The sequence below is a fragment of the Misgurnus anguillicaudatus genome, chromosome 21 (assembly GCF_027580225.2).
Source record: "Misgurnus anguillicaudatus chromosome 21, ASM2758022v2, whole genome shotgun sequence".
Classification (NCBI taxonomy): domain Eukaryota; kingdom Metazoa; phylum Chordata; class Actinopteri; order Cypriniformes; family Cobitidae; genus Misgurnus; species Misgurnus anguillicaudatus.
This window is the reverse complement of record NC_073357.2, coordinates 45,479,505-45,551,593: the sequence shown is the minus strand read 5'-3', so window position 1 is coordinate 45,551,593 and position 72,089 is coordinate 45,479,505. Positions and strand designations below refer to the sequence as shown.

Sequence of the window (72,089 nt, the reverse complement as noted above, 5' to 3'; positions counted from 1 at the left end):
ACATGCATTCCATAGAAAAGTTGTTGGTCTTATTCATGTTGTTTGTGTAAAGAAATTCTTGTTGCACTTCAACTTAAAAGGTCCAAGGTACAACCAACTTGATATTACAATTCATTTAAACTTTTTATAAAAATCAAGTTGAATTAGCTTAAGTTATATTTATATTAAGTTTAATTTATAGCACTAGTCAAGACTCCTCACTAGTCAAGAAAGTGGAAATTAATTATATTTTTTCACCTAAAAAAATTTAAGTTTATTCAACACTTAACTTAACTTTAGGTGAACAATTTAAGTAAAATAAATTTAAAGTTTTAGATGTTTTAAGTTAATAACAACTACTCACTTTTTATAGTGTACAGTGTAGACAGGCTGTGTGGCATTTGCTGTGCAAAGATAAGGAATAGCATATAATACTGTTAGTAGATTAATTGTGTCATCAGTGTTGGGGAAAGTTACTTTTAAAAGTAATGCATTACAAAATTAAGTTACTCCCAAAAAAAGTAACTAATTGCCTTGCTTAGTTACTTTTCATGGAAGGTAATGCTTATGTTACTTTTAAGTTACTTTTGCATTACTTTTTCTTGGCCGAGGCTTGATTTCTTTAAGGTCTTGCATGTGTTTTTTATGACTGAAAAGTTCTGCATTCAGAAATTGCATATTTCATCACAAAAATGTTGAGCTCTGGCCTGCCATCTCAGTTTCTGACTCAAACCACACAGGTGTGTACGCATAGAGTGCATAAATGTGACTACGTTCAGTTTAATTCAGTACATAACTTTTTTAACTTGTTTGACTCTGTGGACCCTGTACCGGGTCCAGAATTATTTTATTTTGACTTAATATAAAATATTCCTTTAATTTTTAATGGTCTGTCATGGACCCAGTACCACATATGAGATACTGTTTGAAAGCTTAGACTCTCTACTTTCTGCATCACTTTGAGATATCTTTTACTTTAAGAAAGTTATTTACACTTAATTTACACTATCACCCCCACACACAATTTTTTATATGGTTTAATATTCACATATTTATTTCATATTTTTCAAGTATGACAAACATGGGCAAGTCTTATATCAAATGAAAGCTCTCATTCTCAGGTAAAAATCGTCTTTTGTAAACGTATGAGAAACTTGAGTGTGAACTGCCTCAGATAGCACAGATAGCCACAAATGATACACCATCTTTTCTCTTAGGTCCTACTCTAAAAAATGAGTCCATTCACAGCATTTTCTTCGGTTGTGTGCATGAACAATCCCTTGCTATTTATTATATGTGCAAAACAAAAAATTTATATTTATATGAACAATGTATTTTCGCACCCTTCAGTAAAATAAAAATATCTTTTGAATGCGACATGCTAAAAAGATCATTCTTTTTTGGGGTGTTAACTGTCTGCAGTTTGCTAGAGCACCCAGAACCAGAGCTATATACTATCAAAGACCGTATTTACAAAATAAAAAAGGAAAATTTGGTGTTTTATCATATGAAAAACAACATAAATAACACTATTTGTCACAAACAGCAGCTTTTTATGTAACTTCAAAAGGTTTTCTGCAAAATTATATAAAGATATTGCATTTATTCCACTGTATGTGGTTATGGGAGCACTTCAAATATTTTTAGGCGGAAATTAAATACAAAAAGGGTATTATTCCTACCATCAGTTGGAGTAAAATAACGTTTGTATTTATTATGATAGAGAAAAAAATCCTTTTTCCTCTGTAAGCTGGCAATTGCTGGAATCCAACAAAACTGTCTGCAGGTTTCGTTACCGCTCAGGGCCAGAGTTATACACTTTTAAATACAGACTTTAGAAAAAAAACATCAAAAAGCGCCTATTTATTTTTGTGTTTATTAGAGGACTGACAACACATACAACCATGTTGAGCACATTTAACATTGTTTTATGAAATTTCAAAGGGTTTCCTGTAAAATGATACCAAACTTTTGTATGTGCACCTCTGCTTGTGGGTATGAGAAGCTTTTAAAAATTGGGTAGGCCAAATCCAGGCGGAAATCCCTAATTAATTAAACTAAAAAAGTAACTTGCATTACTTTTTTAAAAAGTAACTCAAATATGAATGTGTACATTTAAAAAGTAATGCGTTACTTTACTCGTTACTTCAGAAAAGTAATATTATTACGTAATGCACGTTACTTGTAATGCGTTACCCCCAACACTGGTAGTCATTGTGCAAATGTTTGTAAATCTTTGTCTAACACTACAGTTTTATTGTTCTGCAGTAAAAGTTTACATTTACTCATTTGGCAGACGCTTATTCATTTATCATATTTTTCATTTTACTTTTTCAGAATTGATCAGTTATTTGCCTTGAGCATCAGGCTGAAAAAAATGTATGTTTTATGTTAATACACACAGTATTGTTGATAATAGTCAACTACAATATTATAATTCTATTTTACTCTATTTCATTATTTTAAACAATTCATATAACAGTATAAGCAAGAGTGATTTAGGACATTGTGAATGAAAGTTTGTGATAAGGAAGTAAGCCTTCAGGGAATAACTAACTTGTCATTTTGCCTGTGAGAACAGTCGTGGATTATGAAATTGGACAGGTGACTTGAAGCTCAGTCACTTGTTCTGACATTTCAACATGCTGATGTTGTGACCTGCAGCTTGGTTCCTCATGGTTACCCTGCAGCTAGAAACAGTTTTTCAACTTCTTAAGGTACCCGACACTGCTGTGGAAGAAAATTACAATGAAATAAAAATACACAGTCTATTTTGCAAATGTGACATTCTCATTTGCAGCAACAAATGAAACTTGCAAAATAATTTGTGTTTATATTATTTTCAACCAATAAACATTTGCCTCATATAAAACAGCATTAGATTTCAAAAGCAAACAGACCGATAGTTTAAACTCAAGTATTTGCATAACAGTAGACTCGGCTTCAAGAGAGGTGGGGACTCCCCGAATTTCACTTCAGTCTGCAGAAATCTAATTGAGCAAGTGAAATATGCATCAGGAAAAGAGAGAAAGAATGGGCACTAAAAGAAAAGCTAACCCCGAAACAGTGCTCTGTTGACCTTGAAAACAGGATGGAGGAAAATATATGTGATGCATTTAAGCGAGCATTAACATCAACCAGCTTAACTAATGAATAGTGACTCTGTTGAAAAATGGCATATTTGTTTTAGAACTGGTACCTTTTTCGGGGACAGAGGGAACGTCCCAAACCAGCAATCTTATTCAATGTCTAGAGCAGAAGAGAGCTGTGAATAGAATTAGAGAAAATCTGCATAGTACAAGAGCTATCCGACAAAGACTTAATGGTACGTTTGGCTCTTTTGAAGAGGCAGCGACAACCCAAAACCTTTGGTCCTCGGACCCCTTCGACAAACCCCAGCCCCCCTCGTGAACCCATTCAGAGTCCCCTCCACCATAACCCCCCCATTCCTTTCCTCCACTCACAGAGGGCGGTTAGGGAAGGCTAGAAGATGAGTATTGATATAATGAGTGAAAGAGAAAGCGTACAAAAACACTGCATAAAGCGTAGATGTGATTAGAGCCTGAATTCCATTATGGCTTTCTGTGATGATGGACAAATACACCAAATAAGAAAAGCATGGGGTGAGGCATCGGGCGTACAAAAGCTCCTCACAGAGATGCATTTGAATTTTCAAAAGCGAATAGATCTGCATGGTTAAATATTTAAAAATACACTAAACCGTACACCGACATTGCAAAGCAAATAAGCGTGTAGAGAGAGGTAAACTTTGGTATGCATGCAAGTTCCTATTGTCTTGAGGAATGAGAAGAAATGCAAAACGAGAGGCAAAAATACTCGGATTAGCAGATATGTGTGTGTCGTGCTTCATTTACATGTAAACAGCACGTACTTCACGTAATTGCATTAGGAGGTTTGACAATGAGTTTGTTTAGGGGGTGTCATCAAATGTAAATAATTTTCTTTAGGAAGAAAGAGTGGAATTTACACTAGTTGGTGAGGTGCACTGGTTTTTAAATGGACCAATGTAAACACATTGTATTTGCAATGGTTATAGTGCACTGCCTGAGTCCTGACTGATAATCAGCTAAGCAGATTGGTTTGGTCAATCATGACCAGTTTCTCGAGAAAGACACAATAAGATGGATCATGGAAATTATCTCGAAGTTCAGATATAACATTTTGGTTGAACTAGATGTAATTTTTAATCCCAGGAAGAGCCCAAGATGACTCTTCCACTACTGGAAAACTTTTATAGTTTACACACTGTAATCATTTGTTGGATTTCTTGTGACAAAAATACGCCTGAAAGGGGCAAAGCTTACACAGCTCCAATATTTGAAAAGAACATTTTACAACAAATCCTTTCATAGTCGTGACTTCCAGCATCTGCTCAGTTATTGACATAAAAGTGTTTGGAGCATGTATCTTATCATCAGGTCTTGATAAATGAGTTTAGATCTCACATCCATGCCTTTTCCTTGGTCATAGTGTCACACTAAGTATACAGATTGTTAATCAGAGAGTGATAAGGAGAGACGAGCACACCAGGCAAATTATTAAACATGGATATTATAGAGTTCATGTACTCATGCACCCAAAACTGACATGATGGCAAATATCTGACACGAAGAGATGCTGGTCTTGTGCAGATGTATACTGATATATGGAGTGGACTAACCTTATTTTGAGGCATTAGGGTACCACAGTCATCCATCTTTTAAAGCTTATCAGGAGAAGAACCTTATCATTATGTGTCAGCTAGTGAAGCAGGGTGGCCTGGAGGGAAAACTGCAGAATGGCATATAATGGGCAGGCCTATGGCATGGATGGAATCTGGTGTGACACTTAAGCTTTTGCATGACCTTTTGCAGAGGGTCATCTGTGTGTGCTGTCACTCTGTGTTGCCCTCAAACTAACTGTACCTGTGGTCAAAAGAACTGGAGTAGATTTAAGGTAACTGAATATAAGAGACAAACACAGAAAATGTGTCATTAAGTGGCACAATTTTATCAAATTACATGTGATGGTAAAAATCATGTTTGTGTTTAGCGTACTTTGTGGAGCAAAGGTTTGCATCCTGGAGTACCTATAGAGTAGTATTACATCTTTTATATCTCTGAAGAGTCTTTAGTTTAATCAGTTTTTTAAAAGAAAGATTAGCTTTACCAAATTTTAACATACAAAAAAATGAAGATGGAGGAGTTACTATCACTGGAGGAGCGAGTACGAGTCATGCAACACTATACAACACTGTTTAACTTATGATTCACTACATGTTCGTGTCATTTATATAATATTCACGCGCCTATTTCCAACATAAGACAGAAATCTTACTTACCGTATTCAACTGATGACCCGGTTGGGACTTTTCAATGAAATCCAGCACATCCAACACACACGCAAAACTCCGCTGCTACCCCGATAAACAAACTATATCCATTGTTTCCATAAGGCTGGCTTTCTTCTCCTTACATCCAAAAACACACTTCTTCTTTCATGGCATTGTTGAGTTTTGAGATTAAACATTGTCGCGTGATGTGATGTTTGTAAGTTCTAGCGTCTCCTGCTGATTGTCGGGTGGGTGGGGTTTTTTCCCGGGGGATGTGCCCATAAAAAGAAGTGATACGTATAAAAAACCCTGAAAAGTCAGCTGAACCCATATTTAAAAAAACTTTCTGAAACTTGTACAAACCCTGGCGAAGTGCATTCGGCACAGAAATACTCTATAACACGCCCAACTCATTTTTTGACACTTTGCCTACGTTTAGCAAGAGGAAACAACTCTATAACTGTGTTAATAAGTCAGAATGCATGAAATACCATTGAACCACCCCTTTAATACAACATGATCTCACGGCAAGTTGTGTTATAGTCTGAAAAATTTTGATTCATTTATTCATGTCCATGGCACGAAATTAAGCTTTTTATGTCATTCAGCACAAATTTCTACAAATAGTTTTTCGTGTCCGTGGCACGACTTTCTTGTTCGTGTCATTTTATGTATTGTTCGTGTCATCCCCCCCCCCCCCCTATTTTTAAATCATTGTCGCTTGGGGTTGGGGTTAGATTTGGGTTTTGGGTTAGGATGTAATTTTATCTGTTGGATTCTACATGTTTTTCTTCCGCTTTTAAAACTATTCTCGCCTGGAGTTGAGGTTTGGCTTAGGATGTCTAAAAATGTAACAGAAAGTGATTTTAACCCCAAGCGACATTGGTAAGAAAATAGGAAAAACAACGAGAGAACAATACATAAAATGAAACGAAAAAAAAAGTAGTGCCCCGGACACGAAAAAATATCCATAGAAAACAGTGCAAGTGACATGAAAAAGACAAGACGAAAAGCTAAATTTCGTGCTATGAACACAAATAAATGAATCAAATTTTTTATGACTATAATACGACTTTCCATGAGATCAGTTTTGTTATAAGCACCCGCTTTCTAAAATGTATTGGACTATCTTTACATTCTTAAAATAAAGGTGCTTCACAATGCCATAGATTAGACTTTTTTGGATGCAGGGTTCCAAAAAGGACATTTAACATCCAACACCCTTTGAACTTTGTACTTAAAGAGTGCATATTAGTACCTCACAGCTACCATGTCACGGCCTGTCAAGAACCACAAAAGTCAAGGATCCCAATGCAGAGGGTTTTTAATGAATGAGTCAGTGGGTATGTATAATCAAACAAACAATGTCTTCATGTAATAGTGTGTGTGTGTATATGTAAATGCAAAAGTCTCAGAGTGGGAAACACTGATGGACATCCACTTGATGAAATCCTCACAGGGCACAGAGAAGGAATCCTGGTGGGAGAGAGAGAGAGAGGCAGTCAGATCTTCAGCAGAATCCTAGCTGGACAGCGCACTGCAGTGGTCCGATGAAAGCGCAGAATTACGCGCCCGAAAGCGCACTGCGGCTGGACAGCGCAAGGTGTGTAGCAGCGCTCGGAGAAACCACAGACTGAGAGTCCTTAGCTGGATGAAAGTGACACTCCAATAGGGAAAGACTGACGGTAGGGCAGGGAAATCTATGAGGCAAGGCAGCAGAGAGCTCGGTGATTAATTCAATACGAGAAACAGATAACAGACTTAGACAAGACTAGAACTAGACTAGCTAGCGGGCAGGCACATACGAAGACGAACTTGCAATGAACAAAGGAAACGAGGGGAATTTAAATCAAACCGGATTGGACAATAATGAGAATCAGGTGCGGGTCGCAGGTGAGAGAAGTCAGAGGTAATGAGATCACCAGGTGGAAGGCGCGCACGTGTGGAGCTGTCAAAACAAAAACACAAAACATAGTGAAACAAAGACAAAGCAGCCAATAAGACCGAAATCATAACAGGACTCCCCCCCCACGACCGCCACCGGGCGGTCCATGAGGAGGCTCACCCCGTCGCCGGCGGAGATCCTCTATCAGCCCAGGGTCCAGAATGTCCCGGGCCGGTACCCAACACCTCTCCTCCGGACCATATCCTTCCCAGTCTACGAGATATTGAAATCCCCTACCCCGGCGACGCACATCCAGTAAAGATTTAACTGAATACACAGGGGCACCATCTATAAGCTGAGGGGTGGGAGGGGTGGGGGCAGAGGGAACAGGATTAAGGTGGGAAAAATACACAGGCTTCAGTTTAGACACATGAAAAACTGGGTGAACCCGACCGAGTGCTGGGGGCAATCTGAGCCTGACCGTCACGGGATTAATAACCTTAATAATGCTGTATGGCCCAAGGAATCGTGGAGCCAGCTTGCGAGAAGGCTCACGGAGAGGTAAATCCTTGGACGAAAGCCATACTTTCTGCCCACAGATAAAGCGGGGCGCGGTTCTACGGTGACGATCGGCCGCGGCTTTGGTTCGTCTGGAAACCTGACGTAATGTAAATCTAGCTTTTCTCCAGGTGCGTTTGCAACGACGGACAAAAGCAAGAGCAGACGGAACCACCGCATCAGGTTCTTGTGACGGGAATAAAGGGGGCTGAAACCCCATGGACGCCTCAAATGGGGACATGTTAAGGGAAGAAACAGGGAGAGAATTATGGGCGTATTCAACCCAGGGTAACTGTTGGCACCAGGAGCTCGGATATTGTGATGTCAGACAGCGGAGAGCTCTACCTAAATCTTGGTTAGCCCGTTCACATTGCCCGTTGGTCTGAGGATGATACCCTGAAGACAAGCTAGCTGTGGAGCCTATTTGTCTACAAAATTCCTGCCAGAAACGAGAAATAAACTGAGGACCCCTATCTGAAACAACGTCTGTGGGCAGACCATGTAAGCGAAAGACGTGTTCGATCATTACTTGGGCAGTTTCCTTGGCAGTGGGTAATTTGGGCAAAGGGACAAAATGAACCGCCTTGGAGAAGCGGTCCACAATGGTCAAAACAACAGTGTTTCCCTTAGAACTAGGCAAATTGGTTACAAAATCAATGGCGATATGTGACCAAGGACGAGAGGGGATGGGTAACGGTTTAAGCAGACCAATAGGGGCTTGATGAGAGGCCTTATTGCGGGCACAAACCTGACAGGCTAACACAAACTGTCTGACATCGGGACCCATAGAGGGCCACCAAAAACGCTGACGTACGGTAGTCAACGTTCTCCGAACCCCCGGATGGCAAACAAACTTGGACTCGTGACCCCACCGGATGACCTCGGAGCGAAGCGCATTCGGTACCCACAATCGACCCGCTGGGCACCCCTCTGGCACTTCCCCCTCCCGGCCGGCCCGTCTCACCCGTTGTTCTATTCCCCAGCGCAGGGCACCCACCACCCGCCCCTCAGGGAGGATGGTTTCGTCCCCATCAGAACCGGGATTTTCGAACAAACGGGAGAGAGCGTCGGGCTTGGTATTCTTAGAACCGGGCCGGTACGAGAGGGTGAAGTTAAATCTGTCAAAGAAGAGTGCCCAACGAGCCTGACGAGAAGATAACCTCCTGGCTGAACGGATGTATTCGAGATTTTTATGATCCGTCCAGACCAGGAAGGGCTCCGAGGTCCCCTCCAACCAGTGACGCCACTCACCCAAAGCTAGTCTGACCGCCAGCAGCTCCCGATTACCTATGTCATAATTTCGCTCTGCTGGGTTTAACCGATGGGAGAAAAAGGCACAGGGATGCACCTTGCCATCCTTAGCAGACCGCTGAGACAAAACGGCGCCTACCCCGACATCCGAAGCATCCACCTCCACAATAAATTGAGCAGCCGGATCTGGAATAGAGAGAACAGGAGCAGAGATAAACCGGGACTTTAAATTATCAAAGGCCTCCTGAGCACTAGAATTCCAGACAAACCTCTCCTTAGTGGAAGTGAGAGCAGTAAGAGGCTGAGCAACCTGACCATAATTTCTGATAAATCGCCGGTAAAAATTGGCGAAGCCCAGAAATCTTAATAAATCCTTACGGGACTCGGGGACTGGCCATTCGGCAACCGCTTTGATCTTGGCTGGGTCGGGACGGATCTCACCTGGGGCAACAACAAAACCCAAGAACGAAACTGACTTACGATGGAATTCGCGCTTCTCCGCCTTAACAAACAACTTATTCTCTAACAACCGGCGTAAGACTCGGCGGACATGCTGAGTGTGTTCCTGCATAGAGGGGGAAAAGATGAGAATATCATCTATGTACACAAAGACAAATTTGTTAATCATGTCTCTCAGCACATCATTCACCAGAGTTTGGAAGACTGAGGGAGCGTTACAAAGCCCGAAAGGCAGAACGCAGTACTCAAAGTGTCCAGTAGGGGTATTAAATGCTGTCTTCCACTCATCTCCCTCTCTTATACGCACCAGGTGATAGGCATTGCGTAAATCTAGCTTAGTAAAGACCTGCGCCCCCTGCAAAAGCTCAAACGCAGTAGACATTAAAGGAAGGGGGTACCTATTCTTAACAGTAATGTCATTCAAACCCCTATAATCAATACAAGGACGCAGGGAGCCGTCCTTCTTTTCAACAAAGAAAAACCCCGCCCCTGCGGGCGAGGTGGAGGGACGGATGAGACCGGCACGCAGAGCATCATTAATATACTGGTCCATAGCCTCTCTCTCAGGACTCGACAACGAATAAAGTCTACCTTTAGGCGGAGAAGTGCCGGGGAGGAGATCAATAGCGCAATCATATGGCCGGTGAGGAGGAAGGGAGGTGGCCCGGGCTTTACTAAACACCTGAGCGATATCCGCATACTCCGCCGGGACCCCGGTCAAATCGACTGCCGGAACCTGAGGGAGAGAAAGAACAGAACCAGAAACAGCAGAACCAAGACATGACACATGACAAGACTGAGACCAAGACAAGATAACACTATGCTGCCAATCAACGTGAGGGTTGTGTTGCACTAACCATCCATGCCCTAAAACAATAGGAGATAAAGATGCATGAAGGATATGCAACACAATCTCCTCACGATGATTACCAGACACAGAGAGACTCACAGGAGAAGTGCAGTGTGTAATCCGCGCCATCTGCTGCCCCTTAAGGGACCAGACATTCAAAGGGGATTGGAGAGGGACAACCGGGATACCCCAGGCGCGAACCAGCGCTTCATCAATGAAGTTGCCCTCCGCGCCAGAATCGAGAAGGGCAGTGGACGGATGATCACGCCCAGCGAAGGACACAATGACGGGGAGTTGGGTACAGGAAACAGGGGAGAGTTTTGAAGAAGTGCCCACCAGGACTCCCGTACTCACTGATGGGCAGCGGCTTTTAACGGGCAGACCCTAGCAAAATGCCCGGACTTCCCGCAATACAAGCACAGGGCCTTCTGTATACGCCTCTCTCTCTCTCTCTGAGACAGGCGCAAACGCCCCAGCTGCATGGGTTCCGGCTCGACTGACGGCAGAGGTGAGGAAGAGGAAGTGGTGTTCTCCTCCGTAAACACTCGCTGACGAATGGAGCGTCGCTGATCGCGAAGCAGTCTCCTGGCCTCGATCCGGAGAGCCAGATCTATGATGGCATCTAGTGACGGGGGAAGGTCTTGAAGAGCGATCTCGTCCTGAAGATCATTGGACAACCCCTCTACAAACTGGGCTCGAAGGGCCGCCTCATTCCAGTGACAGGCAGCCGCTAAGGTCTTGAACTCTATGGCATATTCTGTAACTGTGAGTCTGCCCTGAACAAGATGTGCCAAACGAGCTGCAGCGGCGTCCCCACGCACCGACCGGTCAAAGAGTTTCTCCATCTCCTCCCTAAACTCGTCAAAAGACCGACAGCAAGGGTCATTGGCATTCCACACGGCCGTAGCCCACTCGCGCGCTTTGCCAACAAGAAGGGTAATCACATACGCAACCCGAGTGCGTTCAGAGGCATAGCGGCGGGGCTGGAGGGCAAAAACTAGCGAGCATTGTGAGAGGAAAGCCCGGCAGGAGGCGGGATCGCCATTATATGGAGGTGGGGGTGAAACGTGAGGTTCCGTCTGCGACGGCTGACTAGGCTGGGTGGCATGATGACTGACCTGGTCAAGTCGAGCGGAAAGGTCGTTCAAACGAGCAGATAAGCCCTCAACCTCTTGAGAAGTAGTGGTGAGTCGAGTCGAGTGTTGTCCTAGCCATGAACCCTGCTGGGCGAGCGCCGTCCGAAGAGAATCAACCTCCGCGGGATCCATTGTGGCAAGTTCGTCCTGTCACGGCCTGTCAAGAACCACAAAAGTCAAGGATCCCAATGCAGAGGGTTTTTAATGAATGAGTCAGTGGGGTATGTATAATCAAACAAACAATGTCTTCATGTAATAGTGTGTGTGTGTATATGTAAATGCAAAAGTCTCAGAGTGGGAAACACTGATGGACATCCACTTGATGAAATCCTCACAGGGCACAGAGAAGGAATCCTGGTGGGAGAGAGAGAGAGAGGCAGTCAGATCTTCAGCAGAATCCTAGCTGGACAGCGCACTGCAGTGGTCCGATGAAAGCGCAGAATTACGCGCCCGAAAGCGCACTGCGGCTGGACAGCGCAAGGTGTGTAGCAGCGCTCGGAGAAACCACAGACTGAGAGTCCTTAGCTGGATGAAAGTGACACTCCAATAGGGAAAGACTGACGGTAGGGCAGGGAAATCTATGAGGCAAGGCAGCAGAGAGCTCGGTGATTAATTCAATACGAGAAACAGATAACAGACTTAGACAAGACTAGAACTAGACTAGCTAGCGGGCAGGCACATACGAAGACGAACTTGCAATGAACAAAGGAAACGAGGGGAATTTAAATCAAACCGGATTGGACAATAATGAGAATCAGGTGCGGGTCGCAGGTGAGAGAAGTCAGAGGTAATGAGATCACCAGGTGGAAGGCGCGCACGTGTGGAGCTGTCAAAACAAAAACACAAAACATAGTGAAACAAAGACAAAGCAGCCAATAAGACCGAAATCATAACATACCAAATGTATACATAAATGGTATTAGGACCTTTTTAAAAGGTACCATCCAGTAACAGCTTAGTGGTGTTGTATTATATAAGTATAGAAATAATTAACCTCCAAATGTGTTATTTAATGATACAGCACAATTTGATAATTTATAGCAAATTATTTCTGACTCCCTATGCATTGCAGATCACCTGGGGTCCCCGGACCCCACTTTGAGAACCCCTGTCCTACAGAAAATGTAAGCACTGTACTGTAAGTTGCTTTGGGGTGTCTGGCAAATACATTCATGTAAAAGTAAATATAGATAAAATCGCATAAATCAATAGAGCATATCCAGCATTATGGATGTGACATTTTCAGGCAAAACTTTTAATAAGCTCTTCAGAGAAAGTATTTTTACCAATTACAAATTATTCCCAACCTACTGAATCTGTTTATATTTTTCTAAACCCCTGATGACAGAGTCCAGACATCAGAAAAATATCTATGCTTAATTTTAATTTTATTAGATAAGGGCAATATCCTTGTATTATGGATGTGACAAAAAATGAGACAACATACTTTGTAATTCTGTGAATTTAAATGGTAAATGGGACTTAAAAATGAACGAGGAAGGGATTTAAAAGAACAAATAATATTAATTTATGTGCACATTTAGGAGGAAAAACAAATGTGATAAATATCTGCATTTATGCATTTGGCAGACTCTTTTACACTATTAGAAAAGATTTACACATCTTTGTGCATTAAGCTTTTTACACATTACAGGTATGTGTAATTTGAACACATTATGTGTCATTTTGTGTTGATTTTGTGTTAAAATATAACACAAGTTGTGTTAAAAGTAACACAGAATGTGTTGTTTCAATAATATCAGATGGATTCTGGGACAATGCATTTATTGTGTTGTCCCAGAATCAAAACTAATGTGTTGTTTTTAACACATTTGTTATAAGAGTGTATCCAAAGCAACTTAAGAGTACATTTTACTTCCTGGGAATCGAACACATGACCTATTGCGCTGCTATCACAGCGCTGTATTATTTCTAGTTCAGAAATATCTCTCAGTCATTCATATCTTTCACATTCCCCTTTTGGACCTTTCAAAATAATGCTTTTGCCCTAATTTTTTTAAAGTTTTATTAAACCACTTGACAGCCAAGCATCACTAAAGGCAGTGGACAGTTCAAAATGAAGCCAAACGATGAGGTCACAACCACCCATTTCAATTACAATCATCGTAAGACAACACAGCTGATCAGTAGGAAACAAACACGGGAACACAAACATCTAATCTGCTATCGCACCCAGCCTGCGTCCCAGTTGATCATTTAGATTACATTGGGAGGCCTGAATAAATCCAGAAAGCCACCCACAAAGCAGGCCTCTATCAGACCAGCTTCTCAAACAAGCAGAAGCCATGGAGATATGAGACACCTTACAACAATGGAAGTGTGGCTGAGAGATAGGAACTTGAGGAACATATTTGCTTACAAGGCCCCTGGCCAGCACCACCACACAGCCGGTCCACACTGGCCACACACACGTTTGCAAATTCACAGCTTGTTTAATAATCAGGAGTACAGGAATAATCTTATCTGTCTTATCTTCTGTTTTTAAACATCAATAATACAATTGTTTCCAACGTAATGAAAACGTCAACTTAAACCACACATACTTTTTGAAATGTCAGAGACCGGGGCAGTACAGTGCCGAGAGCACGGCTTGTTTTGGGTTTGTGTGATGAAGTTTGGGGGGGGGTGTAGGTTTGGTCCTCAGCCGAGACGGATGACTATTGTGTGTGCATGAAGGAGTGTGTGCGGAGGGTGCAGGGCAATTTAAGACAGTGTTTAGCATGCAGAGCCAGACAGAGTAAATCAACCTGACTGCACACAATTATGAGCCGAGCGAGAAAGAGGGGGAAAGAAAAGAGAAAAGACAATTTTTATAAGATTAAAGGAAACGCAGAAAATAATTCAATGTGAGGCGTTTAATCAAATCAACCAACCTCAGTGTTAGACTCTGCTGTAATAAAAAAATTGAGACTGTTGTATAACAAACATCTTTTACAAATAACATCAGCCTTTACTGATACCTTGTTTATTAAAAGCAATTTATCAGCAACTATCTGACATTTCGCAACTATCAGGTGCATGTGTGTTGAAAAAATGCAGGGAGGAAAGAACAACTACAACAAAAACTGAAAGAGATGGAGTTTGGATAGAAAAAAACCAGAGCGAAGATTAAAATTTTGTCTGAATGAGGCCCACACGCTGCCCCCTTTATTTGTCACTGGACCTAAATCAGCCTTTTGTGTGAGGAGGCTCTGTAAAGTAGGCACTCATTCTGCTGGATTTTTATTGATGGGTAAATTTATGAATTTACTCTTTCACATATTAAAAGGACCTCCTGCTATAAATGCTGTAAATAGGCTGTACAGACTGAAGTTAGACATCACAATGCCACTTGTACACTGAAGCAACATCAAAGTAACCAAGACATCCAATCAGATTTATGTTGAAGGCACTATGTGATGAATATGGTGTAGCCCTCACACAAAAGTGCTTTTGTGTCACTTAAATCAGAGGCCATTCAAAATCAGCACGGGTCTGTCTGATTGGATGATGGCGAAAGGCCTTACAGCGCATCCAAACTTCACACGCACAATAGCGAATGCAAATTTTCATGCACTTAGAACCGTAGTGGTTGGTTGGCTCACAGTTGAAGCACTTTGAAGGATGTAATTTGTAGCGATAGCTTTTAGCATGCTTTCCTGTGTAGTATTGAATGTTTTTTTTTTTCAAAAGTCTGTTGATAACACAATGGCTTATAAGATTCTGGTCTGTATATAAGAGAAAAGCAGACGAGTGGGTTACCGGTATGAAATTTTACCTGAGGCCCATTTGGATGTCTTCCAAAGCATTTAGTTTATAACCATTAATCTTCTACTGACTTGTAATTCACCGCCTCTATAGGTTGGGACGGACACATTGGTTACACCACATGGGTTATAAATTGCTTTGCACTTAAACTTTTATTTTTTTTGCTTAAATATTAACTGTTCACATACTGTATCCCAAGGTTGTTCATCCCCTCTACAGCTGGCTGTCACTCTCCTGTGCGGTTATAAATGGCTCCCATTAATTAAACCACCACATTGACACAACTCAAAAGCCCCAAGCTCCTTCTTTTATGATGTCAAACAATTGACACCAAGATAAATTATATTTAGTGATGGCCATTGTGGGGGTTAAATCAGTGTACAGTGAAAATAATTGCTTATGATGTAGTTCTGTGCAATATTTGTGTAACCGAAAGACTTATGGACCTGCACTGTACCACGATAAAACATAAAGACATACACAAATAAGTTATATGAATAAATAAAATATTTATTTTACATAAAATAGGGTTTCTCTTAATAAAAAATTGCATATACACAAGTTTGTATAAAAACACACAAGTGCACACTTTGATACAAAAGTTATTCAACCAGTACAAAATCACTGCCGCACATCTAGCACAAAAATATTAAGACATACAATTTGCCTGTGAGCTGCCTAGTGTAACGTTAGTTTATTCCCTAACAAACTCCATACATGGGACTATTTTCCTCACTACAACTGCCCATTCAATCACGCTTACAAATTATTGCATTAACAGAATATGTTGAATGCATATTTGATGACTGAGACAGGGTGAACAAACACAAGTCCGTAGATATCCGGGCAGTTATCACATGTTGCAAGTGTTGCATATGTGTGGACGAGCACACTACTGGAAAAGGTCATCTGTGTGGCCAGTGCTTCATCCAAAACCTCGGTTCCTTCGTGCGCACCAGTGCGCATCACTGTCCATGTGCTGTCCTTTCAGCACCAATGTATACCAGTCAATGAAACACCTGCAGAAGTAACAATGACAGTCGTGAGTAATGCGTAAAATGTGAGTAATCTCAATCTCAAGTCGTGCTGAATAAATCTGATGATTTTATAACAGTTCATACCTGGTTAATATCTGTCGAACCATGTGGTGAAGTCGAGCAGCTCTTGCTCTTCTGAGCTGAGATGCTCGTAACTGCCTTCATCAGAGGAGTAAGTTGAATGAGGAGACCCCGGGCCCGCTGAGTACGCATTGGATGCGGATGGAGACGGGACGCCGCACTGAAACACAGCCGACACAGCGTCGTGCTCGTCCAGAAGCTGCTGGAGCGCGCGGATGTACTCCACCGCTGAGCGCAGCGTCTCCACTTTGCTCATCTTTTTGTTCGCCGCTCCGTTGGGCACGTGCTGGCGAAGCGTCTGGAAGCCCATGTTGACTTGCTTGACTCGGTTTCTTTCGCGTTCATTTCGCCTGGCCACAGCAACGGGCTGCTGCTGAGGAATTGAATAGCTGAGTCCATTAAAGGTCAGTCTCCTCTTGCATCTAAGCAGTTCGGGACTGCTTGAGCGCTGTCTCTTCAGCACTTTGGGTTCTGCGCGTGGAGAGCAACGCTCCCTGTCCTGTTTCTGATGGGATGTAAAGTTCTCCGAAAACTGATGATAAAATGACTCCTGGGTCAGTTGGGTTGTCGCGATGACAGCTGTCTCCATCTCTAAAATGCGTAAAAATGAAATAACCAGATGAGGTGGTGCGCAATGGTAAAGCAGTGGGTAATTTGAGAGTAAAGCTCCGCTCTCGTGCCTTTCGCGTGGCTCCAACAAGCGTATCGTAGTATGTTGATATCACCTGTTCGGTTACTGATTTGGGGGTGAAGGAACTTGCTCGGCCTTTTCTACACGTGCACCGCACCTCCACCCCCATTCGGGCCGCACGCTCCCGGAGGAAAACCCCGCCCCCTGCATGAATCCCCTGCTCGGGCTTCGCGCGCCGGGCGCGTGGCTTTGACGAACTCTAAAAAGAAACTATTCTGTGCGCGCACTGCGCCACGCGTGCCTGTGTATGTGAAATAATGGTGAGTGCACATTTATGTTTCGTGTTAAGGAACGTAAATCTTCGTTAATATTTATATGGTATTAACTGTAAAACTCAAAGTGTTCTCAAATAGAAAGATGCACTGTCATCTGATGCAGTTATTAAACGTCTGCCAAATACTGGGGTAATAGTTCACTGTAGTCATCCCCAACTAACAAAGCATGTTTTGTTAAAGTAAACAGTTTTACTAACAATAATTCATATTGTGAAGGCATGTGCTTGCTATTTACTTACTAAATATTAACCGGATGGCATTAAAGACTGTATATTTTATCAAGGAAAATTGTATAAAAGCTCTCACTGGGATGATACAGTACCATTTATAAAGGTCCCAATACAGTATGTAAGATTTGGGTACAGAGATGTAGGCCTATACATTTGGTACCAATGTACCTCTGAGTTACTAATATTTACTCTTTAGGTACAAAGTTTACCTTAATTTCGGAGAGTGTAGATGTACATTTATAGACAACAAAGATCTATTTTGAAATCTATTTTAACCAAAATATTAATGCGGTCATAACAAGGATCATAAAAGCATTGATGATAAACATGATCAAACATGAACCTATTCAAGTTTTATATTAAATCATTAATTTGCTGTGATTTATTGTAAAAGTTTAATATTATATAGGATATTTTTGATAAATAAAAAAGATTGGGAAAATGACAATGGGCCATGCACACTGGTATCTGGATAGCTTTACTGAGACAATTTTTATATAACCAAGAGTTCAACAGCATGTAGCTTCATAAAAGCCTTTAAAACGATATGTGAAGTGTAATAAATAAACATCACCACCTAGCGGCTAAAATATGTACCAACCAGACATCGGTACAACTGAGCAATTTTCATTATCCCACAAACACCCCCCAAATTTTTATACTGTTCCTCCATTGTAGACCACATTACAGTGCAAATAAATGACATACATTAACTACAATTTAGGATACTTATATAACAGCATTTCAACATTTTTAACTTATATCATCGACACATTACAATATTATAGTGTCTATACAGACAAACATGAAGTGAATCAAAATCTTTTTATGTTTTGATGTTCATTCAAAGTCGGAGTCGCCATTTGTTCTCTTTTCAGTGACTTCAGGGGCTGCAGGAAATTAAATTGTAAATTATAAAAGGCAGAAACATAAGTATGCATTGTTGTATTGCATTGTAAATAAATGCATTTACTTCTAGGGAACAGCAACTCCGTATTTCTACGGTGTCCATTACGGCAAGTCTGTTTCTTCTCTAGTCCCCTATAAGGCAAAACAGTATTCAGGTACATTAGTTTGTATAATTATTTTATTTTAATATGGATACATACCATGTAAGCATAAGTGCTATAGAGGTCTCTGTTATGAACACATGAAATGCAGAATTCAAATGACAACTTACTCATTATATTTGTTTGTACCAGATTCATCTAACCATTCATTCCAGTCATTCCATTCAAAGAAGTCTTCACAGCTAGGATCCCTACAGGGACTGTGGACTTTCAGGCACAGCCCTTGCCACTGTTCAGTGAGCTTGTCCAGTCGTTGCATGATCCGTCTTATCACATCCCATAATTTCTGAATTTCTTCTGAAGTTGGAACAACAATAGGAAATGAATAAAGAGATTCAATTTCACAATGAGACGCTAATAAAACACTACAAAATCCTAGTGCTGTTTTCCAATAATAACAACAGAAGCACAACTTATTTTATTATTTTTAGTGTACTGTATAAGCAACTATACTTGTGCATCGTTGATGTAAAAATCCAGCTTAAGGTGTTTTGTAATTCACTGTTTTCTACATAAAATCATCCTGCAAAAATAATTCTTTAAAAAAATATATAACATTAACTGAGTGTAAAGTGGAACAGTGGCGGCTCGTGACTGCTCATCCGATGTGTTCAGAGTGTCATGTGTGTTGCTTGTGTTTTCAAAATATGCGTTTGTTGCATCATGTGAACCATGTGCATCATGTTTTTTTGTCAAAATAAGTTTATGATAAAAGAGACGCTCACGTTCACAAAATACACGCAAGACACTCCTTTAACAGTAAACTCTGATTATGCATGAGATTATGCGAGTATCTGGGAAACGCGAGCTTCTCTTTTATTATAAACCCATTAGAAGCCTCAGCAGAAGGCACTAATTTTGACAAGAGATGGGATGCACATAGGTTCACTCGACGCGCCGAACACATATTTTAAAATTACGAACCACACACATGACGGGCTACATACATGTTGTGACGAAAAAAGTCACAGGCTGCCACTGAAGTGGAATCAAACTTTGATGCTCATAATCTCATTATTTGGTTATACGATTTTAGCATGGATTTTATAAGCAGGGTCACATTTTTTAGGAATTGCTATTTGTTTCAATTTTTGTAAACATACGATTCTAAGATGTACTGCCATAAGAAAAGCAAGACTTACTGTCAATATCTTTGCCACGTATCTCAATGAACTGATCAGACGATTCATCGCGATGTTCTCTGAGCAGAGCACGTTTATTGCCAGAGGTAAGCAAACACTGGTCTTTTCCCATCCAGTATGGAGAAAACCATGAACATAACCTGATGACAAGTCTGTAAAGCGAACTTAAGTGTTACATTTCGTAGACTTCAAAGTCAATGCCCTAAATATTACTTTTCATTTCATGCAAATCAATCAGATACAGTATGTGAGTTATAGGCCTGTGTCCATATTATAAAATATAATTAAAGAGACAAGGCTTATATTCACCTGTGGAAGAAACCATCTGGTATTTCAGGTAGGAAGTAAACATGGATGTTGAGGTCCTCTGCACTGTCTGTTCCCCACATTTTTTCTACCTGCCTATTGTCTGTCAGGTAACTTGGAAACAAACAAGCTTCTGGCTCATATATAATGGGATTTGAGGCCACCCATTGTTTCTTTGGTTCAAATTCATTGGCATTTGGATTGAGTATACAGCTATTTCTGGATGACAAACAAACATCGAAGTGTTCCAATAGCAAAAGGACATGTCCTGTTGTCTTTTTGCATCCAACCACATCCTTAATCAGTTCTTTATCACTAATGCCTAACTTCTGAATCTCAGTGCGCACCAGGATCCTAATAGCCACTTTGCTTAAAGTTGCTCGGTCTTTATAGTCCTTGATCCATCTTTCCTTGTATTTCTGAAGTGCATTTTCTGACTTCAGCATTGCAGGGGAAATACCATCTAGTTCCTTGTCCAGATCATGTCTCACAATTGCCTATGAGAGAATTAAGAGATAAGATGATTTTACATGTGTAATCATTTAATTATAAATGTACTAAAGGTTTTAGAGGTCATTCTGTAATTGCATTGTACTGTACGAACCTTGAACAACGTGATGAGGAAGGATGGTTTTACAAACAAACAATCTTTCAGTTCTGTGATTTCTCTGTACCACATAATGACCCCGATCCGGTGAAGATACTGAAGGATTAACTTTAGTTTGTCATTGTTCAATGTTTCATGTCTGTTCTTTAGTTCATCCAGTAGGCCCTCTTGAGTCACAATACCTATTAATAGGTGCAAATATCAAATGTATTAAACAACTCACGGTACACATTACCTTTTATAACTTAAAAGGAAATACATAAATATACAGACCATGCTCGGGAATGTCACCATTTTTAAGAAATTCTTGAATGTCATTTTCCACCTCATGGTAGCATCTTGGTAATGTCTGTTCCATATTAGGGAATGTATCTTTGTTCAAGACTTTTTCTCGGATGTGAGCATGCAACTTGTCAATGTCCTCAGGTTTTGTGCAATCTATCGGTACAAGGTCAAGAACCTGATAACAAATGGAGATAAGTGAGCATGCAGTCATAGACGCATGTTTTATATAACAGTTATGGCAAAACCAGATTACCTTTAGTTTGTACTCGGTCAGTCTTTCGATCTGGTTAATCTGGTCAGAGTACAGTGATGGGTTTTCCATATTCTGGAGGTTCTCTCTCTGTTGATCTAAATTAGACTTGTGCATTTCAAGCATTTTAGTCACATTCTCCTCGATCTCTTTTTTCTTTTCTTTAACTTCAGTTTCATCTGTGCACTGGTCAACATGTGTTCCTACAAGCAGGACCACTGACTCTGGTATCTTAAGCTGAATGTTTTTGATCCAAAAGCCTACTTTTTCATTGAAAGACTTGGAATTCTCAATTTGGTAACTGTAACAATGTACAAATATCAGCATTAAATATAACAAAACGAAAATGTGTGATCTTTTTCAGGTTTTATTGCCTGTTTATTTGTTTTTCAGGCAGAGAATCGAAAATATAAAGTTTGAATGATAATCCCTATGAGGCGGTTTACTGGATATGTCTTATCCTAGACTTTGTTATATTAGGACATTTAAGCAGTTTTACAAGCATGGCTTACAAAAAACATTATAGGTGGGCATCTTGAGACAAAACAATGGCATTGATATGTTGAGATCAGGGCTTTGAACCAGAAATTTCCTCAATTGGTTCGTTCCGAACAGAAACAGTATTTTAACGTTTACGGTTTTCGGTTCAACCCTTAAATTGACGTTCCTGAAATGGTTAGAACAAAAAATAAAGTTCCCGAACCGGTTAATAACGTTCCATGTCAGCTGTGGGACATACAAATAAGTAGGCTGATCATTAGGATATTAAACTTAAGTTATTAGCCTACATAATTTTCCTTAAGTCTCTATCTTGTCATCAAAACATTAAAAAAGGCTATATTATGTAAGCGGCATAAGGGGGCGTGCACACCAAAGCTTTCACGCCCGCGGCCAGCGCATGTTTTCAATTGTTTCCAATGAAAGCTCAGCGTTTTTCAAATAAGCCAGCAGCTAGTGGTTTTCTTCCGCGCTGAAAACTGTGTTTTTTTCACACTCAGCGCTGAGCACCGAGAGTTGAAAAATATTCAACTTTGAGTGAAAAGCTCCACTCGTCAATGTCAGTTCTCACACGGCCATCCAATCATAGTGGAGGAGGGGCGGGACATTACTACAGCAACCAACTGGCTCATAGCTGAAGTATCAAAGCCACCAAAGCGCTCAGCTGAAGAAAGCTGGCACTAGGGATGGGCAATATAAACGATATGCAATATAAACGATACAAAATTGGCATACGATAGAGATTTTAAATTTATTGCACTATTGCGATAATGCGTGTTGATGGCGCAATCTACCCGCAAACTTTAGAGCCACGAGCTGCAGCCGAATAAACATGGAGCCGTCCAACAAGGAGCAGGGGTGTCCAATACGGCAAGCGGAGCTCGTGAAAAAGACTGATGCAACATCTATTATTTGGATTTAAGCCGTCCAACAAGGAGCAGGGGTGTCCAATACGGCAATGTTGGTAGATTGCACATAAGTTACCTGCTGCTCCAATACATATCGCTATCGCAAGAGGTTGCAATGCATAACGCAATATGGATTTTAGGCCATATCGCCCATCCCTAGCTGGCACTCAGCTGAAAAAACAGCTGGCATTCGGCGTTATCCAGGTGCTTTCAGCCACGTTTAACAGTTTTGGTGTGCACAACCCCTAACTGTAAATCTGACATGCCTACATTTGTTTCAGCATTATACATGAATTTAAGACAAGGACAATTTCTGCCATGTCATTTATTGAAAAAGAATACTGTGCTATTTCGAGATCATTTTGTTTGTATGTGTCTTGTCAAAAACAGAAAGATTGTTTGGTTGCTTTTTGAAACACGTCTCTCCGTGTATGCACTTTTGAGTGCACTTAAACACGCGGACACAAACAGACGGAGGACGAGTTCCAAACGGGGCTTCGGAAGAAGATGCAGCATAAACAGTCGCTCCACATAAAGTGAAAATGATGTTGTTTAATCGCCAAATGTATTTTAATGGACTACAGTATGAGACACAGTAGCGCATCTCTCTCTCAAGTTTATACATTAAGAGTTCTGATGTTTGAAGGGCATAGGGATAATCACGTTTGATTGGAGTTGGACTAGACACATTCAACCACATGTGCTTCTGTGCGTACAGAAAATTGCTTACTTTAGCGCCTTTTGCGGTTAAATTGTTTAAAATCACTTAAGTGTTAACATTTGCAAGCCTTTGAAACACATGCAAATGATCAACTTTCACCCTATTTTAATTTGCGTATTAATCCGCGAATCGCATGCGAGAAACAAACATCTTATGATTGAGCATTAGAGACTTGGGCTTGAGTAGGCTACTTGCTGGTGGCAAGCTTTTAATTTCTCTGAGTCAACGACGACCGGAAGTAAACTTCAGCGAGTCATATTGCACAGAAATCTTGTCCAAGAATGAAAAAAAATAATTACCATTATTTTAAATAAACGTTTCTGTTCCGGAACATATATATTTTGAAAGTTTCTTGTTTCGTTTCTGTTCCTTGCAATACATCCAAAGTTTTTGGTTTTCGTTCCGTGAACCGGTTCAAAGCCTTAGTTGAGATATGTCAGTGCAAGATGTTTTAAATTAAGCCAGCTTAAACATGCATTTAAGTCTGGGACTAGCCACATGGGGCATTTTCCCGGACAGGGATTAGACTAGTCCCAGACTAAAATAAATATAAAAGCTGTCCAAACTGAAAACAACTTGCACTACCATATCTTAAGATACATCAGTGCCCTTTGTTTTGCATCAAAATACACAGAAGTAATGTTTTTAGTAAGGCATGCTTGGTAAAACTGTATTTCCTAATTAAACTAAGAGCTAGTCCTGGTTTAAGATAATCCCTGTCCGAGAAACCACCCCTAAATGTCCGTAAATAACAAAGGCCTACTGTAGTCCTGGCTTAATCTAAACCCTGTCTGGGAAGGCGCCCCTATATGTTTTAAGAAATCACTTGTGTCGATATATTTTTAAACCTCTTTTTTAGTCTAGTGGAGGGGTCTTCAACCTTTTTGTGAGCAAGGGCTACCACAATGGATAAAACAATCTGGAGGGCTACTTTTTTTAGTGTATTCAAAGCTTGATCTCATTTTATTTTACTTGTTATTTATTGTTAAAAAAGTTCATACATAAAAGAAGCCAAGCTAATATTAAACATGTTAGAGACCACTGATCATTCAACAAAAAACATCCCTGATATTCAACTGCCTTTAAAAAAAATGCAAGCATTCACTACATACCTGGCAAGATCGATGGTGAGTATGACAAACGCTTGAGCTGTTATGAATACATGATGGGTGATGTAGTATTCTTCTTGTCCCGCAAAGTCCCAAAAAAAGAACCGAACACCATCACTGTCAACTTCACTTATTTCAATCCCTACAGTACGATCAGCCTCAGCCACATTTACTGGATGTCCGTGCTTTAGGCTGCGGCACAGAGTGGATTTTCCTGCCATGGTGTTCCCCAGAAACATGGTCTTTACAGTGTAAACACTTGGGGAGTTGGCATCTAGCATTGAAAAGTAACTCTGGATATCTTTCAATCCCCCAGCACAGACCTCCTCAGGGGGTTTTCTGAGAGGGTTGCCATTAGCTTTGAACTGAGCCAAGCTGTTGTTTTCAAAGAGCGAACACGGTAGCTCTGTTAACCGGTTCCTCTCGACATAGAGCTCTCTTAATAAATTAAGTCCCACGAGGGGTTCCAGATCTGTCAGGCAATTGTTAGACAGGTTAAGGTAGTAGAGATTTCGGCACTTGTTGATGTCTTGAGGTAGTTTTACAAGCCGATTAGTGCTCAATTTCAGAAACTGAAGTTTCTGAAGAGATGGGAGAACGTTTTCTGGAATGGTTTTTATATTGTTTTGATTCAAGTAAAGTCTCTCCAAGTGGCGTAACTCCGTAATGTCCATTGGAAATTCAGTAATCTCATTTCTAGACAAGATGAGTTCGGTCAGGTTTGACAGGCAAGAGATACCAGTGACATGTTTGAGCCTGTTTCGTTGTAGATCCACCTTAGGTACATCTTGACCCCTTTGGAGTAGCTCAATAGGAAGTGTTTTGAGTTTCTTTCCAGCATAATCTTTTTCCCTTTTGCTGTTTCTATCTGTGGGAACATTATTTTAATGTAAAGGTTTTTTTTCAAGATGAACAGGATATATTTAATTTAAATCTCTAAAATAGGCTACACGCACTGTCTTGACACAGTTTTAACCATTTAACAGATTGATAAGAAATGCAAAAGATAACTAGAACCACAACCAGGTGTTTTCATGCTATCAACAACGAGTCAAAGCTCGTTGAGAGTGTCACTTATTTTAGCATTCAATATATTGATATATAACAAATCCTGAAAAACCTGGCATTCCTTTAAGAACATAAAGAGTAAAAACATACCATTTAAATGTGACATGTTGAAAAGTAGCTGCTACGTAGACTTTGTTCCCACTTTCTGTGACAAGTAGGTACTTCCTTATGTGTCATCAAGACAGATGGAAACAATTGTTTAAGAGCAGCAAGCTTAGCTTTACTTTCATTTTCTGGAAACTGAAGCCAGTATCCCTTTTAGTTTCTGTCACGTGACTCATTCTAAAATAATGTGCCACTGCCATCGTGTGGCCAAAATGCAACATTTGCACCTTTGCCAATTGCAAGAATACAAATAAAGTTCCCGGCGGCGGAGTAATACCGTACCTCACAGCACATCTAATACAAGTCAATGGAGTTGGACAAAAACTATAAAACCTGTTGGAAAGCATCTTTTGCAGCGATTTTTGTGTGAGCATATCACTGAACACCCCTGACCAGGTGGGAGGTGATAGAACACCCAAAAATTCTCGGGCCAGCATCATATGTCCAAATTTCAGTCAAAACCGTTCTATTTCATCATAAACAATCTGAAAACTAGGGCTTTAAGTGTAAAATACCGAATTTGTGCTTTAATAATTTTAAGTCATCTTGAGGACCTTGGAAATCTGCCCCCTGGTTGGGAAACACTGCCTAATCCCTTCTAAGGGTTTATCCTCCAAAGTGAAAGTGAAACATTTATGCCCATAAGGAGGCGCCATCGCCACAAACAATAATCTGTGCAAAGAATTATGGGTGCACATGTCTATTAGCTTAACCCTTGTAACTTCGTCATCCAAAAAGGGCCCTTATATGTGAAGTAAAGGGAAGTAGAGGGCTGTAGTCCAAACTGGTCGTTCGCTGTAGGCTTTGAAAGGGGAATTCTGTTAAAGAAAATATATACCCTGGCAGTAAACTTTGAGCTTTATCATTTTGCAGATATTATTTATTCTCTAACAGCAACAATACACACTAACTAAAGTTTGAAAAATGGGATCAGGAAGAAAGTGACCTTTAAATAAACTTATGCTGGGTTTTTTCAATGCAATGCTTGGTTGTTTAAACTCATTGACTTAACAACAAGCATATGCTTATTCACTTTATAACTCAACATGTGTTCTGTCCAATATTTACCCAACATTGGATTAAAAATAATCCAGCAGAATTTATAGTGTTAATAATACCTCATAAAACTTCTCAAGATACTTCTCTAAACAATGCAGGGTTATTTTTAACACAGCGTTTGGTCAAAAAGGGACGAGTCCAGCAGCTGGGTTGTAATTAACCAAAAAAAATATATATTTGACCCAACAATGGTTTAAAACAACCCAGCATTTTGGGTTGAAACAACCCAGCATTGGTTAAATTACAACCCAGCGGACTGGGCTCATCCCCTTTTGACCCAAATAGCCCAAAATGTTTTTAGTTGTAGGCTACATGCTGCCTGCTAACCCCAGTTTTTCAAGTAACCCGATACAAGTAATTAATATCATTTAATGAAATAATACTTCCTAAATCATGCATGTTCTTCAGTATACCATGCGAGTGCAGCACAAGTTAAAAAGGGTGGTGCTAAAAGCATAATACGCGTAATGATACAACAGATCCAGTAAAGGTGCCTGCTGAAATGTTGGATTAGGCCTAATTACAGGTATGATAAAATTTTTAGCTTGTTTAAATGATCAGTCCCGGGGGTCCCCTCAAAATCCGGGGCCCCAGGCAATTGCCTGCCACATTGCTATGGGTATTGCTTTGGGTAGGCCTATTTAAATAATATTCAGATTATGTTATTGTACCTTAGGCATGCAATTTTTCATTCTTGTGGGAGCAGACTTTTGTAAAAATTCTTCTTACTCAGGAAAAAAGTTACCGAAATTTGGAGATTGGAACTGCCATGCATGAGTGATAGAGTTGAAGTGAGTAAGCCACACACCTGCTCCAGGATCTGCCATGCGTACAGTAAGAGAACAAAACGCTTGATTTGGATTCACAAGTTAAAAGTTACTGTTAGTTATTGTAAATGAAAGTTAATATTAAATTAATAATTACAAAATACATGTTTTATTATACCAGTGTCAGTATTTATTATTATTATTATAAGTAGTAGTAGTATTATCATTAATAATAATAAATGTTACTGTAATGGTTCATATACTACTGTAATATAACAGTATCTCTTTATCTTGATTGTTGACCCCGACTTTTTGACCAGTTTTTACTGTGGTAAATCATTAAACTTACTTGCAATAATTTCTGTTTATTTTTTAGGTTTTTAGTAAAAGAAATATATTGTTAAAATACATTTACAAATCTTCATCTGCTTAATAATTACAAAGACAACAATCTATTTACATAAACATATTCTTAAGTTTTCACACATCCATTTCATACAATATCATACAAAAGAAAATACATGTAACATATTCAAACAGAATTATGCAAATATATTAATAAAGTGAACAGTTAATAATTCCTTGAGGTTGTACTCCAGACTTTAGTGCCATGATGTCTCTCTTGATGACAGGACTGTAAGAGATACACAAAATGCAATGAGCTTCTGGCTTTCCTTAAAGATGAAAAGTTATCAGTGGTTCTCAAACTGAGGGGTGTGAGATGGCAGGGGGACCCCAGTTAAAAAAAGTACATTAATTTATCATCAATTCTGTGCTGCTAACTAATAGCACTACATTTTCAAATTGTAAGTTTGAGATTGTTGTATATCATGATTTTTTTTTTTTTTTTTTGGAGGGGTGCAAAGGCATGCACCCTACACAAGGGTGAATGCCGAAAAGTTTGAGAACCACTGCTTTATACTCCAATTAGGATAATATTTTATGTGACATATAATAAATACAGCAGGAGTGAGAATGGTGTAAAAGGGTGTGGGAAGAAAAGTCTTGTTGCCTAAATAAACAAATTCCACACCAACATGCATTTACACAGGACTCAACAATAAAAATGGCCCAAGGTGAAGTTGCTAAAGTTAATGAAATTTTCCCTTGCCCTGACAGGCATGTGCTGCGTCGTTATTACGCGATTACAGTACATTATTTTGTTATAAGTTTGTATGTTTTGGATTCCTAAACATTGTTGGTGCAACGGTGGAATGAACTGATTTAGTAGCTAGCTTATCAGAAATGTTTCATAGCTTTAATCATAAATTAACACTTTTCATTTTTTCGTTTTTCTGTAAACATTTTTTGAATAAATATTAGTTTTTTTTAAATGTGTTCCTAAAATCAGTCTGTACTAAGCAAGCAAAAAGACATTCTTATTGTTGAGCCCTGTTACAGCTTGACATTTCGACAGTATTTCTGTTCATACATGTAATCAACCCAATCACCATTTAGTGAAGGCAATCCTACAGATCATAACATGGAGAAACATGAAATTAATAATTACTTAATTTTCTCAGACTCATGCCAGACAAAAACTATTGAACCAAACACATTTATGATTTGCCAGAGCCTGCATGAAATAAAAGAACCCCAAGGCAGTGCAAGTTTCAGCGTAAAGCGAAGGTAATCGTTTTTTATTTTTTGTGGCAACTTGACAGTCACTGTTAGCAAGCAGCAAAACTGAGCATTTTTGATTATAAGAAACTAGAAAAGACAAAGTATGTTTTGAATAAACAGTAACTTTCTCTCAACAGTCTGTTTAGATGGCAGTGTAATTGATGCCTACACAAAATCGCCTTTGCAATACATTTAACAAAACAGAGAACCACCATAGGTGAGAAGAGTTGTGAGGCAAAGTGAGCGTGCATTCTGGGAAACAGGAAGAGGTAGAGGTGGACATGCAGAAGATTTAGGCCAACAGAGGGCAGCAGTGCGCAAGCTGCGTGTCACACATACACACCCTCAGGATGAAGGCTGGAGACGAGAGGGTTTTGAAGGCTGCGTGGGTTCCCCAGAATTTGCTTGGCAGTGGTGCGAGGATTGAACTCCAAGATGGAGGAACTGGAATCTGTAATAAATACAAGGTGCGTCTTAGCGTCTACCGATGTTATATACTGTAGTTAGCGTTCTCTCAGGCTACAAGTTCGTATCTTCTTCCCATTTATAAAAGCATGGAGATAACTCATTTAAAAAGACTAATATTTTGGCTTGCAATGTTACACACCTTCATCACTCTGTCCATCAGGCTTGAGGAGAGCAAAATCCATGTCTTCTGTTTGTAGATTAGACTGTGCCGGCGTGACACCTGTTTGCATGATAAACTGCTGCAGGTTACACTGACGTAGCTCTTTGTTCAGGTCATCCAGTTCTATGCTCTTGGCCTATAGGGGATGAAATCATTTAGATTATGAGATTTATTTTGAGGTTGGAGGACTTCCTTTACGCCTTAGTTCTCCTTTTGAAACACCCACACAGACCTAACAACCTTCACAATGTGTGATGACAAAGTGTGAGGTGCCTTAAAGTCATTTATCTTTTGTTAATACTACAATCAAACACTAGCAATGTAGTTCACATGAGACACTTTCTGTGAAATCCAGGCAGAAGTCTCTCATAATCTAACTCATAATCTAGGAGCATCAAAGTTGGATTTCACGTCGATTTCAATCTTTTGACATGATCTTACTCAATCAATATATTAAATATATCAAGATTATTTTTTACATTATGTGGGATTATCAAGTAAAGGCCTTAAACTGGGTTTTGACAGGCAGGGTTACAGTACCTACAGTATTATCACAGAATGGCAGCGGAAAGCACACAAACAAAATGAATGTATAGATGCACTTTGTGCCGCAAGAACTTTGCCTTGAGTATGCATTTATGCATTAGGGACTGAAACCTTTTGACCTTTTGCGCTGGTAACACAAGGCTATACCACTTGAGCAACAGGTGGTATACCATTGTGGTGTAAACATATCCTGTCCTTTTTTCCATAAACTTTCAAAGTTTAGGCATTGAGTGTGTGACTAAAGTGGTATTGGTAATGACAAGAACCTGAAAGATTAATAAATATACTTTTCCATTAAGGACAACAATGAGGCAACACATGAATCAACAGTGAAGTAGTGTGTATAGTGCCCAACGGTTCAGTTAGTCATGATGAGTGTACTCTACTTTAATGAGTTTACTGGTATGATACAGCAACTAGTACAATGGGGTTTAACAAATTAGAACTTTAAACTCCTTAAGCATTTAAAAGAGAATATATTATATTTGCTTACTCAGCACACCCATAATTAATTTCAATATTAAGATATAAAAAGATAAAATGGTTGGCTTATGCATTTTTAGTGAGTACTATTTAAATAAAAATCCCATGGTACACTCTTAAAACAAACGGTGCTAAATAACACTAAAAGTGGTTCTTGGCTCTTAATCATAGAGGAACCTTTTTAGTGCTATATAGCACCTATGAAGCACCTACTGTATAAAAAACCTTACGGGTGTCATATAGCACCGCTATAGCACCACATATGGTTCTACATAGCACAATATGGTTCTAGACAGGGGCTACACAGGTACTCGTGCTATATGGTATTTAAAATGGTTCCTCTACACTCTAAAAACAAACGGTGCTAAATAACACTAAAAGTGGTTCTTGGCTTGTAATCATAGAGTAACCTTTTTTAGTGCTATATAGCACATGAAGCACCTACTGTATGAAAAACCTTACCGGTGTCATATAGCACCACTATAGCACCACATATGGTTCTACACAGCACAATATGGTTCTAGACAGGTGCTACACAGGTACTCGGTGCTATATGGCATTTAAAATGGTTCCTTAACACTCTTAAAACAAACGGTGCTAAATAACACTAAAAGTGGTTCTTGGCTTGTAATCATAGAGTAACCTTTTTTAGTGCTATATAGCACCTATGAAGCACCTACTGTATGAAAAACCTTACCGGTGTCATATAGCACCGCTATAGCACCACATTTGGTTCTACATAGCACAATATGGTTCTAGACAGGGGCTACACCGGTACTCGGTGCTGTATGGCACTTAAAATGGTTGCTCTACACTCTAAAAACAAACGGTGCTAAATAGCGCTAAAAGTGGTTCTTGACTCATAATCATAGAGGAACCTTTTTAGTGCTATATAGCACCTATGAAGAACCATACGGGGGTCATATAGCACCACTATAGCACCACATATGGTTCTACATAGCACAATATTGTTCTGCACAGATGCTACACAGGTACTTGGTGCTATATGGCACTTAAAATGGTACCTCTACACTCTAAAGACAAACGGTGCTAAATAGCACTAAAAGTGGTTCTTGGCTCGTAATCATAGAGGAACCATTTTAGTGCTATATAGCACCTATGAAGAACCACTATAGCACCACATATGGTTCTACATAGCACAATATGGTTCTAGACAGGTGCTACACAGGTCATTGGTGCTATATGGCACTTAAAATGGTTCCTCAAACAAACGGTGCTAAAAGTGGTTCTTGGCTCGTAATCATAGAGGAACCCTTCTCAGTGCCATATAGCATCCGTGAAGCACCCTTGAAGAATCATACGGGGGCCATATAGCACCACTATAGCACCAAATAAAGACAAATAAAGACGAAACTGACCAGTAGTTCTTCATCTGCCAGCATTAATTCCTTTTCTGTCTCTTCAATTGATGCCTGCAGTTCAGTCCCTTGCCGCTGATGGTTTTCCAATTTTCTCCTAGCTATAGTTACAGATTCTTCAACACTGTGGCTGGCTTCATGTATACCATTTCTCTTGCTGAGCAGCTGAATATCTCGCTCCAGCTGCTCTGATAGAGTCTCTGTATCATGCTGCCTTCGGCTTTCCTTATCTATTGCTGCATTAAGTTCGTTTTTACGTCTTAGCATGTCGTTTTCTCTCTGAACTTCAGAGTGAAATTCACTTTCCCAGTACGGTAAGTGGGCCAACTCTTCCTCGTTCCTCCTCAAATTCTGCTGCAAGTGGTCCATTTCCTTAAGGAGGTCCGGGGAAAGGGTCGGAGGAGGAGCTCGCTCCCAAACGGCAAGCTCCCTCTCCAGACCCACCAGCTGTGACTGTATGCCCTGTAACTCGGCTTGTTGTCGAAGAATTTGCTGATAGAGCGCTTCTTTGGATGAATCATCTTGGCCGAGGGAGGAAGTGGGAGATGGGGACACCCTTGGAGAGTCTCTAGTTGGTTTTTCAAGGTGTCTCACACGTGTTTGCGGTGAAGCAGAGGGCCCCGGATTAAAAGTAAGGGCCTTTTTGGGGTCTTTGTGTTTGGGGGGCTCTGGATGTAGGGCCATGGGCAAAGGAGGGGCTCGACCTTTGTCCGAAGCTTCACTGGTTGTGGGGCCAGTGCGACGGAGGATGAATTGCACCTCGTTGCCCAGCTGTCCCAGTTCAGCGAGGGACTCCAGTGGGCGTTCATTAGCCACGAGCTGCCGTTCCTTTCCCCGTAGTTTCTGGACGAGCACATAGCGACCGGTTTGCCCTGGAACGCACAGTAAGTGTAAACGTTAAAATATGAATGCACTCAATCTCAAAACTGAAGAAGCTTTCATAACCAATAACATACCAATGGCTTGGGCTAGAGCTATGACAACATCCTGACAAGATGTCTCTTCGGATAAGCCACAGACAACACGTGGAATGCCATCCACCCACACCTTAAGCTCCATGACTATGTGTAAAAGTCACCTCAGCAGGGAGCGCGTCTGCATGACAGTGCTCTTAGAGTTGAAAAGATAAGTGAAGAGATGAGTGATTACTGATGACAATCAAGAGAATAAATGCACTTAGTTCACCAAATTAGCGAAGCATTAGTTAGTATAACCTCCTGCTAAATTAAGTTATCTTTGTGTTCATACGTTCATAACTCCTCAGCGTCAACATTTACATTACATTTACCCTTTACATACAGTGCAGTGCATTCAAGGTATACATTATTAGCATGTGTGATCAAACCCACGACATGTTGTGCTCTACCCATAAAGCTACATATTGGAAAACACACTTATTGTTAATAAAGTATGAAAATATGGAAATATATATGAAATAGGACACATTGTACAAAAGGTGATAGGACACATACAAAAGGTGTCACTGGGGCGGTACCCTTTAAAAAAGTACACATTTGTACCTAAAGGGTACATATTGGTGCCTCGAAGGAACATATCTGCACCTAAATGTTAGGTAGACTCTAAAAAACGCTGGGTTATTTACAAGCCAGCATTTGGTCAAAAAGGGACAAGCCCAGACGATGGCCTAAATTAACCCAGAAAATGTTTATATTTGAGCCAACAAAGGGTTTTAGCAACCCAGTATTTTTTTAAATTGTACATATCGGTACCATTTTGAAGTGTACTTTCCCAGTGACAGCTTTTGTACTTTTTTCAGCAGGAATGATGTTTCTGATGGCTTTAATTTGAATGGCAACTTTTAAACAGTATACATAAATGTAACCTGAACTTTATTGTGTTGCAGATTTCACAGTGAGAAGTTTCATATATAAGCGTAAGAATTTTGAAATCCCATCAAGCTAAAACAAGGCAAAATTTGGGCTGTCAGTGAAAGAAATTAAAGCAAACACCTTGAACACTTGTTTACTTTGCTTACATGATGGAATATAGTACTTCTCTAAGTTATTTTGGCAAAAACAGCATGTAAACAAATTCAAGGTTATTTAGGGTAGATATAGGTAACTCATAGCTGGACTATATTAAGTCTATACTAGTTAGCCATCACTGTCTTGGTTTTTGCTTGCTGGGATGTAATGACCAATAAATCACTTTTAATGATGACATAACAAGAACAATCATTTTAAATCTAAAATCACGGTAACACTTTACAACAAGGTTCATTAGTTAACATAAGTTAACTACATTAGTTAACATAAACTAATAATGAACTACACTTATATATCATTTATTAATCTTTGTTAATGTTAACTTCAACAATTATAAAACTGTTATTTAATACATTAACTAATGTCTAACCTTATTGTAAAGTGTTACCAAAATCACTAAGCAGCCCTGGTGACACATTTTCCAGAATGTGTTTGTTTTCTTTTATGCAATATTAGTTTATTAACGACACAAACTGAACTCACCAATTTTCTAATAACAGACGAAATTCCTGTGCAGTAAACATTTGAAAGTGTTTTGGTATTTGAATGTAAGAAATGCTGCTGTACATGTCGAAAAACTGAGAACACTTTAACTGTAAATGACAATGTATACAAACATAACTGCTTTTATTGTGTGAAAACATTTTCTCTTGCATTAAAGGGGCAATAAGTAGGATTTACCCCATCTAGTGGTGAAATTGTATTTTGCATTCAAACAAACAGTGCTCTCTAGCGCTTCGCCTTTCCAAATGCGTGTTGCAACTACGGTAGCCGTTATGTTATCACTGATCTCCTTGTCTGTTGCAGCTGGTTCACGTGTTCTGAATGAAAACACGTTGTGGAAACGCGTTGGTAGGCTAGTGCTTTTTTTCCCTCTCTGCTATTATAGTTTATCAATACGGCGGAACGATATGGATGACTCCTTGGACTTACCCGTTCAATGTAAGTAAAGAGGAGAAATTCTAAGCTTACAAAGAAAAGTCAGATCACTGGCAGAGGTCATTTGACACCAATGAGAACATATTTATGAATAAAGACATTGATTTTGATAATTGAAACACTTAAAATCCTACTTACAGTCCCTTTAAAGAGGTTTTAATGTAACAGTAGCACATTAAAGGCGGAGTCCACGATGTTTGAAAAACGGTTTGGAAAAGAAGACGGGCCGACTACCAAAACACACTAATAACCAATCAAATCAAATCAAATGCCGGGTTGCGTATTTGTGGGGCGGGTCTATCAACAGAAGGTCCAGATTGTATTGGGGTAGGGGCGTGTTTGTTTAGGTGATTTCAAATATCAACATTGGCTTTCAAACATCATGGACTCCGCCTTTAAGTGATCGCTTTCAACCTAACATCACATTTCTCTAAAATAATGCACACTTGTTAAAATGAGGAAATTACAACTTTACATGAAATATGACCAGGTTCGTGTTTCAGCTGGCACAGTAAGCGGCTCTCAAAACCATCTCTGTTAACTGCAATTCAAATTAATTTTTTCATCCCACACATTAATGAGAAAGGAAAATCTTTTGAATGAGTTAAAAGGAAAAGGGCTTTTCGTATATCAACCCTATTTCGCAAGTCGTCATAGATTTTCATAGAAACTTTTTATGGGAGTGCTGATGTTCAGCAACAGGCTGGAAAACTGGATCTTAAAAACTGGCTGCCATTATGGCTTTAATGATCAGTTTCAAATACGCATATAGAGTGCCATGCCCTGTGAGGAGGGTTAGAGAGTGTTTCATGTCCTCAACCTGCATATAATGCTTGACTCCTGAGGCAATCATTAACCAGTCTTCACATTCCAGTAAACCTTGAAACTGTGCTCACATGCTCTGAGAACAAATGTACTGCACTAACAACCACAACACTACTGTCTGTCAGGATAGATCATTCATTTGACTGCTTGAACCGAAAAGCTACACTCTGGGTTATTTTCAAACCAGCATTGGGTCAAAAGGGACAAACCCAGCCGTTGGGTTAAATTAACGAGAATATGTTTTTTAACCAAACAATGTGGTACAACATCCCAGCATTTTGGGATAAAACAACCCAGCATGCAGATAGGGTTCGTCCCTAGCCCAGCATTTTTTGACAGTGTTGGGAAAGTTCACTTTCTACATGAACTAGTTCAAAGTTCAGTTCACAAATTTTAAAATATACCAGTTCAGTTCATAGTTCATATTTCAAAAGTTTGAACTAGTTCACAGTTCCAAAAATGAACTAATTTATGGTTATTTTTTCCCAAATTATTTTTAAAAAATGATTGCCATTATAGACCTGCTAAAAAACAATAGACACCATCACAGAAATTCTATTGGTTTTACTGGTTTTATTGGGAATTTTATTGGTTCTAATGGAATATGGCCCAAAACACACTACAGTGTAGTGGTTTTAATGGTAAAAGCTAATGGTTATTATTGGTATTTTAATGGAAACCATTTGAATTTTCTGTAATGTTTTTATTGTTTTTTCAGCAGGGAGCCCATATAGAACCACAGACAGCAATTTTTTTAAAAGTTTTAACACTGAAGACAAATGCGTCAGATTTCATCTTCATATCCAACTTTAATCCTTATCAACCCATGGTTCACATAAGCATTGACTGTCTTTCAAGGCAATGCTTGCACATGCCTTGAAAGGCTAGCCTGGTGCTTCAAGGGGATCGAACACCGGTCGAGAAGCGCTACGCAGCGTCGCGTGTATAGGACAACTCGCAGGTATTGCACGTTAAATAGCGTGAGCTTAGTCAGAGTCTATTTCAAGATCCAGAATATGTGTTAGCAGCTTATGCTAATCGTTAACCGTTAAATCGTTATTTAATGTTAAACTATGTGAGTGGCGCGGCAGGGATCTCAGCTTATTTTCACCTCCATGCTTATTTTTGTTTTGATGACGCATGCAGCCGTGAAACGCTGGTGTTGCCAGATTGTTTTTTTTTTCCGATACACATTAAGGTCTGTTTACAGTGTGTTTTCCATGGAAGACTCTATAGAAATCTCTATAGAAACCCTATTGAACGACATTTAACTGAGAGAAAGTGCCGTTCACAAGCACCAGAATACAAGTTCACAGTAACGTTCATCAGGCAGTAATACAGTACGTTCAGTTCACGTTCGCCCAAAATATGAACGAGTTCATGAACTTTCTTTTAATGAACTCGTTCAGGCACAACACTGAGTTTTGAGTGTACTCTATTGAGCGAAGTTTAGGATAACTTATCATAGTTTAGGTTAATTTAAGCATTCTCTTTTCATATTTTTCCACATTATGGAATTAAAACTTCAAAATACAAATATGGGAATTATATGGTAACTACAATAAAATAAAAAAGAAATTATTTAATGTTAGTCTAATTGTTATTTTACACTCTATAAATGTTGGGTGGTTTCTACAAGAAGGGTTGTTTTGTCCAATTACCTAACCATAGGCTAAAACATTTTTTAAAGTGTAGCATCTTTAATGTAATCACCTTTTGCCTAGAATTTGTAGAAATGTACTCTTGGCATTTTATTAAGCAGCTTCTGGTTATCACCCTGAGATGCTTTTTAAACAATATTAATGTAGTTTTCTATCTATTCTGAGCTCATATTGATTGCTTTCTCATCTATTTTTAAAACATTTATAAAAATTGAATTTCATTGTGATGACAAAAATAATATATTAATTGTATAATATGTGATATAATAATTATATTTTTGTTTTTATCTTACACCTTCAGATTTTTAGGATCACGAGAAACATTTTAGTTAGAGACCCTAAACATTTGACTGATAGTTTATATTCCTGCATAATGCATGATGATTGATAGATAAAAATGGTAAAAATAATAAAAGATAAATGCAAATATGTGGTCTATCTTTCAGTGCCTCATAGCTGTTTATTCATTATATGGTAGCCTTGCAGGGATGGTGCGTGTTTGTTTGTCTCAATTTAGATACACCTATTTGTCAAATATTATTATATTAATAATAGGCCTATTTCAGCACAATGACCTTGACAATTAAACCTCAATTAAATGAGTTCTGACATTTCCTGTCTGCCATTCTTTCCTGTCCCAAAAACAGATTCTGCTGCCAAAATATTGTCATTTACACGGTTAGAATAATATATACCATTAGGTATAATATGTATATACAGTAAGGAAAAAAGTATTTGAACACCCTGCTATTTTGCAAGTTCTCCCACTTAGAAATCATACAGGGGTCTGAAATTGTCATCGTAGGTGCATGTCCACTGTGAGAGACATAAAATCACAATGTATGATTTTTAAACTATTTATTTGTACGATACAGCTGCAAATAAGTATTTGAACACCTGTCTATCAGATAGAATTCTGACCCTCAAAGACCTGTTAGTCTGCCTTTAAAATGTCCACCTCCACTCCATTTATTATCTTAAATTAGATGCATCTGTTTGAGATCATTAGCTGAATAAAGACACCTGTCCACCCCATACAATCAGTAAGAATCCAACTACAAACATGGGCAAGACCAAAGAGCTGTCCAAAGACACTAGAGACAAAATTGTACACCTCCACAAGGCTGGAAAGGGCTACGGGGAAATTGCCAAGCAGCTTGGTGAAATAAGGTCCATGGTTGGAGCAATCATTAGAAAATGGAAGAAGCTAAACATGACTGTCAATCTCCTTCGGACTCTGGCTCCATGCAAGATCTCACCTTGTGGGGTCTCAATGATCCTAAGAAAGGTGAGTAATCAGCCCAGAACTACACGGGAGGAGCTAGTCAATGAACTGAAAAGAGCTGGGACAACCGTTTCCAAGGTTACTGTTGGTAACTAAGACGTCATGGTTTGACATCATGCATGGCATGATAGGTTCCCCTGCTTAAACCAGCACATGTCCAGGCCTGTCTTAAGTTTGCCAATGACCATTTGGATGATCCAGAGGAGTCATGGGAGAAAGTCATGTGGTCAGATTAGACCAAAATAGAACTTTTTGGTAATAATTCCACTAAACGTGTTTGGAGGAAGAAGAATGATGAGCACCATGAAGCATGGGGGTGGTAGCATCATGCTTTGGGGGTGTTTTTCTGCACATGGGACAGCGCGACTGCACTGTAATAATGAGAGGATGACCGGGGCCATGTATTGCGAGATTTTGGGGAACAACCTCATTCCCTCAGTTGGTGCATTGAAGATGGGTCGAGGCTGAGTCTTCCAACATGACAATGACCCGAATCACATAGCCAGGAGTGGCTCTGTAAAAAGCATATCAAGATTCTGGCGTGGCCTAGCCAGTCTCCAGACCTAAACCCAATAAAGAATCTTTGGAGGGAGCTCAAACTCCGTTTTTCTCAGCGACAGGCCAGAAACCTGACTGATCTAGAGAAGATCTGTATAGAGGAGTGGGCATAAATCCCTCCTGCAGTGAAAAACTACAGGACGTGTTTGACCTCTGTAACAAAGGCTACTGTACCAAATATTAACATTGACTTTCTCAGGTGTTCAAATACTTATTTGCAGCTATATCATACAAATAAATAGTTTAAAAAAATCATCCATTGTGATTTCTGGATTTTTTTTAGATTATGTCTCTCACATTGGACATGCACCTACGATGGCAATTTCAGACCCCTCCATGATTTCTAAGTTGGAGAACTTGCAAAATAGCAGGGTGTTCAAATACTTATTTTCCTCACTGAATTTAGTATCAGTATGTATCTTTGAGATACTAATAAGCTCTCTTTGGTACCAGTGTGTACCTCTGAGGTACTAATCTGAACTCTTTAGGTGCAAAACTACTTTTTTAATGGGTACAGCCCCAGTGACACATTTTGACCATATTTTTCTGACAGTACTGTAAAAACACCTAAAACTATGAGCAAGGAGGTGTACAGCCATATAGTTTCAATACAAAAAAATGTGATGTACAAAGAGCATTAAGCTGCAAGATCAATTTAGTAAACTCGATCTTTACAGGTTAAGTAAACTCTTAAACTTTAATGGGAAACTTCAATAAATGTAAAATAAATTTAATCTTCAAACATATTAATCAAAGGGTTGCACAGCAAACCTTGGGAAAGCTTGCTCTCTATGTCAAATATGATGATGAAAGTGTAATCACACACCATCTACATCCATCAGCAAACCTGCAATAGATCAGTACTACTGTCTCCACCTCACTACAGAGACATTTTTTTCTTCCAATGTCTTTTATAACTGCGTATGTCTGCCGCCAACATTCTGACCCATGAAATCAGGACAATTTAAAGACATTCGTTCCAGAAATTTAAGATCCTAGACCAGTATTATGAACACAAACATCAAAGATTCAGTAGTTTAAACTGATCATACTAACTTAAGGTATAATGTGAGCTTATACTATAAATTGCATTAATAACAAATTATGCCATATAGTTGTGGCTATATGCAAGTGTTCATTTCAAAATGTTTCTTGTAGATGTCGCTTATTTAAACTATCAGTTGTTTAAATATGGTGTTTCTGAAAGTGTGAAGCTATAGATCCCGTGAACAAATATGCTTGCGGCACAAGCCGATAAACTTTTCCTCATGTTTCTCTGTCAACATGGGACTTCGAAGAGTACCCAGGAAGGCACATGCTACTAGAAACATATGGTCAACTAGAAATACAGGTTTACACACTTTCTTACTACTGATGATGGGACACCTACGTTTGACAGCTGCATGACCGGCAGCTATCTAATTTCACCCGAAACGTCAGCTGAGTGTTCATTTTAAGTAAACAAAGGCCTCCTTACAGAGCTACTGAAAAGTGATACCATGTAGATGGCATTCTTGCTCAGTGAACCATGAGAGCCAGATACCATGAAAAAAAGTTTAAACAACCTGAATTTCGTTTGTTATGTGAACCGGTTAGGGTCCGGTTCAGGGAAGTGTCTCACAGGCATTAGGTTTCTTTTAAAAGGGGGCGAAACTGGCCTGCTTACGTCGAACAGAATATCCAAAATATTCTCATTGTGTACTAAAGAAGGAGTGTTCTCCCTATGAGGTCATTGCAGACAGGAGCTACATAATATCTTCAAACAAACTACGATACCTCTGGCATGCAGTAGTACAGGTGGACTGATCTTGCTTTTCCTGTTAACAAAATTCCAATCGAATTTGTGAACGAAAGCTAAAATTAAAGTACAAATACACCCTTGTGTTGATTTTAACAATGGTAGGGGTTAAAATGGACGTCTTTATTGCATTTTTGTCATTTGTATTAGTTTTAGTTAAGGTTCTGGGATTTATAATGAAATGTATTTTAGACTAAAAGTAGAGGCTTTAGCACACCAATCGGACGTAAAGCAGAGGCTTTGGCAAATCATATGGACTTTCAGCTATAGCAATAACCACAAATTCATTCAGAGTGGTCCTTTTTTTAAACCATCTTCAGAGTAACAACATCTTTCCTTTATTAGATTTAAGTTGCTATAACATAACTGACAACCAGTTTTTACTGTATTGTATAGTTTATTTATAAATATATATAACTAATTATTATAATACACCTTCAGATTCTTAGGATCACAAGACACATTTCAGTTAAGAAACCATAAACTTTTGACAAATAGTTTACATTCCTGCATGATAATAAACAGATAGAAACGGAAATAACCACAAAGAATGAAGACAAATATGTTGTCTATTTTTCAGTGCCTTGTAGCTGTTAATTCATTATATGGTAGCCATAACAGAGATGACGCATGTTTGTCAAGATCCACCTCTTTGTCAAATATTACTATATTAATACTTAACCTATTTAAGCACAATGACCTTGACAAACTCAATTTAAATCCAAAGCTGAAATGTTGTGACATTTCCTGTCTTTATGTGTATCTCACAATCAGATTCTCTCTTACCAAAATATTGTCATTTACATACACTGTTAGAAAAAAACTGTCAAAATAATGTAACCCTGTACTGTCACTGAAGCAATACCCCTTAAGAAAGCCCTAATATGTAACATTAGGTACAAATTTAGTACCAGTAGTATCTTTGAGAGATACTAAAAAGCTCTCTTTGAGGATATGACTCTTCAAAGTGATACCATCTTTCCTTTAGATTTAAGCTGATGTTACATAAATGTGACAACCTTTTAACTTTATTTCATGCTGAATTTATCACTAATGCTTTTTAAAACATATTTTGAACTGCATAACAGATCACCATTTTCATACGATGGCGTTTGATAACAATAAAAGTCCATTGGCACTCACTTAAATGGTTTGTGAACAGCGGTGGATGTGACTTCATAGTTTGTTTTGCATATCCAAATAAGTGACATCATTTTGTCAGCTGCGTAGTTTATATTTACATAATCAGATATTTCCATAAGTTATGGAGAAAGAATGCGGACAAGAATCTTATAGTACTTTATCTCTTCATCGGTTATTTAGTTTATAATGCTTTATTTTATGACCAGAATCTGTAAAGTATTCAGTATGTGTACAACATGTCAAACCTCTCTTTGACATCTAAAAGAGCCGGTATCAAAAAAGTAAATGATTGTTGCTATTGTCCTGAATGGATTGCTGGTGGCAAACTGTACATGATTTTGTTTATAATATTTAATAAAATCCCTGAAAACATAATTTTGCAAGGAAATCACTCAGAGGAAGTCAATCCCCAACAAACCACTAAACAGAAATAAAAACAAAATGCACAGCCATTTTTCAGATGCACATTCAAAGAAGTGACAAAATGGATCAAAGAAACACAATCACTCCAGTATTCACTTGCACTCTAGTATCAGGTAATGCAAACAGTCCAGCCGTCATGAATAATACAGTAAAATAAAGACTAGACTATTATAATGATTCACTTTAAGTGTATTCAGGCTTTAACAAAACCTGATCTGATTCCAAACAGAACAAGTTTAAACATTTCTGTACAAGTTACAACATTTATCTTCAACTTTCCTTCCTTTCCAGTGATTTATTCATCTTATTTCTCTCTAATACTTTCATTTCTTCGATCTACTCTCCAGACAGGGTGCAAGCACCTGTGTGAAATTTGGCAGATTTTACTGTCAAGGCTGCAGATTAACTAGACAAACCTGCTGGTCAGACGGAAAGCTATATTTACCTTAGAGTTGAAAACTTGCTTTTAGCCGTCCTCCTTGGTTACCATGTTGAATGAAGTTTAAAAATCACTGTCCTTAAACCTTTCGATTGTAAAGGATCCAAGTGTTAACCTATAACACACAGACGTTGGTGTCACACAGGTGTTGTTTTAGTGTAGTTATAGAAGCAGGAGTAATGGCGCACTGTTCTCTTGAATATCACTCTCTCTCTCTCTTTCCGCTTTTCACAATGCTGCCACATACCAGCCTTCATACGCTCCTCCCCCTACACAGGTAATATAACCAAAAATGTTCTCATTCCCTCTCTCACTCTCTTCCTGTCTTACTCTTCTTCTCTCTTTCTCTCACAGTATCTTGTCAAAGATCTTGAAGGGGTTTGTGAAAATTAAGGGAATGTGTAAGGTTGTTTTAAAGAGTTTTGTACTATAGTCTATATATTATAAACCAAACTGTTTTTGTACAGAACAAGTGGTTTGGCTTCCTCTCTAAACTAAATGACTTCCTTCTTAAAATTTCCCCATGATACCATTCTATTAGTATGTAGATATCAATCACATTTGTACAACCACACTTTTACATTTTGTCCTAATGTGGCTGTGGCAACATGACTATAAAATAATTGTCTGTGTTTACAGCATTTTAACCGTTTATGTAAGAATGTATCATTTGCATTTTTTTAATGTCTTTAAAAGTGACATTAAAAGCAAGAAAGCCTGCACAGGTGATTTTGCCCTTTATTTTTTTTGCATTCACTATCAACATGGCCACCTTGGTGACATCATGTTTACTCCTGATTTCCATAACAAAGTGGAAGCCTGGCTTATTACATCACACTGGGCTACAACCTCCGTTATCTACAATAGAACATCTTGCACTTGTTACACACGGCATGATACAGTCGAAAGTGATACATGTCAGGATGAAACAAATGAGGTGACTAATTGCTCAAATCACAATGCATTTAAAACAATAAACCTTAAATGAATTGTGAGAACAAACCAAACATTATTCTTTAACCTCCTGGTTTAGAACCTCACTTTTTTTGTTGTTGTTTGCACCATAATACTTAATTCTGTGAAACTGGAACCTGGTGTACACAAACGTGGACAATTACACTACTTTATGTTCAAAGAAAAAAAAATATTATATATGTATTGTTTCTTCCTAACCCCAAAATAGCTGGAAGATATCTGAAAAAAGACAAACCAAAGCTCGGGTCTTAGGAGGTTATATATATATATATATGTACATGTAATAAACTTGATATACAACATGTAAGGAAAAATGTCACATATTATTTTCCAGCAGCTCTCAAAATGTGTATTGTTCACCACACAAAATAATACAAGAAAATATATTTCTGTAGTAAATGAGTAATAAAACATTACACCTATTGACTTACCTTCTGCAAACTCATGAGAAGCACAGGAGAGATAACAATATAAAAACAAGCAGAGGGTAAAAGGTATCTATGACTTTGTCCAGGCCTCAAAAGAGAAGTGAAGTGGGACTGCGGCTCTTGGTTGCCTTGGAGACGATGCTTTCAAGCAAATCAGCCAATGAATGGCGCACTGGTCGTCACACAAAAGGCCATGTGACACGGGCTGCCTTTCAGCAGTAAGGAAAGAAGAGAATTATTAATGACGATGAAAAAAAACAACGATGTTGCTGTTGTTGTTGTTTTATACTTTTTCAAGTCTGCTGCAAGACTGCGTCCATCTAACTAAAGCATGTGTTTGAAATGTATTTGATGTTAAATGAGGACTGGAATTGTGTACCTTACGGTTACAGAGGTGAAAGGCTGCCACCTAGTGGAATATTCTGTGTAACACAATGGTCATTGGGAATTCAAATTCTAAGGGATTTTTTTCAGATAATAAAACATTAAATAACCTTGAAAAATATTTATTGTATGATATAAGACAGCTATACGCTCTTATAATGGCTGGGTTGTTTTGACCCATGTTGGGTAAATATTAGACAAAACACATGCTGGGTTAAAAATTACCCAATGTGTTAAAAATGACACAATGTTGCATGGATTGTTGTTATGCAACCATGGGTTATTATAACCCAGCATTGGGTCATTTTTAACCCAACGATGTGTTCTGTCTAATATTTACCCAACATGTCAAAAATAACCCAGCTATTATTAGAGTGTATTACCCAAGGTATTATCAAAGGTGCAATAAACACTGAATTTGATTTCTGGTTGTTGCTTTCTTGTTTCCACAGAAAAATGTACCTTCTGGAAGATACTTTAAAAGTAAAATTCCTTGATAGTTATGTAAACTGCGGTGTAACGGCACTCTGCTCTGCGCCTTGGCACATTATCACCTTGGTTTGCATTATTTTCTAATAATTCAACAACCTGTCATCAATTATTCCGCTTATATCACGGTTATCACAGACGTTGCCAATACATTGATTTGGTGGTTATTTAAAAATGTACATTTGACAGGTCAGGTACTGTATGTACCTCAAACCTGTATAAATTCTTTGTTTATGATGAACACAAAGGAAGATATTTTGATTCTTTTTTCTTATATGGATGTCGATGGGGCTTCTAATCGATTTGGTTACAAACATTTCTCAATATATCTTCCTTTGTGTTCATCAGAACTAAAAAAAAAATATACAGGTTTATAACAACATGAGGGTGAATGATGACAGAATTTTCATTTTTGGATGAACTACCTCTTTAAGGCTCCATAAAGATCATTATTGTATATGCACATATAATTAATTATTTATGTATATATCATTCTGGTTAAAAGGCATTTGACCATATTTGTACTCTGCAGTGACAATAAATTTCAATCTAATATCTCTATCTATGAAAAAAGAACAAAACCCTGCTATAGTATACTACAGTATTTACAGTAAACTACAAATTTTCCAACACACTAGTGGTAAAGTAAATTCTATAGTATACTACAGTATTTACTACCGCTTATTCATTACAAAATAGTCCAGTAAAGTATAGTAATTATGCTATACTACAGTATAATTACTATAGGCTACTGCAATTTGCTGCAGTTTACTACTAGTAAACCAGCAGCATATTTCGCAGAAAGACCGAATTGCATGCACTTGCAGCACAAGATTGTCCATCCTACAGTATAAAGTGTGTGTGTGTGTGTGTGTGTGTGTGTGTGTGTGTGTGTGTGTGTGTGTGTGTGTGTGTGTGTGTGTGTGTGTGTGTGTGTGTGTGTGTGTGTGTGTGTGTGTGTGTGTGTGTGTGCATTGAAACACACAGGGTCTGGGCGTGTGCTGTGCTCTAAGCGCCCTCTTCTTCCTCCTCTACACACACGCGCACACGCGCTTTTTGCCCATCGACGCACACCGGCAGCTCGTTGTTCGTTGTTTGTGTTACGCATCTGTTTCAGTGAAAGTGTAGCGCGCTGGAAAAAGACAAACGCACAGCGACCGTGTACAGCAGTGCTATGAGTGAATCAGCGGGAAGGATGTCGACATATTATTGACGTGTGTGCTGCGTCCTGTCGTCGAGACGAGCGCCGTGTGTTTTGTAAGTAATAGTTTCAGTTTTTTTGTAGACATTGAACAGGGATAACAGTCCCGGCAAGACATACATCCTTTACCAGGCATCGCGAAACTAGAAAATACTACTATAGTAAAACATAAAAAGCGAAACAAATGCGTCAAATCACTGCGCGCGCGCCTGAACTCTATTCATCTCATCCCGTTTGTTTATTGTAGCAGCCTGAGAGAAGTATCACACACCCATAGGCGTATATGTACATACGTATACATGCAGCGGTTTGCCGCACAGTTGTAATGTTCAATGCAAGGATTGGTTTATTTAAACCATCGTTTGACTAGACTAGTTTTTGTACTCAGATTTTTTTTTTTTACTAATTTCTTATCGTATATTTGTGGTTTTTGTTTTGTAATGCTAGCAGAGACCACGTTGTTTACATCCTGCTGTCTGAGAAATCAATAATTTAGTGTGGTGATGTCATTGTATTCCTGTGTGTGTGTGTGTGTGTGTGTTGCAACATATATATATATATATATAGAGAGAGAGAGAGAGAGAGAGAGAGAGAGAGAAATTGAGGAATCAAATAGTATTCTGCATAATCACTTAACCTTTTTAACAAACCCAAGTATAACTTTTATTAGAATAATAGGAGTTTTATTGTTAAAGGTGACACCCTACCAGATACACCGTGACATGATGTTACTCAGAGTTGAGTATTATAACTTAAATTTCACCAAGGCAACAAATATTAGGCTATTTGATTTCCTCAGGTAAGGCTGCATAACAGAGAAGCTAAAAATAGATCTTCAGAGGGAATACTTAATGCAGTGTCCAGTGAGCACAGCTAAATCTAATGACTTGACTGATATACATGAAAGATTTATACAACTTTAGTTCATTTTGGTCTTATGGTGTGTCGAACAATGCATTGTTGTTTAATTAGTTAGGTTTTAAATAGGCTATTGTTTATACTGCATACACTTGTAAAAAAATGTATAAAGAATATCTGCTCAGTTTCTAAAGACATATCTGTCACATATATAATAAGAAATATTAATATAATTGCGTCTACTGAAAATTCGTATTTTTCGGCTCAGATACATTCTTCTGGGTATGTCAAGAAGTGTAAAACAAGTATATGATTGTCAGTGAAAAGTGAAAGTCTTTTCATAAAGTTTATATAATAGTTTTTTGGTCTGTTTTAAGTGTATATCACTACACAAAGATATTTTATTCTGTATTGAATACTGCAGCAATATAAACACTTCAATCCAGGAAGCATTGGCTGCAATAAACATTAATGTGTTTAAGTTGACATTGACTGTGGGAGACAGGGAAACACATTTTTTTACGTTCAGTTTCCTTGTTGTCCAATCTTAATTTGTTTGTCAAGCTATTTTAAGTATACAAGAACTTAAAATTTTCCAGTTACTATTTCCTTGTTCCCTCTTGCTTTCCCCGCAGCCTTTGAGTCCACAGCAGTGACAATGACGGAGTATAAGTTAGTGGTGGTTGGTGCAGGTGGTGTGGGCAAGAGTGCTTTGACCATCCAGCTCATTCAGAATCACTTCGTTGATGAATACGACCCAACCATTGAGGTAAGCCAAAACTCAAGGAAGTTCAAGATCAGAATCAGAATGAGTCTTATTCGTCTAGTGTGCGCAAACACCAGGAATTTGTTGTGGTTTTTAAAGGAGCTCTTGATACATGTATGCCACGAAAACAGAAGAACAATGAGAGCCTAAAGGGAAAAAATAGAAGACTAATAAATAATAATAATAATAATAATAAATAATGTGCTATACATTTGAAACAGAAGACTTATGATCAAATTTGTGCATTATGTACTGTATCTTAGTTAAAAGGGAAACGGGGTATACCTTTTTTCCACGTCCGGCTCAAACATTATGGTAAAGAACATGCTCTACAGCTTTCTGTTATTGGAGGAAGTAAAAATTAAAGAAGAAAAACAATAGTGTGTGTGCAAATGCTGTCTATAATTGTTTGTAGCGGAGTGTCCTGTCTAAATATTTTCATGCGCATGCACTGTTGTATGCGGACTGTACGTGCACTGTCCGCGCGGTCTCAAATTTTGGGCTGCATGCGGACGGTCCCCGCGGACCCTCCTGATGATGAAAATTATGTCATGCGGATGGCGCGCATTTGTTCTGATGAACACGAAGGAAGATATTTTGAGAAATGTTTGTAACCAAACCGTTCATGGGCCTTATTCACTTTCATTGTAGGAAAAAAATAATTCTATGAAGTAAATGGGGTCCATGAACGGTTTGGTTACAAACATTTCTCAAAATATCTTATTACAGGTTTGTAACATAATGAGAGTTAGTAAATGATGACAGAATTTTTATTTTTGGGTGCACTATCCCTTTAATAGACCTAAATTCAGTGTATATTGAACTTTTGACTTACCCCTCATTCAGACCGCCAGCGACATTCTCGCTGTGTGTCGCCTGTTTCTTTTAATGAGCCATTTCTAAATCTGGTTGTTATAAACAAATGAGTACCCTCCAGTCCAGTAACTGACGAGAGAAGGATGACGTGAACTTTACTGCTTTGCTCCCATTGGTAGTTGCTTAAACTTTTCTTAACTTTCTCGCGTCGCTGCGCTGGACACACCTATATGGTCGCCAATGGACACTTTTGCTCATGTCACTGGAAGTCGCCAAGCATCCATTGAAGTGAATGAGATTGCGTCGCTCTGCTACTGCTAGCGCTGGCGGTCTCAATGGGGCATTATACTTTAAAGGTCACATTCTTTCTGATCCCATTTTTTTTAAACCCTAGTGTGTAATGTTGATATAATAGCATAAATAATAATACCTGTAAAAGGATAAAGCTCAAAGTTTACTGCCAGGCGATATATTTTCTTTAACAGAATTCCCCTTTCAAAGCCTACAGCGAACGGCCGGTTTGGACTACAGCCCTCTACTTCGACTAAACTCTGCCCACAGGAATAGGTCAGTCACTAGCTAAGCTAACGGCAAGCTAAGCTAATGGCAAACTAAGCTGCTATCAAATCTCAACACACTAAACAAGCTACACAATCAGAACTCGATACGCATTTCTGAAGGAGGGACTTCATAGAACAAGGAAGTCATCAACCCATTTTTAGGACAGTGAAAACAGCGCTATAGAGATAAGTAAATTGTGTGAAAAATACAGCGTTTTTTTACACGTGAAACATCACGCACTGTAAACACAATCAAAGCTTCAAAAACACAGAAAGAATGGGATCTTTAAGGCGCATGTTTTCGGGTTCGTTCTCCGGAAGTCGCGTTGCTCGACAGCATACATCATCGAGGTTCTCACATTTCAGTTAAAATATATTAGAAAATTAAGATTTATTTCTTTTAAGACATACAATCATTGTAGTTTCATTCTTACCTTGAAATGTAACGGTTGCTTTTCTGAAATAAAAACCCGAAATATTAAACCTTGATGACGTATGTGGTCGACCAACGTGACTTCCGGAGAACGAACCCGAAAACATGTTCGGGACGTGTCCGGCGGAACTGGCACGAATGGCCACCCCATGCTGCGCTAGCAAAACAAGTATTTAAACTCAATTTGAGGGTAAAATATTTTGGTCGAATATGCCAGTTTCATAATACATTTGATACATGATACATTTCTCTGTATATGTAAGTGTCCATTGGACAACATTCAATAAAACATCTTACATTAGACAGTACATGGCACACGGTTGTTTCTCGCAGGACTCATACAGGAAGCAGGTGGTGATTGATGGAGAAACATGTCTGTTGGATATCCTGGATACTGCAGGTCAGGAAGAGTATAGTGCAATGAGAGACCAATATATGAGGACTGGAGAGGGTTTTCTGTGTGTCTTTGCCATCAACAATACCAAGTCTTTTGAGGACATTCATCAATACAGGTTAAATTATAAGATCTGAATATTTATTTGTCGTATAGGCTACTTTTTAAAGTATGCATTATATGTGTTCGCTAAACGTTTTTACTTTGTTTGCATTGTTTTCAAAAGGGAACAGATTAAGAGGGTCAAAGACTCTGATGATGTGCCTATGGTGCTTGTGGGTAATAAATGTGATCTACCAGCCCGTACTGTGGACACGAGGCAAGCCCAGGAACTAGCTCGTAGTTATGGTATACCGTACATTGAAACTTCTGCAAAAACAAGACAGGTAAGAAATATCCTCAAGTACATTCTGTTGTCCAACCCAGAAGTGTCAAACCGTCCTGGGCCACCGTCCAGAGTTCCAACACATCTCAAATTGGCTGGTTCTGGTGGGTTGGAGCAAAATCAGGAAGGTGGCCATGTGTTTGAGCACTGGTTAACCCATTTCTTTAAAGCTATTTAGTTTCCAAATGCATACAATATGTATGTGTGTGTGTGTTTCCGATTAGGGAGTGGAAGATGCCTTTTACACACTTGTCCGGGAAATTAGGCAGCACAAGCTGAGGAAACTAAATCCTCCAGATGACAATGGCCAAGACTGCATGAATTGCCGCTGTGTGGTGTCATGATCTGGTAAATACCTTTATTCTGTATTCTGGTGAACACTTTATGTTCAGTGGTAGAGCACTGCGTCAGCAATGCTAAAGGTCAAGGGTTTGAACCCATACTGATAAAAAATGTGTACTGTGTATTAATGCACTGTAAGTCGCTTTGGATTGAAGTCATTATGTGCTGCCATTCATGTGTTCGATCATTGCGTAAATCTTTCTTCTATTTCCTTTGCAGTGCATGTGCGTCACATGGCTTTTAGAGCAGTGCAGCTTTCCAGACAGCAAATGCTGCAACAACTTCACAGACGCTGGATGTTAGAGCAGACTGTTTATAGGGGAAACCCTTATTCTGGCACTCCTGCAGTCTTCTTAGGAACAATCCTGTCTCTCTTCTTCATAACGGAGGAAAGAAGTTGTACCTCAATTTAATGGTCTCAACACTGGAGTTTGTACGACTGGATGAAAGCTGCCACACTTATATTTAGATTAAACCATTCTATCTACTCTTAACTGGAAGTAATAAATCAGAAAATAACCTCATGTATTGCTTTGTCAGCTGTGGATGTTAGTAAAACACTTAAAAAACGCACCAGTTAGTATATGTCTGAATGTTGGAAATATAATATTTGTTTGTTTAGAGAAGGACATCTAATAAATTGTAAATAATTGTTGGTGTTCTCTAGCAAAGAGGACATTTATCAATATGCAGTATGTGTATTGCAGGTTATGGTGCAATAGATTGTGATGTAAGATTGATTATAAGGTACACTTATGATACAGTAAGTTGATTTGCACACGTTATAAGACGCTATATGAAATGACAGACATTCTTGGCCTTTGTTTTTAATGGTCTTCAGTTTGTGCCTTGATGAAGTATCCAGATGTGATGCTTTTAAATGACTGTATTGGACACGTGTAAAGTTAAAAAAAGAACAGATTTATGGTCTTATTAAAGAATAATCACATATGTTGGTAAACTATCACATAGCTACCTTAAAAAAAGTGAAACTAAAACATTTCTTGATATTTTACTCAGCACTGTGCTGTTAGGATGTTTTTCAAGGGCATGAGCTTGAATACTTTGGACATAAAGATTGCAACACTATATTGTATTTTATTCAGTTGTTTGCCTTATTTTGGTCAATGGTAGATCTCATGTTTGTGTGAGGGAAAATATTGTGGAATTCAAATTATGAGAAAAAAAATCGATTTATTTTAATGGTTTATATGCTGATACCTCTGTCTGGTTTCGCATTGTATAATAAGTTTATTGTAAATAATTATATAAGGGAACTTGGTCAAATGCGTCACCATGTTTTATAGCAACATGTGGCCTTGTAATTGGGCAGAGGAGCAACAGTCTGGGCTTTTTCTTTTCAGCTCGCCCATGTCTTTTCTTTGCAGGGTTATAGATTTCTCAACTAAGATCTTCAGAATAATTTACACTCATAAGATGAACTTGTAATGCGTTTGAATAGCTATACGCTTTCTGTTTAAATATTTTTTGTGTGGTGTCAGACAGTCTATTGATTGTTCTCAAGGACATACATGGGTGAATATGATTCTCCTTTTAAATCTCAGTAGTCATGGATATGACCTCCAAGGTTTTCAGACAGAATGTTGTGGGTGTCCAGATTTTTTCATACATTTTCTCTGAAATTTCTCTGTGTTGCCACAGGTATCATGAAGTGTGATTGCTGCCACATGATGAAAATTGCTGATGACCATTTCCCATAACACATATTAGGATAAACAACAAACATGAGACCTAGGATGTTTTTCTGTTCTCAACACATCCTACTTCAATTGCTGCTATTAAATACTTTTTATGAGTTTTTTCTTGTGTAAGAAAAAAGACCAACAGATTTTTTTATTGTATTTAGTTAAAAAAAGAAAAAGTTGAATTGAAACAAGCGTAATGCTCATTGCAGCAATTAATACTTAAAATACTTAAAAAATGCATTTTGGAGTACTTGCTTTAATTTAATGTTTGTGGTGTGTAACAAAAACAAATACTTTCGTTAGAATTAACTTTATGTCATTATAGAGCTGTGCCTAACGATATGTATGTAGATAACGTGTTGAATGAATGATGTGTCAAATAAAGAGGTTTGCTTTTTATAAAAAGCATCAGGACATTTTCTGGACATACTTTGTTTTACATAATTTGCATATATTAACTTAAGACACTGATTACTATATACTATGAAAATAAATGTATAAAGATTGCACCACAATAGAAAAGTAATGTACACAATGAAAAGGCGTGTTCAACATCATGGCAACACAATTATAAACCTTTTTTTAAACAATTTGCATAAAAAGTATAATTAGTAGGCTAGTTGACATTCAATCCACAAACTAATATTTTTTAATAACAGCCTAACTTTAAATTTCAATATTTCCCATCTATAACATTTGCTGGCTATTAATTATGTGCAAGAATAAATTAAAAACTTACAGAATAGCGACACCTGCTGAATTATAAGAAGCATGACAACAAATAAAAATCTATAAAGGAAAACAAGACATTTATTGTTCATGTTGGTCGGTTCAGGGAATTCAATTTCATTCCGATTATCTCTCGGATATAAAAGTAAATAAAAGTGTGTCTCAGATGTTTTACATACAATTGCTTAGGAGATATAAAAACTGTTCAAATACAGGCATGAAGCTGTAATTTATATAAAATCCACAGGTAAAATAAAGTGGATTTCGTAAAAAAAAAAAATTATTATTTCTGGAGAAAAATCTAAGATACGGAAACTTAAGCCATAACATCCTTATGTGTGTTCGACTTCATGCGGCGCCGGGGGAACCGACGGCCGGATGACGTAGAAGTACCGCGAGAGCGAGACGAAAATATACTTCATATGATTTCTGTAATTGTTCTCGCGGTGCTTTGGCGTCATCCGGTTGTCGGTTCTTACGTCGCCGCATAAAGTCGAACAAGCCTCTTGTCTGTGTTGTTTTGCAGCAAACGTCATTCGCTGATTTCTCTGATTTCTAAACGTCATCGGTCACCTGACCCGGAAATTACCTAAAGCTTTTCAGCTGTGATTGTTGTTTTCTAGCGAGCGATGATTTACACAGAAAAATATTTGTAAACTAAATCTAAAAGATAGTAAGTCGGGTGTTTATTACTTTATTAGTTCATAATTGTTTTCAAACATGGCGGCTACGAATGAAATATCTCTACGGAAACTGCTGTCAAAGGTTTGTTGAACACTTGAAGCTTCTAAGAACCTGAGTTTGTACAATGACTGTGTTGGTAATCGAGGTTTTCTTTGTAACTTACAGATGTATAAATACAGGGATATGACCGTACGCGACATAACAAACGCGACGTCTCAATATAAAGATCTTAAACCTATGATGGACAACTACGGTAAGAGTTATAATGCCTCAAAAATATTTTGGCACTTGAAGTATTAGTGACATCGCATCAACTTTCTGCGTTTGAAACTAAGTGCACCTGTGTGATCTTTGAAGCTTTGGAAATGTCTTTGGAAAAGTATTCTGCCTTTTGTTAGTGATCATTATTACTGATTACGAACTAATTTAGCTTTCTTTATTGCAGTGTTCAATGATGGGTCCAACAAAGAGCTCTTGTGTCTTACAGGAACAGTGCCAGTAAACTTTCGAGGTAACTTATACAGATCAATGCTTTCAGAAAAGTGTTTTACTTTATTGTCTTGCATAACTGTTTGTCACGGAGTTTCTCTAGTTCTGTTGTATATTGTCAACACTATTAAGGGCCTTTAACATTATAACTAAAACTTTAAAATAAAGTTTTAAAAATCTTTTATATTATAGAAAATAGCAAAGTTCACACCACAAGTATAATGATAAAGATACAATGACCGATATCATTGGGATCACTTTCTGAGCATTTTTTTTCAACTGATGAACGATAAGCCATTGACAGTCAATCAAATCTATTTGAGCTTAGGTGCATACGAATTTGAACTGACACTGTGAAGAAGCTCATGCTGAGGTCCATAACATACATTTACTGTATTTTATTATGAATAATAAATTGTATTCTTTATTTACTGTAGGAAATGTATATAACATACCCATATGCCTGTGGCTTCTTGACACCTATCCCTACAACCCTCCAATCTGTTTTGTCAAACCCACAAGCACCATGATGATAAGAACAGGGAAACACGTTGATGCTAATGGAAAGATTTACCTCCCATACCTGCATGAATGGAAAGCTGTGAGTATCTTTTAATTTTACTGGTGTCCTCCCATTCAGCAAATGGGCTGAATCCTTATATTTATTTAAAGGGACATTCCACTTTTTTGAAAATATGTTAATTTTCCAGTTCCCCTTGAGTTAAACAATTGATTCTTACCATTTTGGAATCCATTCAGCTGATCTTTGGGTCTGGCGCTAGCACTTTTAGCATAGCTTAGCACAATCCATTGAATCTGATTAGACCATTAGCATCGCACAAAAAATAACCTAAAACTAAACAAAAAAATAGTTTTGATATTTTTCCTATTTAAAACTTGACTCTTCTGTAGTTACATCATGTACTAAGACAGACGGAAAATTAAAAGCTGCGATTTTCTAGACGGATATGGCTAGGATTTATACTCTCATTCTGGTGTAATAATCAAGGACTTTGCTGATGTAACATGGCTGCAGCAGACGTAGTGATATTACGCACTGCCTAGTCTCGCGTAGCCAGACCTTCAATAATGAGTGTTTTTCGCTGCTTTTTCTGGACAAAGCCCGCCCACGAGCTGTTTGACCGACATGTCAAACAACCAATCACAGTTTGTTTCGTCTAGCATCACTTTCGGACTCCCCACAATAACGAGCCGGCTGGCAACAAGTCAGTAATTGAAATAACCAGCCGCAACCGAATAGCATCTAAATAAACATTACTCACCATAGAACAACGTTGTGCACTTCTTCAACAGCCACACCAATGAGACGCTCGTGTTAAACATCTGTTTGAAGCATATCTCTCCACTTTTAAACACATACAAGCAATTCAAGAGAACCAAACTTTTTAACTCCACTAACTACCTCAAGCAAAACTCTTGGACGTCTTTTAGAGAGTCTATGCTGGGAACTTTGAATATTTTTGAGAATCCAATGTTTAGCTGATCATGATAACTGGTCATTATTATCCACGTGAACACAACTGATTCTCTTCCTCGATGGAATGTCAGAGCTTTGTTTTCCAGGGACCGAAACTAATCGCGACACTCGCATCTCCTGGAAATCCGGTTTATTTCAACCAATCAAAGACGACTTTGACATTCTCACAGGGTTTCCTGAAAAGTGTACGAAAATCACCAGACGTTTAGCCAACAGTCTGTGGGCGTGACGTCTGAGGCTGAGACTACGCATTGCCCGAAAATAGTTCCGTTTGTTACTTTCAATAGCAGGGGACTATTTGAAAACATTGCATAATATCACTGTTTTCAAAAAATGTGGAATGTCCCTTTAATTTAGGAGGGTATAAACTTGGCTACATGACTATTATTAAAGCAGACTGATTAAAGTGTGTGCTTTTTTATAAACTCTTAAATATCTGTATTTTTCCTTCCTCTTCTTTAGCCCCAGTCAGAATTGCTTGGGCTGATCCAGGTGATGATTGTGGTGTTTGGAGAGGAACCACCAGTCTTCTCTCGGCCGGCTACTCAGTCATTCCCATACCCAGCGGCAGGCCCACCAAACAGTGAGTGTAGAAGTAAATGTTTAAACAACATTTGAGACTCAAAATCAACAAGAATTATATAATCCAATGTTTTTCAGCTTCTTATATGCCAAACACCTCAGGGTTGCAATTTAGTCAAAGTCACCCTACCAATGCAGGGTAAGTATTTTCAAGTGTCACTTACTCTATAATATTTCTGACCCTGCCTGTGAAAACCCAGCTAAAGTACCTGTCATTTTTTGTGATTTAATGTTTTCTACATAAAATCATACATTTTGTGAAAATATAACCGTGATATCTTTAATATTGACTAAGATCATGTCAAAGATTGAAATAAAAATGTAATTAATGATTATCTCAAAATTAGATTATAAGACCTTAGCTTTGTTTTCACAGACATTGTTTTCACAGTCATATTTTTTTAAGTCTAATGTCTAATTTAAAACGATCCAAGCGCATTGTCTAAAGCGCATAGTGCAACGTCTAAATGGGCGTGTCCGAACCCACTTTTGCTAATTTAACGACGGGAAAAATGGTTTGTGCGCCGAGCGCATGGTCGAAAAAGGTTGGTCCTTTTTTTAATGATTAATGGGAGTATTTTGGGCGTAACGTGCAATAAACCAATGAGAGTCTCAGCTCTCATCCCGTTTAAAAGCCAGTGGCGCTATATCTAATCCCTATTTAGATGACGGACTTTGTAAACTGAAAAACTAAGCGGAGGAAGAAAATCCCCAGTTTAAGATTAATGTTAAATAATTGTGTTGTTTTTCACTTGTATTGAAATTTTTAGTTTTTTATTAAAACCTTTAAAACCCGTTTTCTTTTAGTCGTGGAAGTAAAAAGCAGGCTTTTAATTGCTTTGAATGTATGGCTATCCAATATCATAAAAAATAATTTACAAGTATGTAAGAAAAGGTTTGTACTCTAAAATATTTTGTTACAAACAGGAGATAAAGAATTTACAAACGGCTCTCCGCAAGGTTCAGCACTTGGACATCGTCAGTTTTTAAGCATTACTTAAAAATGTTTCTCATCTCAGCATATCCACAGGTACAGAATCATCATATACAATAAATCCGTGAGGTAGCATTTTAAAAAAACCATTTAAAAGCAGATGCATTTGTTTAAAGCAAAGCATTTATTACTTACCAGTCTGCAGGTGAAGCAGCTCTTTGTGCCTTCTAACGTCTCGTAATTAGTCCTCATTTATGTCCAAGAGTCTCAATAATAATATTTTACATTCAATCCTTTAATCTTTCATATTGAAAAGCGTTTTTGTGCTGCAGCACATTCATGTATGTGTTAAGCAAACCCGCGTTGTCGTCCTGTTTAGGCACATATTACTAATGCGCTCTTTAAATAACAAAGAAACATAGTGCCCCATTGACTTTAGACTTTAGACCAGGTTTTTATTGGTCAATGACGTAGTCTATTTTAGTTGCCTCAAAATAACAACGCGCCAACAATGCGCCTGAACACACCTTGTTTTCAGACCAGAACGCCCATGGGCGCAAAAGGGGGTGCAAATGCATTTGCTATTTAAACAACGTGGCGCTAAACGTGAAAATGATAATTGCGCAGGGTGGAAACTAGCAAAAGACACTTGCGTCACGCATTGGTCTGCATTGCATCGGGTGTAAGAGAGCCCATAGAGCACAAGATCAAAGTATCATCGTTTTTAATAGTTACAGATGTAGCAAAAAAAATGTATCATGACCTAGATTTCATTATATATAGTGAATTATTAAGTCCCAGCTGATTTCTGCTTCATTATAAGCATGCTAATCTATTCTGGGAAAGATTTCTGATACAGTAAAATGTTGATCTGATCTGTAGGTCTAGATTTTGGTTTAAGAAAGTCTTGAAATTAATCTGGTTACTAGTCTTACCAATCAGCTACCAATGACCGGTTTAGTGTATTTTATTTTATTTTTTTAATTTTGCAATAAGCATTACCGTGTATTTCCCTCTCTCTGCCAGAGGATTTCAAGGCTACCCTTATTCTGCAGCAGGCTCTGGTTATCCCACTACAGCAGGTGCTGCTTCTTATACTCCAGTGCCTCCTGTCACTACAGTTGGTAAGCAAGAAACAGACATATTTTTCATCTTAAATCTGTCTTGTTACATAAAATAATTACAAAAATGTAAACAGTCAGAAAGCAGTTTTACTTTGCAAGTGACTTGATTTCATCTCTGTGTTTCAGGTCCCACTCGTGATGCTACCATTGGAGAAGATACAATCCGTGCGTCCTTAGTCTCTGCAGTCAGTGATAAGCTGCGCTGGAGGATGAAAGAAGAAATGGATCGAGCTCAGGCGGAGCTTGATGCTCTGAAAAGAACAGAAGAGGACCTAAAGAAGGGACATCAGAAGCTGGAGGACATGGTGACCAGACTAGACCTTGAAATGGTACAAGAGTAAACATTCAATTGACACTAATAGTTTTTTTTTAATTTACAGAAAAATACTTTTATCTTGTCTGCCACAGCTGATAATAAGATTTCCCTATTGCAAATTTATATTTCCAGGATAACAATTTTGTTACTCCTTTAATGTTAACTTGCACTTGATTGGCATAGATTCCAGTGTAAAACCAGATGTAAAAAAATGTTCAAGCATGATTTGAGTATATTTGAGAGTTTCTATTACGATTTAAAGGCAGGGTCCATAATCTCTGAAAGCCAATGTTGATATTTGAAATCACCTAAACAAACACGCCCCTACCCCAATAGAATCTGGACCTTCTTTTGATAGACCCGCCCCACACATACGCAACCCAGGCAACGATGTCGTTCAGTAGACACGCACCTTACTGCTGATTGGGTGTGTTTTGGTAGTCAGCCTGACTCCCTTTTCCAAATCGTTTTTCAGAAATCGTGCACTCTGCCTTTGCAGAAAGCAGGAATTCGTTTGCACAAACAAGTTAAAGGAATAGTCTACTCATTTTCAATATTAAAATATGTTATTACCTTAACTAAGAATTGTTGATACATCCCTCTATCATCTGTGTGCGTGCACGTAAGCGCTGGAGCGCGCTGCGACGCTTCGATAGCATTTAGCTTAGCCCCATTCATTCAATGGTACCAATCAGAGATAAAGTTAGAAGTGACAAAACACATCAACGTTTTTCCTATTTAAGACGAGTAGTTATACGAGCAAGTTTGGTGGTACAAAATAAAACGTAGCGCTTTTCTAAGCGGATTTAAAAGAGGAACTATATTTTATGGTGTAATAGCACTTTTGGGAGTACTTTGACTCGGCGCAGTAACACCCTCCCTCTCCCATTATGAGAGGGAGAAGGGGAGCGGACTTTTCAGGCGAGTCGAATTACTCCCAAAAGTACCATTGAATGAATGGGGCTAAGCTAAATGCTATCGAAGTGTCGAAGCGCGCTCCAGCGCTTACGTGCACGCACACAGATGATAGAGGGATGTATCAACAATTCTTAGTTAAGGTAATAACATATTTTAATATTGAAAATGAGTAGACTATTCCTTTAACATACACTTCAGTTTTGAAACACTGACTCGTTCTTTATTTATATATTTTCCACATTACAGAATAATAATAAACTCGTCCAAACTATAGCGTTACACAAAATTTAACTGTGGCAATTGTGGGTGACTAAAAGCATCCAAAATAAATTAAAACTCTGTCAAATTTTATCATCTGAAGTGCAGCCACTCTTTGCCTGGAAATTGCGAAACCGTACTCTTGTAGTTTTAAAAAATTACTGAAGCTTTCTGAAGTTTCACCTTAGGATGAATTTGAAGAAAGATCGAACAAGTTCACATTTAATCTGGGCTCTTATTGGCTGCTTTTCCTTCAATATTTTAAGTCAGTGGTTCCCAAACTTTTTTCTGCGCACCCCCTTCTATGTAAGGGATAATGTAGAGGCAGCCGGTAGTTATCGGGAAATAAGCCCCGACAGTGTGATCAGGACCCGAAGCGGAGGGTCTTGTATCACACTGAAGGGGCTTATTTACCCGATAACTACCGACTGCCTCTACATTATCCCGCTTATTACACGGCTACTTGCCACATAAGAAAAAAAACTGGACATGAATATGAATTTGAAACATTTTATTGGCATATTTGTTTTAAATTAACATTTTTATCCTTCCGCGAAACTTTGCACAGATGCATAAAATGATCGTAATACCTTATTAAGATCCTCTGCTTCATACTTGTCTGTCTCCATTTTTTTTCTCTTTTAGCCAGTCTTTGAGTTTTAATGCCCATTCTGTATTTTTTTGAGTGTTGGCTTCGTAGCTGTAGATGCTCTATTTTGTCAAGTTCAGTCTCAGTAAGCTCTCTGTGTCTTGTCGTTGTTCGTTCTTCTATCCACTATTTAAATGTTTTGTTTTTTCCGTACATGTTAAAATGAATGTCAAAATTTTCAATTCTTAATTGTGGTTGTCCAGTGTTTGTCACAAGATGGCGCCAAACAGTAATCTTTGTTGGCGCGGAGGGATTTAAAACATACAAGTAGTACCGGCTATGCGTTATTACTTTGGAGCGGTTATTATTTGAAAAGAACGAACCTGCAAATGTCTCAACTGACCAATCAGAATCAAGCATTCCAGAGAGCCATGTAATAAGTGCAAATAACCGGACAAGAAGTTGGGTGTTAGTCCTACGTCGGGCTTAGCTACGTCCGACATTGTGAAAAATATTTAAGCCTCTTGCATCTGAAACTACGACCAGACGCAGCTACGCTCAGCTGCATAACAGAAGAGAAGTGCATAGAAAAAAAGACACCAGCTGTCTTCTACGTTTCTATCAAAAACTAATAAATTATAGTTTTTTTATTTAAAATAAAAGCGATTACAAAGGAAATCTTTACTGTTCATGTTTTTTTATTCATTTATTGTATGGAAAAATCCCACTTAAAGAAACAGACCGCCATTACATTTTTCCTCTCGCGCACCCCCTGGTGGCAGCTCGCGTACCCCTGGGGGTGCGCGTACCACACTTTGGGAATCCCTGTTTTAAGTCATCTATTTCAAAAATAATATTTTAAAATAAAATTTTAGTTTTCTAATAAGAGAAATAAATCTGTTTGGAAAAGGGACATTTTGTCTACAAAAGTAATTTCAAGCATTTAACTGTACACCTTCAGATCCTTTGAAAATCCTTTGACCGGTAGTGTACTTACAATTTATTTTAATTTTTTACATTTAATTATTCACATTCTCAGCATAAATGTTACACGTTTAAAATTTTCTGTGTGATATTTACTTTATTGATCCTTCATGTACATATTATCGTTGATATTAAACTTAAAGCAAATGTTTTTTTCCATTGAATTGCAGACTGATGTGGACAAGAACATTGAGCTCCTTAAGCATAAAGATGAGGAACTGACTGCAGCTCTGGAAAAAATGGAGAACCAGTCGGAGGACAGTGACATCGATGATGTGATTTCCCCCACTGCTCCTCTTTATAAGCAGATTCTGAGTCTTTATGCTGAGGAAAATGCAATAGAAGACACTATCTTCTATCTGGGAGAAGCATTACACAGAGATGTCATTGACTTGGACGTCTTTCTCAAGGTAAGTCCCGAGCCCTCCTCTGATTCATTTTTCAGTCTCATCTTGTCTGTAAAACACAAGATGGAATATAAATAGTAAAAATATTGTTTGTGCATATGGTTGTTTGCAGCACGTGAGGCTTCTGTCCAGGAAACAGTTCCAGTTACGAGCCTTAATGCAGAAGGCCCGGAAAATAGCAGGTCTTAGTGACCTGTACTGACTTTTGCATTCGACTCTGTATGACAATAACTCTGCATTTGATTTGTACTAGAGGCCTTGGGCTCTTCTATTTAAATTGAAACTTTAACCATGTTGTTTAAGTATAACTCTTAACGTTACAAGGACCAAAACCTAAAAAAAAGTTTACATTTAGTATAACTTACAACCAGTGTACTGAATATTTTTATGCTTACAAATAAATATATACTATAAATATAAAATGAAGTGACCTTTATGAATTTCCCTTCATAGAGGGGGAAAATGAAGGACGGAAATCAAACAGTTACATAGACATATTTGCTAAGCTAAGGGGTTCAGCTAAGGGGCCTTATAAAAACAGCAATCGTTGCACTTTATGTAACTTGTGCCTCATATATCTTAGTGTCTTTCTGGATATACTGTAGGGTAAAGGGAGAGTAGCTTGGGAATTGCATTTAATATGCTCAACCTGAATGTCTTGTTTTTATATTTCATCTAAATAAAATATTTACCAACCTGTAATAAATCTCTTACAATCAGCACTTTTTGAGATATTTTAATAAATCAGTCTTCTGTAACCTATCATAATGTAATAGTATACAAAATATTGTTGTTGTTGTTTTTTTGCCAATTATGCTTTTCCACATTATAACTTAACACTTTTATAGACCAGCTTGTGATTTTAAAATGCTTTGTCATGCATAACTTTTCATTATTTACAGTTATGTTATTTACTCGGTTTATGTGAATGTATTGGTGCAGAGGACCATTAAACAAATGATTAGAGTTAAGTATAATGCACAGAATATGCACATATCTCTTGATTCATATACCTTTTTGATGAATGTTTAAAACCACCAGTATGAAGAGAACTTTTTACTGCCTTTATTTACAAAGATCGAGTATTGTTCAGTAGCTATGCTAGTTTTAAATGTAACTATTCTTATCAAAAATGAAGTGTTTACTTATGATCAAGGGGAAACAACGTTGTAATCAAAGTATTGTTCAGTTTGTCTTGAAGGTATGAGGGTATTTATCCTATCCAAAATAAACAATTAAAATAACTTTGAGTTTTTTATTTATCTAAATGAATACAATAACCTACATCTGTAGTTTTGTGTTTTTATATAATATAAAGTTCCTTAATGTAAAATCTGAATTTGTTGTGTTTTTTAAGCTCTTTTAATTCATCATAGTTGTGTTTTTACAAGTTTCACAAGATCTGTCAAAAATTCGTCCCTCTGCTGCTTGTCTCATTTCTCTTTGACTTTTACATATCCACCTTTTTCTTAAACGCAGAAGTAAGCGATGTGACATATTTCCTTTCCGGTCCGAGACTTCCGGTTCAATAGCCAGCCAGGAGAAAACAGTGTAGTGGGAGCACACGTAAACATAATTTAAACAGTTAATATTTACTACACCTGACATGTATGAATCAGAGTGAGGCTTGAAGATATGAATATATATTCAATCATTTCGTTTTGTTGATCGGAAGTGACGGGTCTTCATTGCGCAAATATAAAAGCACAGAGACATACCAGCGTATTTACAATGGGAAAGTTACTTTGTACATGGAATTTATCAAGACTTCGTGCTTTTAACCTTTTTCAGGGGCTGGTTTAAAATGTCACAACTGTCCGACACAGCAGTATCTTTCTCATTCAACATATTTGAACAAACCATAATAAACATATTAAACTACTACATGTATTGAGTATTGTTTTCGTTTTATGAAAGTATTATTACATCGCTTCTTACGCACTAGGTGCATGAGACATGAGCTTATGAAATTATTTGCTTAATTTTTGAAGTGTTTGTTTTTTCATTTAAAACATAACAAAAGTACGTGCAAACACATTACGAACTATTATAAACATTAACTAAGCAGATTATGTTGTATATATTCTGTAATGTAATCGCATTTTTGTAATAATATATTGTGCATGGATTATGGTTAATACAAATGTTTTGTAGAAATGTTTGAATTGGCTATTATGGAAACCCCTAACTACACAAATTATGCCAGTCTTCCTGGATTTCATAAACATTAAACAGCCAGTCAAAACGGCCCACTTGTGTCCTTCGCAATAGACTACCATTTGCTTTGGTGGCTCACCAGAAGTCATAAACAGGAATGCTCAAAGATGCCGGCGCCCACATTTACGTCAAGAAACAGGTGGATACAGTTGAGTTCTTACAGTTATACTGTAAAAAAGATTTGTTGGTTCAACATAGAAAGGCAAGTTGCCCTTGTATTTGGTTGCCTTAAAGTTTTGAGTTCACTCAACTTAAAAATATAAGTTGACTCAATAAGTTGTGTAAAAATTGGTGTGTCAACAAGTATTTTTAGGTTGAATAAACTCAAAATTTTAAGGCAACCAGTAACTTTAAGTTAATACCACTTTTTTACAGTTTTACAGTGTGTGTACCTGGCAAAATCTGCAAAATGTTAGTATTTAGCAAAAATAAACACTTTAATGTAGTACTGTCATGAAGTTCTTTCACATAACAGATGCTTACAAATAAGTCACAACCCATAATTATAACATAATTATTTTATACATTAATCATTTATAAAATAACAAAAGTTTACCCTTGATTCCTATTACTGTATGATTACGACTGAGTCTCTTGTTTGATTTGAGCCATTTAACTGCCCACTGGTTTTAGAAAAAGGCTGCAGGTCCTGCACATTCTGTGCTTTTCCAGCATCTTTTGACCCCCTTTCCAACTTTGGCTGTATGATGTTTAGAGTCGTTTTGTCATAATGAGGACAATGAAGAGACTCATACACAACTATAATAAAAGATACAAGTATTCACTTATGCTCAAAAAGGGAACACAATGCATTAAGAGGTAAATCTTTAAAGAGGATGATGGATGTAAATTGATTATATTTTGATTTCGCTGAAACACACTATGGGGCAGTTTCCCGGACACGGATTAGACTAGTCCTAGACTAAAATTAATGTAAGAGCTGTCCAAACTGAGAACAACTTGCACTGAAACATCTCAAAATACATCGGTGCCCTTTGTTTTGCCTTAAAATGCACTCCAGTAATGTCTTTAGTATGTTGTGTTCCACAAAAGCAAGAAAGTTATAACACAATATATAAAACATACCAGAATTTTAATTTTTGGGGAAAATATTGGAATCTCCGGTTGAAGGACTAGGACCTTGAGCGTTTTAAGGTCTTTCAATCTTATACCTTATCTGAATCTTTTACCTGTGATGATCTTCCATATTGTGTCTTGTGTTCCCCCATCTTCTAAGACTCACAGTCTTCAGTTCAGACCGTCCCTGTTCGACCATCTGAAATTTCATTTCACAGATGATGGGCTTCAGCCTCTAATCCAGCAGCTGTGAAGGAGGGTAGGACCGGCCAACTGTTTCAACTCTAATCAGCTTTTATTGCACATGGGAGAAAGAAACAGCCCACCACCACTGGAACCTGTGCTATTCTTGATTTGAGTTTGGGTTGGGGGGACAAGAGATGTGTACAGGTTGGATGTGATGTTAAATCTAATTCACTCATTGCTGCTAGGCAGTGATGTGTCAGCAGGTGGAGATGTTAGAGCTAATGGGCCTGTCATAGTTGCTAACCTCAATCATTCACCTTTAGAGTAACCTCATAACAGCCTTTACACCCAAACCTTGCCTGCCTTTTCTTTACACATTTTTTAAAATATATATTGGTTTTGTTCATCATATTTTTTTCTCAATCTCTTGCTGTGAGACTACTGATCGGATAACCTTCTGATGTCCTCTTTTGAACTAGACAGATTACAACAGTTTTTTAATCTCAGGAGTGGTAAAAAGTCATGTTTGATTTACTGTAGCATGTATTTGATGTAGTACCCCAGATCAGGTCTGTAAACACTCAACAAAACCTCATAAAAACACACGGACCCCACAAATATCTTTATAGGGCTTAATGTGTCACCTTGGCATTGTTGATCTTTACAGGTCTCTGTGTGTGAGGCGCAGGAGCCTGGTGCAGGTGTTTATTGGCTGTCAGGTCACCGCCGTTGCTCTCAGCTGGAGTGATGGTTGTTTCCTGCGGTGACAAGGCAAATCTGAAACATTGATGGTCTGTCTTCTGAAAGCCTATCTTAGGAGAATGTTATAGGTTTTCTTCTTTCTGACAGCCTGTTGACCTCAGTTTAAGAAAACTCTCTGGGCAAAACCCAGGGCACTGTTTTTCAGTCAAGGGTTTGACTGATTTTAGCAATGTGGATCCCCAAAGGGCATCATATCTGCGCTGTACTGTATGGGATATCTTTGAGCACAAAGCAAAATCATTATACACAGAGATGGTCTCAGGGTTTTGTGTTTGAGATGACAGTGAGATGAAAGATAATGGCAGAAATGTGTTTTTCCCACTGTGTGACCAGTTTGTAATAACCCATCTAAAGTCATTTTTATGATTACAGTTTTCTACATAAAATCATCCTATCTTAAGAACATTCTGTGAAAATACAACCTTTATATATTTAATATTGAATGGCGGTCGTGTCAAATATTGAAATCAATGATTGAAATCAAATGTTGATGCTCCTAATCTCCACTGTTGGGGAAAGTTACTTTTAAACGTAATGCATTACAATATTAAGTTACTCCGAAAAAAGTAACTAACTGCATTACTTAGTTACTTTTCATGAAAAGTAATGCTTATGTTACCTTTTTAGTTACTTTTGGATTACTTTTTCTTGGCTGATGCTTGATCTCTTTCAGGCCTTGCAGGTGTTTTTATGACTGAAAAGTTCTGCGTTCAGAAAGTGCATATTTCATCAGAAAAATGTCAAGCTCTGGCCTGCCATTTCAGTTTCTGACTCAAACACAGGTACACGTGTACCAGAGTGCATAATGTGACAACTTTCAGTTTAATTCAGTATATTATTACATCATTTTTTATATAATAAAACTAAAAAAGTAACTTGCATTACTTTTTTATAAAAGTAATTCAAATATTTATGTACATTTAAAAAGTAATGCGTTACTTCAGAAAACAAAGTAATATTATTACGTAATGCACATTACTTGTAATCATTTAAAAAATAAAGTGTTGGGTTTAATTAAATATATTATGTCAACAGTATCCACTTAATTTTTTTAAGTAATCTCAACAAACAATAATTTAGTTCACTTTACAAAAGAAGTTTAAGTAAACTCAACAAATAAAAATTGAGTTAATTGTACATAAAAATAATTAATGATTTTTCAAAAATTTTGAAATATGCTATTTTATAAACTCCACCCCCTTTAATTGGGATTTAATAAGTCCATAACACAGAATCAATCAAAGTGCAGCTGCCCATCATGACTTATCAAATAACAATTTTTTTAATACAGTTAATCAAACATATAACAAAAATATTTCATACAATGTTACATTCACGTTTGTTTGTTTTGTTTTAAAATATAGAAGGAAAATTAAATAACTCATACTTGGCCACATGCCTAATGGTGCTACACTTCTGCAAGAGGGTACAACAATTCTGCCAGAACAACAATTACCCATAATGCACTGAAAAATCCTCAGCCAATGAGATGCAAGTCTGTATTGGCTTTATTAATCTGTTGCTTTTATGCAACAATTTTATGTTGGCTGAACAAATAAGTTTTAAGTAAAGCTGACAAGACACACTTTTTTGTTGAATGAACTATTTCACATTGTTAAATTGTTTTTTTAACAGAAGAATTAAGTCAAATTGGCAAAAGTTAAAGTTCATTTTTTAAAGAAATGCGTTACCCCCAACACTGCAAATCTCGTAATTAGATTCTGAGAATTTAGCCTGAATTTTACAAGTCACATATTTTTAGCATTTAAAGATGACAAAAAATCAAGACGTACCCTTCAAAAACAAAACATTATTAGATCAGCAAATAGTTAAAGGTAGCAAGAGAGCTGTATAGTCTTAGAGATATATTTGTGTTCTGCATTTAGTTAAGGGTCAACTATGGAACCTAGGCTAATGTAATTGCATTGATCTGAAGGGTCTACAATAGCGACGCAGCATTCTGTGTTAGCCACTGTGCAATTATTTAGGCAGTGCAGACTTAATTATCTCTGCTTGCACCAGAGTCTCCCTCTAATTGCTAACAATTTGTGCTTTATGTAGTAATTATTTACCCCAGAAGCATCTCTCTTTCTAATTATAATTAAGGATGAGCTGTATATGTTTATTTTCTTGAAGGCATACTTTATGCAGTGGTAACTTTAATGAAGAGCTGAGAAAAAAAATCATGTTCTTTGTTTCTGAATTGGAGCAATGTCTTTACATATGTTCATGTGCTGCTGCCTGGCAACCATCTGATACCTGTAAGTATATGGCAGCTTCAAATGAATACGAATGTACAGCATTTCCACCTGCAAACTAAAGTAGGGTTGAAATTACAATGGAAAAGGTCAGCGGATAAAAACCAGATCATGAATATTAAGGTGATGTGTAATTAGGTCTGTTAACACATAAGTGCAATAGTGCAATATCCAATAGGGTTTGGGATTTACTTATGTATGCATAATTATAAAAATAAATAATTATATTTTACAGTTGCATACTATTGTAATATACTATGCACATAGCACAGTATATAAACTATTCATCATGATGTATAAACTATGCATTTCATTTTTTTATTTCTTTTGGTAATGTATATGTATACTCAGAGCTCCTGAAACCACAACTATTATTTGTGTGTGCAAGGAATGCAAATCTCATTCTCATTCTTTAGGATATGCTGATGATTTGTTTAATGAAGAAACATTGTGTTTGTGTGTGTGTGTTTAGGAAGATACTGCCTGGAGATTTTCAAACAGTTGTGACAAACAAAAAATATGAATGCATAAAACCTGCATATACATTTCAAAATCTTGTGTTTACCACCTGAGTCATATCCTCTAGCATAAACAACAATGCATACATACAGGTAGTAAACAAATGCTTTCAAATGTGTTTTTTTACAACAGCTTTTTTGTCATTGTGCAGATAGATAAGCAAGAATTCTTGCACAAAAGAGGAAAGTAATAAAATTGTGATTGCAGTTTTGAGCACCCAGTTTAAAGGACGTCCTGCAGAGGGCATTGCAGCAATGTACTGTAACTTACAGCTCACACAGCCCATGGCTTTGCCTTGTTAATGCTTGTTCACACTGTCACCGCCATGTTTATTGAACTGGTGTGAATCTCGAAGGGCTTTCATACTGCTTTCAATAATTGCAAGATTAATGTAAGTATGAACTGATAACTGAAGTCAAGACAGAGCCTAGAAAATATCAAATATGGCGACGATCATTGCATTGCTAAGTTTTTATCATTAGCCTAAGTAACCAGGTGCATTTTAGATTTATTCGTCCATAAGGCAGTATAATTCAATATACATGATTTGTATGTGAATGAAAGTTTGTTCATTTTTGAAATATCACCATTTTGGCTTTTTGTGCTTAAGGTCAGAACTCCTGTTGTTAAATCTGATTTTGTATACATTTATTTCCTATATTCCTATTTATATATCATTTTAACATCTTAAACTCTGTTTTTTTATGTTAAAGGTGGGGTGCACGATCTTCGAAAACCAATTTTGACATTTGAAATCACCTAAACAAACATGTCCCCTACCCCAATAGAATCTGAACTTTCTTTTGATAGATACATACACACATATGCAACCCATGCAACGATGCTGATTGGCTACAAGTGTGTTTTGGTACTCGGCCTGACTCCCTTTTCCAAAGCGTTTTTCAAAAATCGTGCAGCCCGCCTTTAAGTCTCTAGCTGAGCTAAAAGTTAAACATCACCCATAGTTTTACCAATGTGAAGATTAATAAAATAAATAAATAGGTAGTGAAAGAGATAAAGAATAGCATGCACTCTCTGTGTTTTATATTCAAGTTACCATTTATCTATAATGCATGCACTGAAAAAAATTATTCATTGAATTTAATAAATTTTTTTGGGGTGAGTGGTTGCAATCAATTTATTTGAGATACATTTAAACAAAAAAGATTAGTAAAGTAAAATAAAATATAAAATTTTTTTTTAAATGTAGCTTAAATAAATTGATTGCAACCACTTACCTTAAAAAAATTAATGAAAATTCAATGAATAATAGTTTATTCAACACTGGATATATACTGTGTACATAAGAAAATGGGTCTAATAACCTTCATAACATTCGGTTAAATGTGTGAATGTGAAATAGTGCAAAGGTCAGTAACTCCATACAAATATAATTATAGAAGGGAGACAGTCATGCATCACTAAAAGGACTTTAGTTAACATAAAGCTGGATCCTAGTAATGGTGATTTCTACATCAATTGTTCACTGTAAGTGTTTTGCATGTTGTTAAATACTTATAACTTTTAGGAAGAGAGGAGAAAGCATTAGATGTCAATTATAACCATCAGATTTGACACAGAATGTTGCGTAAGTAATGGAGATATTTAAAGGGGACATACAATGAAAATTAGACCTTTTCCATGTTTAAGTGCTATAATTGTGTCCCCTAGAAAATGTGAATAAGATCAACCCAGTAACTTAGTTTTGGTAAACCATTCTCCACAAGCATGTGAAAAAAACCAGGTAATTGAAATTTGGCTCCTCTGGTGATGTCAGAAGGGGATAATACCGCCCCTTTATCTGCACTATCCAACCACACCACTGCCATTTAGTGCAGAGATCAGCTCATTTGCATGTTAAAGGACACACCCACAACGGCACATTTTTGCACACACCTACAAAGTGACAATTTTAACATGCTATAATACATTATCTTTATGATATTTTGAGCTAAAACTTCACATATGTACTCTGGGGACACCAGAGATTTAGTTGACATCTTAAAAAAGTCTTGTAAAAATGTCCTCTTTAAATTAATTTCATATTCATTCTTAGTACTAAATGAAGTTTATTTAACTAAGTGCGGGAGGAGCATGGTCATGTAATCCAACCAATCAGCGAAAAGAGAGGTCTCTAGCTGTCCCTCACCTCTGTCCTCGTGACAGTTTTTTGCAGCATCCCTCCTCCACCCCCTCAATTGCTGGTATATCAATCTCAGTTATAAGGTGGGGGAGTACTCTGGGTTTATATTTGATTACATGCTAATGCAAACTCGTGAAAGAGTTGTTGTAAACATGAAAGATATGTATTTCCTATTCTTACTGCTTTTGGAAAAGGTACCAAACTAATCAAACTTCCAGCAAGCTTTGATTATTCATGGACCACTATTAACAAATAGAGTTGCTTATGCAATATTTTAACCTTATATTGTGTGGCCCACTGATGAATGCAAAACCATTGATTGATTTTCCTGTCAGTTATAGCTTTAACAGCTTAGACAATGGCTTAAATTAAATGGGGGACGGAGATGTAATTAATTAATGGGACTTTCTGCCTGTAAACCCCTGTTGTTAAGCTCTAGAGGTCAGCCTGCATAGACCAAATAACACGTCACTCTCTCTTGTCAGTCATTGTTGTAACTGTCTGCTTATACAGTA

General features: G+C 37.9%; 5 protein-coding genes across 6 annotated transcripts; 2 read left to right on the top strand and 3 right to left on the bottom strand.

Moving 5' to 3' along the window:
- Positions 1–15,722: 15,722 nt before the first annotated feature.
- ascl1b (achaete-scute family bHLH transcription factor 1b) lies at positions 15,723–17,879 on the bottom strand. Its single transcript, XM_055209285.2, has 2 exons — positions 16,340–17,879; positions 15,723–16,237 (listed from the first exon to the last, which is right to left on the bottom strand). The coding sequence occupies exon 1, from the start codon at positions 16,923–16,925 to the stop codon at positions 16,344–16,346; it is 582 nt and encodes a 193-aa protein (XP_055065260.2). The 5' UTR covers positions 16,926–17,879; the 3' UTR covers positions 15,723–16,237; positions 16,340–16,343.
- Positions 17,880–17,989: 110 nt separating this feature from the next.
- LOC129447455 (malignant fibrous histiocytoma-amplified sequence 1) lies at positions 17,990–25,739 on the bottom strand. The gene is made up of 10 exons (XM_055209217.2): positions 25,587–25,739; positions 24,432–25,296; positions 21,196–21,493; positions 20,931–21,117; positions 20,655–20,839; positions 20,054–20,547; positions 19,745–19,896; positions 18,713–18,899; positions 18,506–18,573; positions 17,990–18,422 (listed from the first exon to the last, which is right to left on the bottom strand). Exons 1-10 carry the CDS (start codon positions 25,600–25,602, stop codon positions 18,373–18,375), a joined length of 2,502 nt encoding a protein of 833 aa, XP_055065192.2. The 5' UTR covers positions 25,603–25,739; the 3' UTR covers positions 17,990–18,372.
- Positions 25,740–27,776: 2,037 nt separating this feature from the next.
- Positions 27,777–44,702, bottom strand: rassf7b (Ras association domain family member 7b). 2 transcript variants are annotated; one of them, XM_055209190.2, is made up of 7 exons: positions 44,570–44,702; positions 43,170–43,278; positions 33,043–33,196; positions 32,087–32,958; positions 29,658–29,814; positions 29,394–29,501; positions 27,777–28,061 (listed from the first exon to the last, which is right to left on the bottom strand). In XM_055209190.2, exons 3-7 carry the CDS (start codon positions 33,143–33,145, stop codon positions 28,030–28,032), a joined length of 1,272 nt encoding a protein of 423 aa, XP_055065165.2. In that variant the 5' UTR covers positions 33,146–33,196; positions 43,170–43,278; positions 44,570–44,702; the 3' UTR covers positions 27,777–28,029. The 2 variants fall into 2 exon arrangements, with proteins under 2 accessions (XP_055065165.2, XP_073715330.1); XM_073859229.1 differs by lacking the exon at positions 44,570–44,702 and having other exon boundaries at positions 43,170–43,315.
- A 1,725-nt stretch (positions 44,703–46,427) lies between these two features.
- On the top strand, positions 46,428–52,283 carry hrasb (HRas proto-oncogene, GTPase b). Its single transcript, XM_055209204.2, has 6 exons — positions 46,428–46,696; positions 48,134–48,267; positions 50,407–50,585; positions 50,694–50,853; positions 51,077–51,200; positions 51,414–52,283. Exons 2-5 carry the CDS (start codon positions 48,157–48,159, stop codon positions 51,194–51,196), a joined length of 570 nt encoding a protein of 189 aa, XP_055065179.1. The 5' UTR covers positions 46,428–46,696; positions 48,134–48,156; the 3' UTR covers positions 51,197–51,200; positions 51,414–52,283.
- Positions 52,284–54,188: 1,905 nt separating this feature from the next.
- On the top strand, positions 54,189–63,656 carry tsg101b (tumor susceptibility 101b). Its single transcript, XM_055209176.2, has 10 exons — positions 54,189–54,394; positions 54,479–54,566; positions 54,759–54,824; positions 55,240–55,403; positions 56,763–56,883; positions 56,961–57,021; positions 58,843–58,940; positions 59,067–59,269; positions 62,176–62,415; positions 62,525–63,656. The coding sequence occupies exons 1-10, from the start codon at positions 54,350–54,352 to the stop codon at positions 62,612–62,614; spliced, it is 1,176 nt and encodes a 391-aa protein (XP_055065151.1). The 5' UTR covers positions 54,189–54,349; the 3' UTR covers positions 62,615–63,656.
- Positions 63,657–72,089: the final 8,433 nt, after the last annotated feature.

Coding starts and splice junctions, on each gene's coding strand:
- LOC129447455 (XM_055209217.2), bottom strand. Junction 20,548..20,654: donor TCCTCATCACGTTGTTCAAG/GTTCGTACAGTA, acceptor ATTCTCTCATAG/GCAATTGTGAGACATGATCT. Junction 18,574..18,712: donor GGTACAAACAAATATAATGA/GTAAGTTGTCAT, acceptor TTTGCCTTATAG/GGGACTAGAGAAGAAACAGA.
- tsg101b (XM_055209176.2), top strand. CDS start 54,350: ATGGCGGCTACGAATGAAATATCTCTACGGAAACTGCTGTCAAAG. Junction 57,022..58,842: donor AGTCACCCTACCAATGCAGG/GTAAGTATTTTC, acceptor TCTCTCTGCCAG/AGGATTTCAAGGCTACCCTT. Junction 59,270..62,175: donor CCAGACTAGACCTTGAAATG/GTACAAGAGTAA, acceptor ATTGAATTGCAG/ACTGATGTGGACAAGAACAT.
- ascl1b (XM_055209285.2), bottom strand. CDS start 16,925: ATGGAGACAGCTGTCATCGCGACAACCCAACTGACCCAGGAGTCATTT.
- hrasb (XM_055209204.2), top strand. CDS start 48,157: ATGACGGAGTATAAGTTAGTGGTGGTTGGTGCAGGTGGTGTGGGCAAG. Junction 48,268..50,406: donor AATACGACCCAACCATTGAG/GTAAGCCAAAAC, acceptor TGTTTCTCGCAG/GACTCATACAGGAAGCAGGT. Junction 50,854..51,076: donor CTTCTGCAAAAACAAGACAG/GTAAGAAATATC, acceptor GTTTCCGATTAG/GGAGTGGAAGATGCCTTTTA.
- rassf7b (XM_055209190.2), bottom strand. CDS start 33,145: ATGGAGCTTAAGGTGTGGGTGGATGGCATTCCACGTGTTGTCTGTGGC. Junction 32,959..33,042: donor AGCTCTAGCCCAAGCCATTG/GTATGTTATTGG, acceptor TGTGCGTTCCAG/GGCAAACCGGTCGCTATGTG. Junction 29,815..32,086: donor TGGCAGATGAAGAACTACTG/GTCAGTTTCGTC, acceptor CATCCCCTATAG/GCCAAGAGCATAGAACTGGA.